The sequence below is a fragment of the Coffea eugenioides genome, chromosome 4 (genome assembly GCF_003713205.1).
Source record: "Coffea eugenioides isolate CCC68of chromosome 4, Ceug_1.0, whole genome shotgun sequence".
Lineage (NCBI taxonomy): Eukaryota > Viridiplantae > Streptophyta > Magnoliopsida > Gentianales > Rubiaceae > Coffea > Coffea eugenioides.
The window spans coordinates 7,279,988-7,352,076 of NC_040038.1; the positions used below are offsets into that span (position 1 = coordinate 7,279,988).

The following is a 72,089-nucleotide window of genomic DNA, read 5'->3' on the forward strand; positions in this document are numbered from 1 at the left end:
AGAAAAGATGTAGAAGAAAGGCAAAAGTTGAAATTCTTTTTTGTACAAAATCACAAAAGGCAAAACCTAAATTTGTTAAAGAATCTCTATTATTTTCAGTTTAATATTTAAAAGTTATATAATCTTAGTTGAAAATCATGAAATTTTTTGAGACCATCATAACTACAATACACCTTGACTGATAATTGTTTGCAACTGATAATTCTTTTTACTAATACACCTTGACTGGAATGCATAAGGGGCATTTGTGGAACAAAATTTTCATTTCTCTCTTGGAAGTAATTTTTTAATCATACTTTTTCGTAGATGGACTGATTTTTATACCAAATCATAAACCTCAAGGAAGGTTAGTGTAATTTTTCAAATTTTAGAAGAGGTCGGTGGAATTGTTAGAAATCTCAGGGAAGGTTTCTAAATTATCCCTATTAAGAATGAAGGATTGCTAAGAAATTTTTGTCTCAAAACTGTAACACCCCGAAAAAAAAAAAAAAATAAGGAGGTTGTGGGTAAAGAAGATACTAAAGTGTATTTTTTTGGGTTTGATTTAAAATCTTATTTTGTTTTAAAAGACTAGAAACCCTAAATGTTTAATCAAAAACCCTAGTTTACTTGGTTTTATTAAATGTCTCATATTTTAATAGAAACCCTAATTTTAATCACTGAAATTGCAAAACCTTCACGTTTTTCTTAAAAATACCCTATTATTTGGAAATTATTCATTATTTATTAAAGCCCTACTACTCAATCATTCCACAATAAGTGCAAATAAACCTAGAAAGTAGCGTTTCACGTTTGGTTTCAAGATTGGAGCAAAATTAGGGTTTTCGCGATTTTCCGCCGGATGAATTTTCGGTATAGAGTAAGGATTAAATTTGGAGATTAAAAGTGGCTTTTAAGTGAGAAATAATATGTGACTAGGAGCAATGATATAAGGTTAGTGAATGGGAAGTAAAAACCCTAGTACGTGAGTTTTTAAGAAAAACGGCGCGAACCGGCGGGTTCCACGCACTACCGATTGAACGCACCGCTTGACCACCATTTTTTTTCTTACCAAACAAATTTATTGAACTTGAGCAAAATATCTTCTCTCTTGGCAGCAAGCTTGACCGAATTTGAGGCTAGAAAATAACAAGAAAAAAAGAGAAAAAAAGAAAGGTGGTGGTGGCGACACTTGTCGCCACCTCAAGGCTTCTTGACCCAAGACCAAGACCATCCATTTAACTCCAAAATTCAGCAAGTTTCCTCCTCATTTTGTTGCTGCTGGCCGAGAGGAAGGAGAAGAAAAACACCAAAGGGAAAACACTCCATTTCTTCTTCAATCCAACAACTAAGTGAGAAATCAAACAAAACAAACCGATTAAACTTGTACTTGAGTGATTAGTTAGTGATTTGTGGTGAGTTTTTGAAAGAGAAAGCTTGGGCTACACTTAGTGAACTCTAGTCAAGGTAAGAAAGCTTATCTCTCCAAATTTTACTTTCAATCTTGTTAAATTAAGCTTAGCAACTTGATTTTGTGGTGGAATCATGGATGATTATCATGTTTTGGAAGTTTTTTCCTTTTTATTTGATGAACTAGGGTTTGGGGAAATTCTGCCCAATTTGATGTATGATGTATATATATTGCAATTGAGGTTTTATAAGGTGTTTTGGTAGTGATTGGAGTGAGAAATTAAGGAAAGTTCCACTAAAAACTAGAAATTCCAGAATCTGGAAAATTTCCCCAACATTCTGTCCGAATTTGTAACTGTATGTTAGAGGTCGATTTGGCCTTAGGTCAAAGAAGGAAAGTTGTAGAGAATGGTATTTTATAGGTGCCTACAAAATTTCAGCTCAATCGGAGCAACGTAGGTCATGAAAAGTCCAAAATACCCTTACTATTTTAAGTATTTCCCCAGCAGTCCATTTCATCAGTTAAGTCCAGTTTATCACATTTTTTGACTAGGGTCCGTACTGATTTAGCTTTTTGCCAAAACATAAAAATTGTAGTATTCTAAATTAGCTTTCAAATGCCTTTAAGAACACCTGATTCGGACTTTTGTACTCTGAGTTATGTCCATTACAGTGTAACGCGGTTGTAAAGCCGACAAGTTAGATTTTGGTTTTGTAATTTGAGCATTCGACTAAGTTTCACTAGAAACTGGACTAAGTGACCTTCATGAACATTGTAGTCCTGTGTCTTAGCTTCGAAACGGCATAGGTTGCGCCTCAATCCGATAAGCGTAGCCTCGGATATGTTATTTCCGCATTCACACGTCGAATCTATCTTTTGCTAGATTGTATTTCTGCACTTCTTATCATTGTGATTCTTATTCTTATGATATTGTGAGCCTATGGAACGGCTCTTGACATGAATTGCTTATATGTGTAACTTTGGGTTGTGGCTGAGGAAAAATAATGAAGCCTAAATGGCTGGAAAATTAGGTAAACACAAAGGGCATGCTGCCCAAATTTACGCTCGAGAACTAGAAAACTATACTTGCAACTTGAGTAACGGTTAGAAGTGATTATCACTTGAACTATCGAGGACCTTTGCTACTTGTTTATCGAGGGTTATATGTTAGGACTTGGCCGAACTTGTACCCTTGAGAAATGAAATAATGATGGCTCGAAGTACGTTTTCCTTGTACTTTCGACTCGCATGACAATTTCAAGTATAAATGTTACAAAGTTTTATCATTCAAAAAGTGAGCAAGTATTTCACGAGTACTCTCCAAGTGAATTTCCATTTCTTGATTCTTATTGAACAAAACGTATAAGTTTCGAATTCTAGTCATGTTTCAAAGTTCTCAAACTGAGTTTTATCGCAGATTTGGACTCCGAATCCGGAGTATAACCTGAAAGTGACCAGTAAAGGCACTATATCTTTTGGTGAGTGCTTTCAAATACTGAATTGAACTTGATACTTGTACTTGATACGTGACCAATATGATGACATGCCACATGCGTGAATTGTTAGGGCAAGAGTGTACTTTATCGCACTTGCCCTTACATGATATATACTTGTTTATTGTTGCAATTGACTTGACATACTTGTTTATGATGCGCGCACTTCCTGGAATTCTAGAAACCCTGTGGCGAGTTACTTAAGTCGAGCCGGCAAGGGCTTGGTCGATTGGGTAACGAACCCTGGGTCTCTTGTTTTGTCGAGTGGAGTGATATCTTCTCGACTAATCGGTATACTCGAGTATTACCACCCGTGTTTATTGAGGATTTTGGGCCCAGTAGGGGGTGTGAATGGTGGACGGAGAGTCGTGTAAGTGGTGCTCTACTGGATTGGTTTCTTTACTTGAAAGTTGACGGAGTGTCAGCTATTACGTGATCAAGCTCCTGATGATGAAATGGGAAGTTGGCTCCTGAGAGCCATCCGTATCCTTATGCTTTGGAATGATTATTGCTTATTGGATTATTATTGATTTTGAAAAACTTTTACACTCGCTCATTTTGAGATTTTTATTTGACGTGTTATTGCTCACGTTTATGAACTCTTCATGCTCGTTACTTTGCTATATCGAAAACTTGTACTTATAAATAATGGTCAATTTGCTATTTGGAACCTCACTGGGCTTTTAGCTCATACCACGCTATTTGTTTTCCTTACAGGGGGTACGAGCGAGGCATGAGACATGTAAAGACTAGCGTAATTTAGTTGTTTTGATTTTCGACTTTTGACTTGTACTCGCGCTATTCCTCGAATAGAATATTTTGTATTTGGATTGTATACGCCCTGAACCAGTTTGAGTATATTGAGGCTTTGTACCTTGATTTTCATCAATGTAAATTCTAAGCTTGAATTGCGACGCTATTTATGGTCCATGAATGTATGCACGTGATACGAGTGAGTGAGTCCTGGCGAGAGTTGGGCAGGCGGTCCGCCGAACCCTTTGGCTCGCCTTAGGGGGAGGTGGGGTCGTCACAAAAACGCAGTTATCCTTCACAAGTGAATTGCAAAGACATTGGCCTAGTTTTTTTTCGTAACGGCACATGGTCTAGTTTGTTTAGATTACACATTATTTCTTTATTTACACACATTGACTTGCTTGCATCATCAAATTATTTTTCAATCACCTTTTTATCTCACATACATCATGTCAAAAAAAAGCTACGGTATTTTTTCACAAAATTATTTCAAATAATCTATTATACAAACACATAAGAGAGTTTGGCTTCGAGTGATCATGATTTTTTCAAGGGTTAAATGCAGAAAACCCCCATGAACCTTTATAGTAGTTGCACAATACACCCCGAAATATGTATATAGGCACTTTGTACCCTAAGAAAATGACCGTTCACACATTTCACGGTGAAACAAAGCGTGTCGCTTGCACTTTCTATCCGTTGAATTTGCTGATAGAATTGCCCTCTTTCCAACGAATATAAATGTCTCCACCTACTATCACTTCTCATAATTTTTCCCCTTGTATTTCCTCTTCTTCACAGATGCACAATTACCTCACGAGAAATATTGCATGCAAGAAAATGTTTCAGGACCTTTGTTGCCATTCCTGAATTGCATAGTAAAGAGCACAGTTAGGAAGCCGGTCGCAATGATCGAGCTGTAGGTGTGTCATAGGTGAAGTCTTGTGGCCGCTGTTCAGCCATCCTTTTATTGCATCGCCTTCATATGTAAAACCATCAGCTGCTATGTGTGGATCCTTCATTACTTCCTACAAATTCAAACCCAGAACAAGCATATGAGCGAAAAGCAAAAAGGCTTAAAAGCTGACAGCCTTTTCTGTACACAAGACTTTGAAAACAAGAAATGATGCAATTATTCAGGCAAATATTGTGATTTCCTAACTAGGCCTCCCTAAGGCACTCTAATCACCAATCACTTGCTGCAGCACCACTACTCATGAATTGCAGGCCAAACTTCTGCCACTAGGTCTGGTTGATTGAGTCGCTTCTCCTCACAGTACCTTAATTCCAAAAAAGCCAACTGTTCCACTTGCTCAAGGGGCCAGTCACTGGCTGAATGGTGCAAAATAGTACTTGTATTCCCAACTTCCATGGCACACAGCACATCTCTACTTATACTGGAATGCGTATAACATGCTGCAGTTGCATTGTTAGACTCTATTCATACACCGAAATGGAACTGGAAATCAACTTTCGTTGGTAGACTTCCAAGTAGGAACAAATTTCACTTGTGCCCAGTGCCCCTTCGATTCGGGTTAGAAGCGAGGGAACGCATTCTGGATCTCGTGCCAAAGGGGCTTCTCGTGCTATCCCATGGTTCAGAAGATGGGCATAGCTTGGCAGATTCCCGGGGAACTTCAGGGCTTGCAGTCTCGTTCCCTGCAGCACAAGTCGAAAGAAGAATTCTAGAGTCAATATAACATGGAAGAAATGTGCATTGAAGAGAGACTAATAGAATCAGCATCGCCCACATGCCTCTCATGTTTGTGTTTGTCATTCTCTCCAGCTCCTAGCTCAATAAGTAGCGTCAGCTTTTGGTGTTGGAGCTGCGAAACCAGTGCAGCATCTCCATGGTCTAAGCCAGTTTGATTGGGACGAAGGGCTCTTTTGTCCGCTCAATTATTTTCTGAGAATAAAGTTGTCATTTGTGTGATAAAGCAAACGGTGTGTAAATATCCGTTACTTTTCAGTGGGACTTGGATACAAAGTGCCTATAAACATATTTCAGAATGTATTGTGCAACGGGTATGAAAGTTCCCGGAGTTTTCTGCATTTAACCCTTTTTTCACACACCTTTTACTTGGAGGGGCTACAACAAGTAATCTACTATCCAAACACCTTATTCTTTTCCGGTGCGGCAAGAGAGTTTGGCTCTGAGTGATCATGATCCTTTCAAGGTTGCATTCTCAAGAAGGCATGATGGATTGATCATTGAATGCAGAAAAACGGCATCTGCACCCAAGAGATGTTGTCACAATTTGATGCTTTGTGGTTTAGTTTTTGAGGTTTTTGAAGCATGATTTTGTTACTTTTACCTAGTTTTCTTGTCAAATAATATCTTGGGAAAATTTTTGTACCATTCGGCCATTTCTTATTCTAAAAAAGTCGGTAGGAAATCCACTAACTATTCCATCTTAGCTTACAACAGTAAAAGGCATATATATTCGTTATCCTTCATAACGTTGACTTGCTACACAATTTGCTCTAGATATAATTATAACAAACCTTATTGGCTATTGCAACTTGCAAATGCGTACCCAATTATTTCTAATTTGGGGGAGGGAAAAATTTTAATATTTAAAAGTTTGTTTTATTTTCTGAGATTTAAATTTCTGCAATCAAGTGTAGGATGTCTGCTTAGGAAGCTAGATTCTGGTGATGAAATTAACGGTGATTAATATCATCTCGCTATGACAAAAATGCTTTTGTAAAATTGAAAAGCTAGTTAATTTGGAACTCAAAAGATAAAGTGGAATACTATTTGAAGAATTACATGACCTATAAATGCTCAAATTACATATCCTTTTCTTTTGGTTGACTTGACTCCTACCATGGGATATTTCGTCAAAAAGGTGGGAAAGGTAAACAATGCCTCTGGGGCCGTGTTGATCAATGGCACGGGTACAGTAGTGGTTGGGCCTGGTGGGCATTTAAAGGTATACCAGCGGGGATCTGTGGGATTTACTTTAATTGATAGCAAATAAAGTGGTAAGTTTAAGCAATTCACCAATTTACCATTTTATTTGTAAAACTTTTCATTTTTCAACAAAAACTTACCATTATTTGAATTAAACTTACTAATTATAATTATTGTAACTTTCTTAAGTAAAATGGTAAATTTGTGAAATAAAGTAATAAATTTGGACACTTCACCAATTTACCATTTTATTTGTAAAACTTATCATTTTTCAACAAAAGCTTACATTTATTTGAATTAAACTTGCTAATTATAAAGTACTAAGTTTCATTGGAGAAGTAGTAATGTTCGGTATTTAAAGAGTAAATTTCATATCACACTTATAAGTTACCAAATTTTATTACCAAATTTACCATATTATCATCCGATGTTACTTTGAATATTGGTAACCTGAATGAATAGTTGTGCAATTGTCGTTAAAGATACCGATCTTGAATGTTGGGACCACTATTAACCAATTGTATGAGTATTTTAATTAAAATATTCACAAGTTATGGTAATGATCGTCACTGTAGCATTATCCTAGAAGCAAGGGCTATTGCTTATTATTAAATGAAGTATTTTCTATTACTAAGAAAGAAAGATCACTTAATGATACAATTCTCCTTGTTAAGGTGCAAAATACCCCTGTCAATAAGTCAAGGCGTAAAACAGTTATACTGGCATCAACATTTGGCGCTTTTTTAGGTGTGGTATGTCTAGGATACAAACTCCCTCCGCCCCCGCCCCATCCCCCGTCCCCCGCTCCCCCCGCCCTGTCCCCATCCCACCCCACCCAGCTTCCCCCCCGGGTGCTCCCGCAGGGCTAATAGAAATTTATTGTATAATTTTATTATGGTTAAGTTTTAGCAAATAATCAAGTACTAAAATATCAACACATCATCAAATTATTATTCATTGTAATTTTACAATTGAAACTTATAAAAACAATCGAACAAAAATTATTTGAATACAATCCAACATGATGAAATAAATATAACTAAAGTAGTCAAGTTTTCACTTTTGGCACAAATACAATCACTAATTCATTATTGTGCTTGTGCTTTTTTTAAGAAAAAAATGTTATTGTATTAAGTGTAATTAGGGATTTAGTATAAATGTATTAGTAAATTTAGTATAACCAATTAATAATTTGTATTAGTACACATATATAATTATTAGTATAATTAATAATATCAATTATATTATATATACTAATAGACATCATATAATACATATAACTAATAATATCATTATCATAAGTTTGTAACTAATTAAATTATATATTATATATATAATTATATACATATATATATTTTATATATTTATTTTTTTAAAACGGGTGGTGGAGCGGGGGTCCACTCCCCCGCCCCATTAGCCCCGCGGGGCGGGTGCCCGCGGTCACCTGTCCCCATTACCATCCCTAGGTATGTCTAGTCGGTTCTTTTAATGAGAGTATTCAAGGAATCCAATGAAATTGAGGGGGGATTTCTGAGCAAGGTACCAGGAATGCCCGCAAGATGCTAATGAATTGATAGTATAATTTCTTATTAATTAAGACTTCAACAGACATTAGCCTTGACATTAGTGTTCTGCCATAACCATTGGCTAAGTTTATATCCAGTCATGCAAAATTTCCAGGGTAAAAGTGGGAATGAATCATACATAGTGAATAACGAGTTTCTTGTTAAACATCTGACCCCCATTAAATCTTACTTATTTAACATGCCACCTTGTCATTGCATTATGCGTTCCTAAATATGTTCATTTAGATAATAAATAAATATTAGTATTTAGTTTTTGAATCTCCACTTAATGGGAAAACTATTTTTTTACTAGCTAGTTAATGATATTATTTTGTCGAAATCTCAAAGTTCTATCCGTCCAATATTTGTCTTGTAGGCTTTTTTTTTTTTTGAGGAATTTGTCTTGTAGGCTAGTGTGTCTAATTTGTTGTTGCTTGTTATCACTGACGTTGCATCATTAACTCATACAAACTTGCCCACTTGATAATGTCCAGTCATGTTATCTTGGGGATAAAAGTAACCCACTGGAGGTTATCCAAGACTCAACGGGTGAGCCAACCAGCTCTCCCAGTGGCAATTTCTTCGGGTAGAGTTGCAAATGAGTCAAGCCACTTGCTCGTGCTCATAATTCGGTATCAAAATTTGATTCGAGCTCGAATAACATTGAATTCGAGTTCGAGTTCGAGTTCGAGTTTAGAAAAAACTTAACTCGTTAGATCATGAGCCGCTTGATATTTTATATATGTATATATATTATTTTTTATTTTATTAGTAAAATTACATATATATATCACTAATATTTTATTATTTATTAAAGGAAAAATTGCCATGTTATTTATTTTTAAAAAATAAAATAATTATATTTTTTTTATTTTTGAAAGCTCGAGTAGACTGGAGTTTGAACGCTATTCGACTTGAATTTGAGGTTGAATTCGAGTTCAGCTTTACATTGAGAGTTTGTTGAGTTCAAACTTGGTAAAATTGAATCGAGACTCAATTTGATTTGGCTAAAATTCGACTTGAATCGATTTGTTGGCAACTCTACTTTAGTCAACTACAAGAAATGTGCAATTCGGATCTCAATAGAACTAAACAATAATTATGTTCTCACCAAAACTTGTAACGTCTGTCCATATTGATCATTTTGATTCTTCAGCTGTCGACACTATTCCTAAAATAGGTAGGAAGGGTAGAAGGAAAACCAGGTCCAATACCATATCACATTGACGGACCCAAATCAAATTTATTACAGAAGCTGGCTGAAGATTGACAAGATTTTGGGCTTTGATCCAGCGTTGTTAAATTCAGACTGGACTGACTAGTATGATCGGTCTGATTGTAAACCAGCTTTCAAAAAAGCTTTCTTTTTGAACTGATTTGTAGTACAAAATTATTTTGGTAAAAAATCAGTTAAAATCGTCAAAAATCGGTTAAACTAATGACCCAATTTGACTGATTGACCCGTTTCTCAAATTTTTCTTTCTTTTTTTTTTCCAAGCAAAATTTGATTTACCTAAATTTTAACACTTTTATTTATTAAGAGTAATAAGAAAACGCCATCCAGTTAGTGAAAATACCAAAACTACTCGCTTTCATGAATGATCTCTAAATCAATATGTTTTCATCCCTATCATCTTATTAGTTTAGTATCAGTGATTCCAGTTTGCATTAATTTGTTTTAATTTAGTTTTTCAAGTAGTTTTGGAGAATGGACATATTTTAGCTATGAATTTACATTTTTATACATAATTATTAGGTGTATATTTGATTGCAAAGTCTAATATTTTTGGCACATTTTTTATGATTAATAGAATATAACCAAGATCTTAATTTCAATATTTCTGAAACTTATAAAATAAAAAATAATTATGGCATCATGCTAATGTTGGCAAATTTTTTTGAGAAAGATTCGACCTATTTGAGCAGTTTATCCCTGACCCAATAGTTTAGCTGAATCGCTATCTGATCCGAGTTTAACAATATTGCTTTGATGTAAACTTGTTTAATGCCCTATAGTTTGCAGGCATCGTCACAACTAAAATAGAGATTGAGAAATGGCATTCTTTTTGTTTCGAAGATTAAATTCTAAGATTTATGTTTTTAATTTGAACACGTGTTTATTTCTTTTAGTAGACCAGTTTTTGCATTATTTACATCACTAAAAAATACAACGTGAAGTAGTTCCAACCGCACTGGCAAAAAGGTTAAGACTTTTGAAGCAGAAAACGAAGTGCACCAAGGATCAATTTCTTTGACTTGATGCAAAAGCACTCCACATGTTACAATTGGCCGAAGTACTAAGATTTGGACCAGCTTAAAAGATAAATTGGCATACTTCTTGTTCACAGTAATATTACTGCGACATTTAGGCAATGAAGATCTTACTCCTGAGTGCTGGCTGACCTAAAAGTCTGCAATCCATCCCTGATCAAGTTCAAACGGTAGCAAAAGCCCGCCTGTAGCTTTTAATTGGTTTTGAATCTACCTGTTTGTTTATACAAACTTGATAGAATTAATCAGTTCAGAGCGATCAAATCAGTCAAAATCTATCCAATCAAAATGGAAATGTAACAAATGTATTCGGAAAATCAATTTCAGGCTGCCCACACCCTCCAGTGTTTTTATAGTACATGACATACTTAACCCATTTGGACTGGCATCAGCTATTTAAGCAGAAGATTGTAGCCATTTTCCACATCCTCAAACACTGCAATCTTTTCTTGGTTGAGTGATAAGCTAAGAAGTACTAGCAATGAAGATATCTCTACTCTTCTTGATTTCATTCCTTCCATTTTGCATTTCCACAGTCTCCTCCTTCGCTTCAGCTGCTGAACCCGATCCAGTGCTCGATGTTGCTGGAAATGTGCTTCGAACTGACCTCTACTACTACATATTACCTGCCAATGTCCGCGGTAGGTTCAGAGGTGGAGGGCTTACATTATCGAGCATTGGCAATGACACTTGCCCAGTTGGCGTGTTTCAAGAATTGTCTGCGCAAAGAAATGGCATCCCCTTGACATTTTCGCCTGTGAAACCGAGAAATGGTGTTGTTCGTATCTCGACAGATTTAAACATCCAATTTGCTTATCCAGAAACCTGTGGCGAATCTCCAGTTTGGAGGGTTGATAATTATCTTGACCCATCGGCTGATAGTTTTGTATCCATCGGTGGAGTTGTTGGAAATCCTGGTCCTGCGACTTTAGGCAGCTGGTTCAAAATTCAAAAATTTGGTTATGACTACAAGCTTGTTTATTGTCCCACAGTCTGCAGCTATTGTGATGTTATTTGCAAAGATGTTGGCATATTGTACCAGAATGGGGAAAGACGTTTGTTTCTGATCGATTATCCACTCAGGGTCGTATTCAAGCAGGCATGAAAATCATGAGATTCGAGATCAGTTGATTTTCTTGGATGTATTCTATGTAATGCTGGTAATAAGGAAATCTCCCTGGAAAATGGGGGAAAACCATGTAATAAGGAAGAATTCTAAGTGCTTTTTTCTTAAGTACTAGTTTCGTAGCTTTTGTGTTAGTGTTACATATTGCATATCTCGTGCATAGTAACTCTTGGGGTTACTATCACTTTATCCCTTTAACATTCTGTGCCATTATCAATTTCTCCCATAACGTTATCTTTTAGTCACTTTACCTTCAAAACTAATGATTAAATTTAACGGACTTTGTTAATTAAAGTGAAAAGACATGTTTAACCCTTAAAGTTATTCTCACTTTACCCCCATAAACTATAGTCTCATTATCTACTTACCCCGTAGAATTGTTTTAGGCAATTTATCCCACCATTTAACCAATTTATTAAGTTAAAAAATTTTAGAAGAAAATATCCCCCTCTTTGTATAATAAAAATAATAAAAAATTTAGAGAGCTCTTCACCTTTTTAGCATCAAGAAAACAATCAAATGTATTAATCTCTTTCTTCTTGATAATTTTATGAATATTAATAAATAGAAAGATAGGGAGGGGGAAGAGGTAGGGGACAGAGAGACAGAGAGAGAGAGAGCTCAATTCTTTTTCTTTTTTAAAAAATATAGAATTAAATACTTTTATTATTTTAAAATTATTTCACTTTTCTATTTATTACCAAATTTCAATCCTAATCCCAATAATTTTAAAGTAATACGATAATATTAGACTGTTCTTTATTTTCTTTTTTTGTAAAATATAATTTTTTGTCTCCTTCTTTCCTATCTCTTTTTCTTTTTCTAGTATTAATAGGTGTGAAAAAGAAATTTGAGAAAAATTTTTTATTTTTATATTTTTGGATCTCTTAAAGTGAAAAAAAAGAAGGATAACCATTCCAACTTTTTTATTTTTAATTATATATAAAAAGGGTAAATATATTTAAAATTTTTTGACCACACTAGTTAGATTAACGATGAAGTAAAATATCTAGAAAATAATGTTAGAAATTAAAGCAATTATATCATTATAATTTAAAGGGATAAAGTAATAATAACAATGTAGTAATACTATTGAACAAAAGAATATTTTTGTCCAAAATTCTTAATATGTTGAGTTGGATTACTTATGACGGTGAACTAACTAAAAGATAATGTTAGGGAGTAAATTGATAATAGTGATATAGTTTAAGGGGGGTAAAGTGACAATAACCCTAACTCTTGTTAGCTATGTTACTTTTTAACGATAAATAAAGCGAGTGAAATATATTCTACATCTATGATTTCGCTTCAAATTTTTCCACAAAGTAAAAATATTCAAGGAAAGAGTTCTGCTTCCCATAACACGTGCAGGACAATATATGCAGTAGTAGATACAAATAGAAGTTCTCGATTTTATAGCAAAAGTACCATTTTATTTCTTCACACTATTTAATTCTTGTAGTTTTGATTTTTTTCTTTTTTTTTCACTTAAAGAGTGAATTTTCACTTGCCTTCTTGAACTCTAGTTAGTGAATATAATATCAATGTAGGAAAGATTAATTTTTTAGACAAATGTTGTAAGAAGACTTGATTTACGACGAAAGCCTAGTAATGTCGTCTGAGAAGGTAGCATTCTATTTGAGCACTTCCATTTTAGAATCAGGAATAAAAGATGAAGTTAACCTGCAGCACAAACCGTTGAGAAATTAAACATCAAACACTAATATATGTAGTGGTCAAATTTAGTTTAAAATTACTTCAAAAACAATAATGAAGCAATTCCAACCCACATCAAGGACCTCCACGCCAACACCCCCCCCCCCCCTTCCTCCTTTGACTAAATGCGTCTTGGGACGCGTTCCACAGCACTATTGGCTGAAGTACTAAGATTTGGACCAGTTTAAAAGATAGATTTGCATATTATTACTTAAATAATTACACAAGAATATTACTCCAATTGACTTTAGGCCAGCGAAGATGTTAAACCTGAGTACGTACTTGTGGCAGACCTGAAGAAGTAAAAAAAAAAATTGATCCTGAAGAAGTTAAAACAGTAGTTAAAGCCCGCCCGTAGCTTTGTATTGTTTCTGAATCTACCTGTTTCTTTGACAAATTGGACAGAATTCATTAACTTAAAGCAATAAAACGAGTTAAATTCCGTCCAATCAAAACTGGAATGGAAGAAACTGTGTTCGGAAAATCAGTTTCAGGCAGCCCACAGCTCCATTGTCGTAGATACGGTACATGCAACCTGAATTTTTTTTTAGCAGGCAGTAGCTATATAAGCAGAAGGTAGCAGCCATTTTCTACATCATCAAACACTCAAATCATTACTTGTTAAGTGATAAGCTAAGAAGTGCCACTAATGATGAAGGCATCACTACTCTTTATCCTTTCATTCCTTGTCTTTTCCATTTCCACAAACTCCTCCTTCACTTCAGCTGCCGAAGCACCCGAGCCAGTGCTCGATGTAGCTGGAAAGATGCTGCGAACTGACCGCCAATACTACATATTACCAGCAGCCAATGTCTTTGGCAAATTCAGAGGTGGAGGTCTTACACTATCCGGCATTGGCAAGAACACTTGCCCAGCGGCTGTGTTTCAAGAAATGTCTGAGCAAAAAAATGGCATCCCCTTGTCATTTTTGCCTGTGAACCCGAAAAAAGGTGTGGTTCGAGTCTCCACAGATTTAAACATCAAATTTGCTTATCCACAAACCTGTGGCCAATCTCCAGTTTGGAGCATTGGTAATTATGTTTATCCATCCGGTGACAGCTTTGTCAACATCGGTGGAGTTGTTGGAAATCCTGGTCCTAAGACTTTAAGCAGCTGGTTCAAGATTGAAAAATTTGGCTATCAGGATTACAAGCTCGTTTATTGTCCCGCGGTATGCAGCTATTGTAAAGTTATTTGCAAAGATGTTGGCATAGAGTACCAGAATGGCAAAAGACGTTTGCATCTCACGACTGATTATCCACTCAGGGTCGTATTCAAGAAGGCATAAAGATGAGATTTTAGGTATAAAACGCTGGTAATAAAGAAGCCTCCCTGGAAAAATGGGAAAAACCATGTAATAAGGAAGCATTCAATTGCTTTTGTTGATGTATAAAATGTGCAAGTAAACTATCTGAAGTTGCTTGATCTTTCTTGTTTCGTAAGTTCATAATAAGGCAATAATTATAACTCCAAAAAATGTTCAAAATTATCACTAAACTATTTGAAATTTTTTTTATTTTGGCCATTAAAGTTTATATTTGGCCGAAAGTGGCATTCAATTAATTGGAACATACATTTTGCAGCCGAAAAGTATATGTTTTTATTACTTTAGTGACTAAATATGAAAGTTATCACTATTGTAAGGTTCTTGAAACATGATTTTGCTACCTATATTTGGTTTCCTAGTCAATTCAATTTAAACTTCTTGTTTGATAATTTCTTGAGAAAAATTTTGTATTACTCGGGTGCCTTTTAGAAATTAAATATATAGTGGGATGCATTGAAGCAAAAAAAGAAAAGTTGGGTGGGAAACCCAGTAACTATCATCTTCTAACGGGTCATGGCCTCATGGGCCCATTCTTTATTCTTGGTAAGGTTGACTGTATGGAATCAAGAAGGGTTAATTTCAGAAACCTCTCATGAGATTTCTAACAATTTCACTGGCATCCTTGAGGTATGAAAAATTACACTGATCTCCTTTAGTAGAATAAAAGACTCATTTACTGACATCACTTAGCTTGAAATTACTCATATACCCCAACACATTATCTTAGATTAGAAACTAAAATCTAAGAATTAAGTAATTATGGCACAAATCAACTAATGAACAGAATTATCTGCTAACGGCATAAATAGTATTGTGGAAGATATAAAATGCTGCGAATTTGCTCTACCAATTGGCTCAATTTTGTGATTGACAGGATTTGACATAACCAAATTTCAATCATATACAAGAAAGGCTCGAGCAAAACGAAAGAAGCACAGAGGAGAGAAATAGATAAACAAGTATGTTCTTAAGGATTTTTTCCCTTGGTTTAAAAACCTAAGACATGGTTTTTTCATTAGAGTAATTTTGTGGAAGTGGTTGAGAAAAGAGCTAGAAGAAAAGCAAAATTAGAAATTCTTTTCTATGCAAAATCACAAAAGGCAAGCCCTAAATCAGTTAAGCAATCTCTACTATTTTTAGTTTAATATTTAAAAATTATAATCTTAGTTAAAAACCATAAGAGAGTTTGGCTCCGAGTGATCATAATCCTTTCAAACACCCTTTTACTCCGAGTAACTACAAGTAATCTACTATCCAAACACCTTATTCTTTTCCGGAACGGCAAGAGAGTTTCGCTCTGAGTGATCATGATGCTTTCAAGGTTCCATTCAAGAAGGCATGATGGATTGATCATTGAATGCAGAAAACGGCATATGCACCCAAGAGATGTTGTCACACTTTGATGCTTTGTGGTTTAGTTTTTGAGGTTTTTGAAGCATGATTTTGTTACTTTTACCTGGTTTTCTTGTCAAATAATATCTTGGGAAAATTTTTGTACTATTTGGCTATTTCTTATTTAGAAATTAAAATGTAGTAGGAAGTATCAATTGAAGCTAAAAAAGTCGGTAGGAAATCCACTAACTATTCCATCTTAGCTTACAAGAGTAAAAGACCTATATATTCGTTATCCTTCGTAACGTTGACTTGCTACACAATTTGCTCTTGATAAAATTATAACAAACCTTATTGGCTATTGCAACTTGCAAATGCATACCCAATTATGTCTAATTTGGGGGAGGAAAAATTTTAATATTTAAAAGTTTGTTTTATTTTCTGAGGTTTATATTTCTGCAATCAAGTGTAGGATGTCTGCTTAGGAAGCTAGATTCTGGTGATGAAATTAACTGTGATTAATATCATCTCGCTATGAAAAAAGTGCTTTTGCAAAATTGAAAAGCTAGTTAATTTGCAACTCAAAAAGATAAAGTGGAATACCATTTGAAGAATAACATGACCTATAAATGCTCAAGTTACGCATCCTTTTCTTTTGGTTGACTTGACTCCTAGCATGGGATATTTCGTGAAATTTTTTTTTTGTTTTCCCGGTACTTGTATGAATGAGGAATAAAGGAATGAAGGGCTTCTAAGAACTTTCTCTGTTTCAAAAAGCATTTATCCAACCCAATCCATACGCTGTTGTGGCAACTATAGCGATTGCCCAGTCTTTCAACTAAGAATTTTTTTTGGGGAGAATTGTAATTTTGCTCCCCAATCTATAGTGTAGGCGTGGAATTATCCCCAATTAATTTTGGTCCTCAATCTATTCAATTTTGCGCTAAAGTGGACAATTGGCGGAATCTCTTCAATTTCAATCGGAACTAAATCACGTAAGATCACGTGCCGGCACCTAAAACCCCTTTTTCAATTTTTTAATTTCTAAAATACGTTTTTTCTAGTGGCTTGGCTTTTGGCATGGACACTCTTGTCCCTTCAGCCAGATCAATCTCCTCCTCGCCAATTCTTTTCCAATCAAAACTCTGAATTAGAGATCCCAAGGCCAAACCCACCACCCGCTGTGCTAGGTCAGAACCAGGGCAAGATTTCCTTCCCATCCCAAATGGAACCAGCCTTGATGGCTGAACCTGCAAGCCTTCGAATCTTTCTGGCTTGAAGCTTGTTGGATCATCCCAAACGTTTGGGTCCCTGTGAACTGCTCATGCATTAACTAACAAAATTGTGCCTCACGAAATATTGTATCCCCCAATTTCACAGTCATCGGACAACTCATGTGGCACTAGCATTGGTGCTGCTGGGTACAACTGAAGTGTTTCTGAAATAATGTTATGAAGATAAGGAAGATTGGATAAATCATGTTCATCGACCAATCTTTCAGTCCCTACTTGAGCATCCAATTCAGTTTGAGCTTTCTCTAGCACCTTGGGATGGTTGAGCAAAAGAGACAAGGCCCATTTTATAGTCACCGATGAAGCGTCTGTTCCAACCGTAAGCATGACCTACCAATAATATATTAGGGGTTCAATTGAATGCTCATTCTAGTTCAATGGTGAAGAATGGCTAATAGGGAAAGAATATATTTACCAGTATAATCCCTTTGATGATTTGGTCAGTATAATCCCTTTAATTTTCAATTATTATCATCCGCTCTTCTCTCTTGGCTGCTTGCTTGCTTGCTTATGTAGTAGTGCTACTGCTGCTGCTGCTACTCCTATTGTTTGTGCAGGAGAGTTGAACTGGATCCGTCTCTGGCGTTGATTGTAGATTATCTCCATTACTAATGGAGGCAAGAACGAGACTTGGACTTGAAGGCCAAGCTGAGCTTCTTATTCATGTTGTGGGTTTTGGGGATTTGAAGGCGGTGGCCAACAAGAGGAGTAATTTGGATTGTGAGATTACCCCTTTCATGTCTTTGTTTAATAAGACAAAAGGCAAGAGAAAACTGAAAATATTAAAAAACGTGTTTTAGAAATTAAAAAATTAAAAAAGGGGTTTTAGGTGCCGGCAAGTGATCTCACGTGACTTAGTTCCGATTGAAATTGAAGAGATTCTATCAATTGTCCACTTTAGCGCAAAACTGAATAGATTGGGGACCAAAATTGATTTTCGAAATAGATTGGGGATAATTCCGCACATACACTATAGATTGGGGACCAAAATTACAATTCTCCCTTTTTTCTGGGATAATTTTAGAAACCTTCCTTGAGATTTCTGACAATTTACTCAGCTCCACCCAATTTTAAAAATTATACTGACCTTCTTGATTTTACTATTTAAGTAACATTATAACCCATTAGGCTAGAATTATACTTAAGTATCCTAAAATACCCTTATGCAATATCATAACATCAAAAGAAAGTGAAAAAAAATTTAGTGATCAATTTAACCAAAAAAAAAAAGTAACAAACACTTTTATCCAAATTTGCTATGCTTTCACGATAATTGTAAACCCAAAATCTCATCAACCGTTCAAGCAAACTCCAATTTAATTCCCAAATTCTATCAATTTTGGTATCACTAAAATTCCGAATTTTACCAAAATCGTATTCCAACTTAATCCCCAAATTCTATCAATTTCGGCACAATCAAAATCCCAAATTCTACCCAAATCACCTTACAAATAGACCATAACCACCACCAACAACTAAATTACCTTCAAAAGTGTCCTACCCCAAATTAACACTATATTTTGTTTATTGGCTAATCTCACACCTCAAATTATAAATCCAACACCTATTGCATATCACCTTCCTTGAATAAAAGAGCTAGCCAACCACAATTGATGTTTATACCAAACATAACCCCATACTCCAATGGCATTAGGAATAGAGAAACTAATCTTTATGACAAACCACCACCAATACTTGTAAATCAAACTAAATGAAGATATTAGATTCTAGTGTGTAATAGACATAATAGCATAATCCAGAGTCACATCCTTTTTTCTCTTCCAACCATAGCCCATCAATTTCATTTTTTTTCTCTCTCACACAACCATCTTCATCATCTCCGCTAATTTGACCATGAAATTTTCATTTGCTCCCTCAATTTATAATTTTGGAAATTTTGATTCTTTAATAGATGCAAATTATTATACGAGAAGAAATAAACAAGGAAGTTGATAGTTAAGTACCACGAAAAAAGAGAAATAGACAAGAAATAAACACCTCGGGTAGGTCTGTATGGTAGTGTAGTTGATGAGTGGAAGAGACTTTGGGGTTATAGGTAGGAAGGAGATAATCATAAGTGGTAGAAAAAAAGGGAGGGAAAGAGAAAAGAAATTGCTGTTAATTAAAGTAGGGTTGGGGATGATGACGAGTTATTGTAGGTTTTTATATTTTCTTTTACTTTTGGTTTGGTTTTTGTATCCCACATATGTAGTAAATTATCTATTAAGTAGAGGGTATTGTAGTCATTTTATTGAACCAAGGGAGGTTAGTGTAATTTTCTAAAATTGGGGAGAGCTAAGTGAAATTGTTAAAAACCTCAAGGGAGGTTTCTGAAATTATCCCTTTTTTATAATAAAATGGAAGAATTTTATTAATAACACTTATTCAACTAAGAATTTGAAAAGCCAAACATGCATTTCGCTATTATTCAAAGTAAACACGGGAGAAGTCAAGCATAAGCAAAGTATACGGTGAGAAACAAGCACGCGTCAACCAGCTGAAAAATAAAGATCACCACAGATCACGGCCAAACAGAGAATTCAAATAATATGATGAAGAAAGAGATTGTCTATCCTAAATTGGCTTAGTTTGTACTTTGAGCAAAGGCAAACCTTGCCTCCGTATTTTCTTTATGCAAGCTCATAAGCCAGAACAACCAGCTTAAGTCAAGCAATGATGGTTGTAGAGCAGAGATTATGTTTTGCCTTTTTTCTTGCTAGTCTGCTTCTGTCGTCCTCATCATCTCTGAATGGTCCGAAAAGGAAATTATATTTCAACTGCCCATCTTCCCGCTTCGTTGATTAACCATGCATCTGGGGCCGTGTTGCTCATTGGCACGGGTACAGTGGTTGCGCCTGATGGGCATTTAAAGGTATGCCAGTGGGGAACCATGGGATTTACGGAGGTAATTGATCTTTTGAACACATATGCCGATGATTGTGGATACCCTATGGTGTGTGGCAACTATGGGGTCTGTACGAAGAGGCAATGTGGTTGTATTGAAGCAACAAATGCCCACGAGAGCCAAATAAATTTCAGACAACCAGAACTTGGATGTTCTCTGCTCACTCCAATTTCTAGTGATCACGTCCACGATCATAGTCTTTGGAGCTAAAGAATGCATCATACTTTGCATTTCAAACTAGTTTTGCAGTTAGAAGTGGCTTGGACCAAATGCAGACCATCATGGAGGAGTGCAAAAGTAGGTGTCTAAGTAACTGTTCATGCAAAGCAGCTGTGTTTTCCTATACAGATCCGTGGCTTAAACATTTAAGAAGCAACGGAAGTTGCTTATTGCTAAATGAAGTTTTCCTATTATTACCAATGAGAATTTTGGCGGATCAGCTTATAACACAACTCTTCTTGTTAAGGCACAAAATGCTTCTGTCAAAGCATCAAGGCATAAAACAGTTATACTGGCCTCTACATTTGGGGCCTTTTTTTTTGGGGTGATATGCGTTTAATCGGCTCTTGCCTGGTTCTTTTAAGCAAAACTTTCAGGGTATCCGAAGAAATAGAGGGGGAATTTTTGAACAAGGTATCAGGAATGCCTGCAAGATATTCTCATGAGAACTTGAAAGCAATGTCAGAAAATTTTTAGCAAAAAACTTGGGGAAGGTGGATTTGGTTCTGTTTATGAAGAGGCACGAAGTAATGGCACGAAGATAAAAGTCAAGTGTCTTGATGGTTTGTCTTGATAGCGGTCAAGCAATCGTTTATGAAGGGGCACTATTGTTTGTCTTGATGGTTTGCCTGCCAAACAAGACCTTAATTTCAGAAGGCTGATCATAATTCGATAACTCTTGGGCAATATTTAACAAAATTTTATGAGCCACTCACTCTATTATTAATCATCCTAGTGCAAGAGTACTTCAAATCTCTATATCTATATGTATTCAGGAAGGGATTTTTAGTAGAAACCCTCTCAATGCCTTCTAAACTTGTCATACTTTTTTCTAGATTTTTGTATTTATTTTAATACATAAAAAAGTAGTGGGTTATAACCCACCTTATCACCAATCAATATTCCCACTATCCCACTATCACCTTATCACCAATCAATGTTCCCACTATCTCACTCCCACTATCCCACTATCTTAACTCATATTTTTGTATTTATTTTAATACATAAAAAAGTAGTGGGTTATAACCCACCTTATCACCAATCAATATTCCCACTATCCCACTATCACCTTATCACCAATCAATATTCCCACTATATCACTCCCACTATCCCACTATCTTAACTCATCCTACAATTACTCCTACAAATTCTTCTTTTACTGATCGATTTAATTAACTTATCGAATTAATTCCCTCACCCTTTCTCTCAGTTTCTTATTTGTTTTGGGTTCTCTATTGATTTTATAAATGTATTGATTTTGTTTCTTTTGTGAGCAGTAGTGGAAGATATTATGTGCAGAGACTCCAGCAGAAATCAACCTTCTTGCGGCCGGCTTAATTTTCCAGGTCAGTCCCCTCTGCCTTTTAAGTATGTTTTGCTTTTGCTTTGTTTTTTGTCATGAATGATATTGCATTGATTTTCTGATCATCCATTATTTCTGAAAATTTTTTACAAAATCTTATGAACGGTTGTTTGCTTATTGTTACACTGTAAAACAAATGTAAAAAGGTATTGCTTGCTTATATAATTGCGGATGGTATAGGTTCATGATTGAGGGTTCTACTATTTCTAACATAAATTGTATATTATAAAAATTTATTTGTTTGTATTACTGAAATTTTTTTAATTATTTTTTATTGCACATTTATCACATAAAATAGGTGTTACGATAGTTATTTTCATAATTTTATTCCAAAAATGATCGTGCATGAAATAAAAAAAAGATTTTTTGATAATTAAAAAAAATAATTAAAAATGGTTTATAATTGGAGAAAAACAATTCAGATACTACTAATAACTAAGGCACTATACGCCCATTATTAAAATTGGATTAATTTTTAATTTCGTCAGAAATCCTTTTGGCAAAATTGCATTCTAGCCTTTCTTTTCTTTATCAACAATGACAATTACAACTACGTGATTCATCTATCTAGCAACAGCACAATTCAACTCATGGAATAAATAGTTCATTGCTTAAAGTACTTAAACGAAAGGTTAGAGCCAAGTCCTACTTAACACCTGCAAGTAATATATTACAATTAGAAAAAAGAAAATGATTCAAGAGGAGCAAAAAACTCACCAAGCCCCTGACATATGTGCAATCGTCAAGGCACTTTTGAGCATTTAAAACTGCATTCCTTAGTTCAGGTAACCACTTCTCTGTAATTGTTTTCATTTGATTACAATGCAATTCTATTAAATTCTATTGATGCTATTTCTATATTAATTATTGTATTTTTTTTGTTAACAGTTCTCATACAATGTATCACTATTTACACATAAAATAAATACATAAACTATTGATTTTTAATTTAATATATATTTTATTTCTAGATCAAAGAAATGAAAAATCTAACTGTCCTCAAGATCGCCAGGCATCCACATCACCAATGATTTTGCGTGATCATGATAAATATACAGTTTCTTATATCGTCATACTCATCTTACATACACATTTTTTGGCTGCACTATCTTGCTAAATCAACTATAGATACAATACAATACAATTGTATTACAATTGTTCGATTACAATACAATTGTATTACATTCTATTGATGCTATTTATAGACAACTTAGCAATTTTATAGATTAGCAATTTATTTTATTTTATAGATTACCAATTACTACATGCACCAAAATATTTTTATATAGGGATTACTTCATTAACTATGGGTGCTAATAACAATTCAATTGGTGCGTATTTTTCATTTGATTACAACACAATTGTATTAAATTCTATTGATGCTATTCTATATTAACTATTGTATTTTTTTGTTAACAATTCTCATACAATGATAAAAAAAATTCTCATACAACCGAAAAAAGACGGTTCTTGAATGATATATACATTCTATTATATTTCAAACTATTGTTAAACAGATATTATATTTTAATTTTATTGGTAAAATTTTTTCGCCTTTATTTGTTCACCATTTTATTTTTTTTCCAATAATGTCAGCACCGTGCATAGCACGGGTATTCCCACTAGTGTTGTTGTATGCTTGCTGCCACTGGTATTAAAAGTAATGAAATTGTATTACTTTTCATTGTTCAAAAATGTTGATTGCCTCAATGTTTTCAGAATCGGACTGGACCGGCCGGTTCGACCGGTCCGACCGCGAACCGGCCATGCTACCGGTCTGGTCCAATATCAAACCCGGATGGTAATGGAAACCCGCTACAAACCGCGCGAACCGGACGAACCGCTAAAACCCGTATGAACCGCGAACCGGCGGTTCTCAAATTTTCAAACAATATAACCTCAAATTCAAAATAATAGCAAGAATGGAGACCGGAGACTGCCAGATTCGAACTCGGGTCTCTGAGCCAACAATAAGGTATGTTGCCACTACACCATAGCCCAAGGACGAGGTCTTGTTGTGTAGAATTATACTTAACTAAAAAATAAAATCAAATTAAATAAAAAACCCTAGCATTAAGAAAGTGCAGACGACACATTTCATTTCAATTTCACTTCCTCCGTTTCTCACTCTCGGCTTCTCCAGTTCGCATCTTGATTTTTTTTTTAAAAAAAAATTTTCTTCATATTTCAAATACTTATATTTTTTTTTCATTTTTCTTACAAAATCTCATCCTCTCATGGCTCTTTCTTTTTAATTTTCAACTCTCTCTCTCTCTCGCTATCCTCTTTTCTTTTGTCACTCCCTTTTTAATCAAACCTGTTTATTTTTAATTTATTGATGTTTTCTTCCATCTTTTAATTTTGTTTTTGTCCATTAAATTGAAAAAAGTTAAAAAAGAATTATTTTTCTTTAACCCAAATTATTTAATGTCACAACCACTCACTTTTATCTCATTTTTTGTTTCTTATTAAGTTTATATTTTTATTTTCGATTCTCTTGACTTCCTTCGAACTCCAAACTTTCTTTTTTAAATTGCAATCTCTAAATCCCAAAGCGTAAATTAAAATTTAAGTTCACAATGTCTAAATTCTCATAGACGTGAATTTTGCATAATTTCAAAATATTGTGATATTTTTGGATTAGATTTAGATATAATTGAAATTGAAATGAAATTTATTTGTTTTAACTTATAATTTAAAATTTTTATTTTTAAAAATCCAAGTTATTAAAAAATAATAAACTTTTCATCATATAAAGTATTAAATTAGTCCATTACATGTCTTATTTTGTGCATATATATATTTATATAAATTATTTTTTAAAAAATTTATTGAACCGGGGTTGAACCGGTCCGACCGATTGAACTTCGATCCTTTCACTTCACCGGTTCAATTAACGGTCCAGTTTTTAAAACATTGGATTGCCTTGGCATTTGTAATTTGCAATTTGGACAAACTTAGAGGACACTGTGCACTTTCCACGTAGAATACAAGAAATAAATCTTACTATCGGTGTTAGTTAGCCTCCTCTATCAATAATTGTTGGGGCTGACTGTGACTGGTGCCATGGGATTTTCCTTCAAACACGCATTATTACTTATTATAGTTATTCTTTTCCCTGTCCTCATATAAATCAAAGTCTACAAGAAAATTAAAGAAAAGAGGGATTTCTTTGAAGTTTGTGTTCATCCATACATTTCTGAGAAAAGAAGAAAAAAATGTGCCTTAACAGTATGCTCTATAAAGGTCTAGTCAAAGTCATTACATGGGAAACAAGGTAGTCCGCTAGTCAAAGTACTGGCAACTTTTTTTCTTGCTAGTCTGCTTCTGTCTTCCTTCTCATCTCTGAATGCCCAAAAAGGAAATTATAATTGAACTGCCTGTCTTCTTGCTTCGTGGATCAACCAGGCCTCGAAGTCCCAGGAGATCAATGGCACGGATGAGAAAACAGTGTTAGTGTTGGATCGTGCTACAGTGATGACAAGTTATCTCACGAAATACTAAAATAATACTAGTTGCCGGTAGTTGTTTAAGTTACCCACCTTTAGGACAATTTTGATCATTTAGGGTCTTTTCTGATTCCATTAAAATAATAATTATAAATTCCATATAAGTTTTTTAATTAAAATGGTAAGTTTGTTCACTAAACTAGTAGTAACTTAATCATTCATCAAATTTACCAATTTATTTGTAAAACATACCTTTTTTTTAACAAAAGCTTACCGTTATTTGAATTAAACTTAGAAATTATAATTGCTGCAACTTTCATAAGTAAAATGGTAAGTTTGTAAAATAAAGTAGTAAGTTTGGACAATTCATTAATTTACCATTTTATTTGTAAAAACTAAAACTTACCATTATTTCAATCAAACTTATTAGTTATAATTGTTGTAACTTTTTTAAGGAAAATGATGATATGTTTGTGAAATAAAGTAGTAAGTTTGAACAATTCACCAATTTACCATTTTATTTGTAATACTTATCATTATTTGAGTTAAACTTACTAATTATAATTGTTGTAACTTTCTCAAGTAAAATGGTAAGTTTGTGAAATATAGTACTAAGTTTGGACAATTCTCCAATTTACCATTTTATTTGTAAAACTTACCATTTTTAAACAAAAACTTACCATTATTTGAATTAGACTTACTAATTATAATTGTTGTAACTTTCTTAAGTACAATGGTAAATTTGTGAAATAAAGTAGTAAATTTGAACAATTCACCAATTTACCATTTTATTTCTAAAACTTATCATTTTTGAACAAAAACTTGCCATTATTTGAATTAAACTTACTAATTATAAAGTACTAAGCTTCGTTGGAGAAGTAGTAATGTTCGGTATTTAAAGAGTAAATTTCATATTACACTTATAACTTACCAATTTTATTACCAAAGTTACCATATTACCACCCGATGTTACTTTGAATATTGGTAACCTGAATGAATAGTTGTATAATTGTCATTAAAGATACTAATCTTGGATGTGGGGACCACTATTAACCAATCTATATCTATATGTATTCAGGAAGGGATTTTTAGCAGAAACCCTCTCAATACCTTCTAAACTTGTCATACTTTTTTCTAGATTTTTGTATTTATTTTAATACATAAAAAAGTAGTGGGTTATAACCCACCTTATCACCAATCAATATTCCCACTATCCCACTATCACCTTATCACCAATCAATATTCCCACTATCCCACTATCTTAACTCATCCTACAACCACTCTTACAAATTCTCCCACGTTTCCCACTCCAATTAAGAGTCCACTCCAACTATCTCTTAATGACTCTTTTTTTTTTTAATTCAAAATTGCGTCTTCACATAACACAGGAAAATACCTGAAAGTTATCCCATCCTGGTACCAGAACTCCGGTGCTCTTCTTAGTACGCATCATACTTTTTTTCTTGAACCTTCGGCAAACATCATGAAGCCAGCGGTGACGACCTTTCAGTAAGTGACCCTGCTCATTTAGCTATTGATTAGTATTATTGTGTTTTTTCACCTTTGCCCCACTTATCTGCTATCCCAAATTCAAGTTGTCCTATTATTTAATATATTAAAATTTTTCACTCAAAATTTGTAGGGAACCCATCTAAAGTTTCCTCACCATGGAATATGTCCGCCTACAAGCATTTCAACAACAACTAGATTTCAAACTCACAAGATTGCAAAGGAGGAAATATTTGCTTAGAAAACGAAACATACACCGCAACGATTCCACACACCAGTTGGAAAAGCTTCAACAAGTTTGCGCTGACGAAAGAGAAATCTCAAATCAAATCCGAAGGACAAAATCCAGGCTACACCGATTAAAACGTCGTTCGCATCAAATTAAAAATTCCGGTACCGTATTTTCTTTAAATATTATTCCCCATATTGTAATTTTTTTATTTTCGATTATTTTCAATAATATAATATGTCTATAATTTTTTTCCAACCCTTTTACTGATCGACTTAATTAACTTATCGAGTTAATTCCCTCACCCTCTCTCTCAATTTCTTATTTGTTTTGGGTTCTCTGTTGATTTTGTGAATGTATTGATTTTGTTTCTTTTGTAAGCAGTAGTGGAAGATATTATGTGCAGAGACTCCAGCAGAAATCAATCTTCTTGCGGCCGGCTTAATTTTCCAGGTCGATCCCTTCTGCCTTTTAAGTATGTTTTGCTTTTGCTTTGCTTTTTGTCATGAATGATATTGCATTGATTTTCTGATCATCCATTATTTCTGAAAAATTTTTACAAAATCCTAGGAACGGTTATTTGCTTATTGTTACACTGTAAAGCAAAGATAAAAAGGTATTGCTTGCTTATATAATTGCGGATGGTATAGGTTCATGATTGAGGGTTTTACTATTTCTAACATAAATTGTATATTATAAAAATTTATTTGTTTGTATTACTGAAATTTTTTAAATTTTTTTTATTGCACATTTATCACATAAAATAGGTGTTACGATAGTTATTTTCATAATTTTATTCCAAAAATGATCGTGCATGAAATAAAAAAAGATTTTTTGATAATTAAAAAAAATAATTAAAAATGATTTAAATATTTTCGAATACTTGCTTACATTCAGAGTATTAACATAGAAAATATGTTCTACGAGCTATGCAAAAATTGTGGACAGCTATGTGAAGGTCATTTTTCAAAGACTGTGTGTATGCATTGTAATGACGTGGTTGACACTGTTATTAGGTAATTAATTTCATGTATACTTAACTTCAATATATTTTTTTGTATTGCATATAATATTTTATTTGTCAAACAGGTACAACGTTAACATACAAATCAGAGATTCCAGTGATAATATGCATCTTAATCTACAAGACAGACATGTATGATTTGTATTTGATTGTGATGCTTCTTATCTCAGGACATTACAAAGGAATGTGGAATTTCTTAATATATGTTTATTTTTTATAGTACTATTTATAAATTATGTAAAAAAATACACTAATTTTGTACGTTCTTAATTATCAGGAAAATGATGATAGGTTATTCGGCCAACGAATTAATTCATGCAAAGATCATGCATTTTCATTTGTATTACGCACTCCACAAAATTCAACAGAGTTAACTAAATCACCAATTTTGGTTTTCGTACTAAAAGTAGATTGGTGTGAAGAGTGTTCGCACCTTCAAGCAAGATTATCAAATCGAATGCTTAGTATTTGTAAGTATTTCATTTTAACAACATTCAATTATATTCATTTGTATAAATATATCATTCCCTTTTTTAATATAAATTTTTATTTTTTTTCAGGATCCATCTTCAGAAAAAAGACGGTTCTTGAATGATATACACATTCTATTATATTTCAAACTATTGTTAAACAGATATTATATTTTAATTTTATTGGTACAATTTTTTCACCTTTATTTGTTCATCATTTTATTTTTTTTTTCAATAATATCAGCGCCGTGCATAGCACGGGTATTTTCACTAGTTGTACGAGTATTCTAATGTAAAATATTCACAGATTATGGTTATCATCGTCATTGTAGCATTATCCTAGAAGCAAGGGCTATTGCTTATAATTAAATAAAGTATTTTCTATTACTAACAAAGAAAGATCACTTGATAATACAATTCTCCTTGTTAAGGTGCAAAATACCCGTGTCAATAAGTCAAGGCGTAAAACGGTTGTACTGGCATCAACATTTGGCGCTTTATTTGGCGTGGTATGTCTAATCGGGTGTCTGGTTCTTTTAATGAGAGTATTCAAGGAATCCAATGAAATTGAGGGGGATTTTCTGAGCAAGGTACCAGGAATGCCTGCAAGATACTCTTATGAGAACTTGAACGCAGTGACAGAAGACTTTTAGCCAAAAACTTGGGGAAGGAGGATTTGGTTCTGTTTATGAAGGGGCACAAAGTAATGGCACGAAGATAGCAGTCAAGTGTCTTACTGGTTTCGCTCAATTGAAGGACTCCTTTATAGCGGAAGTGCAGATAATTGGTAGCATCCACCATGTTAACTTGGTAAAACTTATTGGTTTTTGTCTCTCAAAATCACACCGCCTTTTGGTTTATGAGTACATGGCTAATGGATCTTTGGATAAATGGATCTATGGTGGAAAGGACAAACAATCTCTTCCACGGAGTGCAAGGAGAAGAATCATAACAGACATTGCTAAGGGATTAGCTTATCTCCATGAAGACTGCAGTCATAAAATAATTCATTTTGACATCAAGCCCCAAAACATCCTCTTAGATCAAAACTTCAATGCAAAAGTTGCTGATTTTGGATTGTCAAAGCTGGTTGAAAAGGATCAGAGCAGAGTTATTACAAGGATGAGAGGAACACCAGGGTATTTGGCTCCTGAATGGTTGAGCTCCGTGTTCACAGAAAAAGTGGATGTCTACAGCTTTGGCATCGTGATGTTGGAAATCCTTTGTGGGCGAAAGAATTTGGATTGGTCTCAGATCGAGGAAGACAGGCACTAGCTGAGTGTTTTCAAGAGAATAGCGGAAGAAGCAAGACTTGAAGACATGGTTGACAAAAAAATTTTGGACATGCAGGTCCACGTTCTGGAAGCTGTGGAGATGATGCAGATTGCTGCATGGTGTCTGCAGAGCAATTTCACCAAGAGGCCTTCAATATCATTAGTAGTTAAAGTCCTTGATGGTCTGGTGGCACCTGAAACCAATCTGGATTATGACTTCACAAGGCCATCAGTAGTTGAAACAGGGGCAGCTGGTGATCAAGGAAGAGAAGCTTTTCATATTGCCAGCCCGCTGTTGCCTTCAACTTTATCTGGACCCAGGTAGGTGGAAAGATTCAATGCGTATTTTCAAGAGATCATGATTTACTTTTTCTGAATGACGACTAGACAAATAATTTGCCAGTTCCGCTAGTATCAGCAACATGGTTCATTTTGATGAGTGTATCAAGTGTATCTACAAATATATAAAATGAATGATGATGGATTTTGATAGGATTTTCTTGCTGCTGTTCATATGTCATTCCCTGGGCTACTAATTCTCATATTAATTGAGAAAGAGTAAAGGATTGTTGACGTTTGACCGAAAAAAAAAAATACCAAGCAGTCATCGGAGCACGCATCCTTCTCTAAGTTCAACTATGGAGAGGGTCTCTTGTATACCGGGTCCATTATGTCACTACACGCTTGTGAGATGGTCAAATGAGTGAATCTATTCTATAACAGGAAAAAAAAATGACATGCTCAAACACTTAATAGTACTTTAAAAAAAAAATCTCAATTTTCATGATTATACTTACTAGACCTACAAGCTCGATCAAAATGAGTAAACGAATAACGGATTTTTTTAAATCTATGATTAGTACTATCTGTTTTTCAATCAACGTGCTAAGCAAATTACTGGACTGTTATGTTACATGGCATATTGGCGATCAAACTGCAAATTTTGCACGAGCTTTCATTTAGTACTGCTAATTATATATATAATTTTTTATTTTAATAATGAAATTACATATAAATTGCTAATTTTTATTATATTAAAGAAAAAATTGCTATTTTATTTACTTTTTTAAAAAATAAAATAATTATTTTTTATTTTGTAAATCTCAAGTAGACTCGAGTTCGAACGCGATTCGACTTGAATTTGAGGTCAGATTCAATCTAGAACTTTACATTAAGAGTTCGTCGAGTTTGAACTTGGTAAAGTTGAATTGACACTAAACTCGATTAGACCAAATTTGATTCGACTTGATTCGTCTGTAGTTCTACTCCATTGAACTCCAAGAAATGTGCAATTCGGATTTCAATAGATCTAAACAACAATTATGTTCTCACCAAATCTTGTAACGTCTATCCATATTGATCATTTTTATTCTTCAACTGTCAACACTGTTCCTAAAACAGGTAGGAAGGATAGAAGGAAAACCTGGTCCAATACCATATCACATTGATGGACCGAAATCATATTTATTACGGAAGTTGGCTCAAGATTGACAAGAGTTTAGGCTTTGAAGCAGCGTTATTAGACCTGGACCGGACCGATTGATTTGACCGGTTCGATTGTGAACCGACCTTCTTTTAGAACTGGTTTGTAGCACAGAACTGCCTTGATAAAAAAATTAGTCAAAATCGTCAAAAACCGACTAAACCAGTGACCCAATTCGACTGGTTGACCTATTTTTCAAGCTTTTCTTTCTTATTTTTCCCAAACATAATTTGAGATATCTAAATTGTAATATTTTAATTTATTAATAGGAATAAGAAAACGGGATCTACTTAGTGCAAATACCAAAATTACTCGTTTTCGTGAATGATTTCTAAATCAAGATGTGTTCATCCCCATCATCTTATCAGTTTAGCATCAGTGATTCCAACTTGCATTAATTTTTTTAATTTAGTTTTTTAAGTAATTTTGGAGAATGGACGTATTTTAGTCATGAATTTACATTTATATATATAATTATTAGGTGTATATTTGATTGCGAGTCCAATATTTTTGGAACATTATGTATGATTAGTCGAATATAACCAAGAATTTAATTTCAATATTTTGAAACTTATAAAAATATAAACAATTATGACATCATGCTGATGCCAGCAAAATTTTTAGAGCGGTCCGACCGATCTGACCAGTTGATTTCTGATCCAATAGTTTAGTCGAGTCGCTATACGATTTGAGTTTAACAACATTGCTTTGATATAAGCTTGTTAATGACCTACAGTTTGCAGGCATAGTCAAAACTGAAAGAGAGACTGAGAAATGACATTCTGAAATAGAGATTGAGAAATGACAGTCTTTTTAGTTGGAAGATTAAATTCTAAAATCTATGTTTTTTATTTGAACACCTGTGTTTATTTGTTTTAGTAGACCAGTTTTTGCATTATTTACATCACTAAAAAATGCAACATGAAGTTGTTCCAACCCCACTGGCAAAAAGTTAAGCAGTAACTTTTGAAGCCGAAAGCGAAATGCACCAAGGATCAATTTCTTTGACTTCGTGCAAACGCACTCCACATGTTACAATTGGCTGAAGTACTAAGATTTGGACCAGCATAAAAGATAAATTGGCATACTTCTTATTCACAGTAATATTACTGCAACATTTAGGCAATGAAGATCTTGCTCCTGAGTGCTGGCTGACCTAAACGACTACAATCCATCCCCGATCAAGTTCAAATGGTAGCTAAAGCCCCGCCGTAGCTTTTAATTGGTTTTGAATCTACCTGTTTGTTTATACAAACTTGATAGATTAATCAGTTCAGAGCGATAAAATCAAGTCAAAATCCATCCAATCAAAATGGAAATGTAACAAAATGTATTCGGAAAATCAGTTTCAGGCAGCCCACAGCTCCAGTGTTTTTGTAGTACATGACAACCTTAATCCATTTGTACTGGCATTAGCTATTTAAGCAGAAGAGTGTAGCCATTTTCTACATCCTCAAACACTGCAATCTTTTCTTGGTTGAGCGATAAGCTAAGAAGTACTAACAATGAAGATATCACTGCTCTTCATGATTTCATTCCTTCTATTTTTCATTTCCACTATCTCCTCCTTCTCTTCAGCTGCTGAACCCGACACAGTGCTCGATATAGCTGGAAATGTGCTTCAAACTGACCTCTACTACTACGTATTGCCTGCCAATGTCCGCGGTAGGTTCAGAGGTGGAGGGCTCACATTATCGAGCATTGGCAATGACACTTGCCCGGTTGGCGTGTTTCAAGAATTGTCTGATCAAAGAAATGGCATCCCCTTGACATTTTCGCCTGTGAAACCGAGAAATGGTGTTGTTCGTATCTCGACAGATTTAAACATCCAATTTGCTTATCCAGAAACCTGTGGCGAATCTCCAGTTTGGAGGGTTGATAATTATGTTGATCCATCGGCTGATAGCTTTGTATCCATCGGTGGAGTTGTTGGAAATCCTGGTCCTGCGACTTTAGGCAGTTGGTTCAAAATTCAAAAATTTGGCTATGACTACAAGCTTGTTTATTGTCCCACAGTCTGCAGCTATTGTGATGTTATTTGCAAAGATGTTGGCATATTGTACCAGAATGGGGAAAGACGTTTGTTTCTGATCGATTATCCACTCAGGGTCGTATTCAAGCAAGCATGAAAATCGTGAGATTAGAGATCCGCTGATTTTCTTGGATGTAATGTATGTAATGCTATAAGCTTGTGACAAAAAATATAAAATTATACTGGTAATAAGGAAATCCATGTAATAAGGAAGCATTCTAAGCGCTTCATTCTTAAGTACTAGTTTCGTAGCATGTGTGTTAGTGTTACATATTGCATATGAGCATATCTCATGCATTGTAACTCTGATTAGCTATGTTACTTTTAACGATAAATAAAGCGAGTAAAATATATTTTACATCTTTCATTGCCCTTCAAATCATACGTTCCTTTCTTTCTTTCTTTTTTTTTTTGGGGTGAAATATAATTTTTCCACAAAGTATAAATATTCAAAGAAAGAGTTCTGCTTCCCATAACACGTGCAGGACGATATATGCAGTAGTAGATACAAATAGAAGTTCTTGACACTATTTAATTCTAGTAGTTTTGATATTTTTTTACTTTTTTTCAACTTAAAGAGTAAATTTTCACTTACCTTCTTGAACACTAGTTAGTGTATATAATATCAATGTAGGAAAGATTAATTTTTTACACAAATGTTACGAAAAGACTTAATTTATGACGAAAGCCTAGTAATGTCGTCTGAGAACGTAGCATTCTATTTGAGCACTTCCATTTTAGAATCGGGAATAAGAGATGAAGTTAACCTGCAGCACAAACCGTTGAGAGAGATTGAGAAATTAAACATCAAACACTAAAATATGTAGTGGTCAAATTTAGTTTAAAATTACTTCAAAAACAATAATGAAGCAATTCCAACCCACATCAAGCACCTCCACGCCACCCCCCCCCCCTCTCCTTTGACTAAATGCAGCTCCTTGGGACGCGTTCCACTGTACTATTGGCTGAAGTACTAAGATTTGGACCAGTTTAAAAGATAGATTTGCATATTATTACTTAAATAATTACACAAGAATATTACTCCAATTGACTTTAGGCCAGCGAAGATGTTAATCCTGAGTACGTACTTGTGGCTGACCTGAAGAAGTATAAAAAAATGATCCTGAAGAAGTTAAAACAGTAGTTAAAGCCCGCCCGTAGCTTTGTATTGTTTCTGAATCTACCTGTTTCTTTGACAAATTGGACAGAATTCATTAGCTTAAAGCAATAAAACGAGTTAAATTCCGTCCAATCAAAACTGGAATGGAAGAAACTGTGTTCGGAAAATCAGTTTCAGGCAGCCCACAGCTCCATTGTCGTAGATACGGTACATGCAACCTGAATTTTTTTTGAACAGGCAGTAGCTATATAAGCAGAAGGTAGGAGCCATTTTCTACATCATCAAACACTCAAATCATTACTTGTTAAGTGATAAGCTAAGAAGTGCCACTAATGATGAAGGCATCACTACTCTTTATCCTTTCATTCCTTGTCTTTTCCATTTCCACAAACTCCTCCTTCACTTCAGCTGCCGAAGCACCCGAGCCAGTGCTCGATGTAGCTGGAAAGATGCTGCGAACTGACCGCCAATACTACATATTACCAGCAGCCAATGTCTTTGGCAAATTCAGAGGTGGAGGTCTTACACTATCCGGCATTGGCAAGAACACTTGCCCAGCGGCTGTGTTTCAAGAAATGTCTGAGCAAAAAAATGGCATCCCCTTGTCATTTTTGCCTGTGAACCCGAAAAAAGGTGTGGTTCGAGTCTCCACAGATTTAAACATCAAATTTGCTTATCCAGAAACCTGTGGCCAATCTCCAGTTTGGAGCATTGGTAATTATGTTTATCCATCCGGTGACAGCTTTGTCAACATCGGTGGAGTTGTTGGAAATCCTGGTCCTAAGACTTTAAGCAGCTGGTTCAAGATTGAAAAATTTGGCTATCAGGATTACAAGCTCGTTTATTGTCCCGCGGTATGCAGCTATTGTAAAGTTATTTGCAAAGATGTTGGCATAGAGTACCAGAATGGCAAAAGACGTTTGCATCTCACGACTGATTATCCACTCAGGGTAGTATTCAAGCAGGCATAAAGATGTGATTTTAGATGCATTACATACATACATACAGAAAACGCTGGTAATAAAGAAGCCTCGCTGGAAAAATGGGAAAAAACCATGTAATAAGGAAGCATTCAATTGCTTTTGTTGATGTATAAAATATGCAAGTAAACTATCTGAAGTTGCTTGCTCTTTCTTGTTTCGTAAGTTCATAATAAGGCAATAATTGTAACTACAGAAAATGTTCAAAATTATCACTAAACTATTTAAAATTTTTTTATTTTGGCCATTAAAGTTTATATTTAGCCGAAAGTGGCATTCAATTAATTGGAACATACATTTTGCAGCCGAAAAGTAGATGTTTTTATTACTTTAGTGACTAAATATGAAAGTTATCACTATTGTAAGGTTCTTGAAACATTATTTTGCTACCTATATTTGGTTTCCTAGTCAATTCAATTTAAACTTCTTGTTTGATAATTTCTTGAGAAAAATTTTGTATTACTCGGGTGCCTTTTAGAAATTAAATATATAGGGGGAAGTATTGAAGCAAAAAAAAAGAAAAGGTTGGTAGGAAATTCCATTGCGGCTTACAAGAGTTAAAAAATGAAGATCATATTCCAACGGGCTATGGCCTCATGGGCCCATTCTTTATTCTTCATAAGGTTGACTTTCAGAACCTCCTTGAGGTTTCTAACAATTTTACTGACCTCTTTTGAGGTATGTAAAATTACACTGATCTCCCTTGGTAGAATAAGGGTTCCATTTGCTGACATCACTTAGCATTAAATTACTCATGAACCCAAACATTATCTGAGATTAGAAACTAAATCTAAGAATTAAGTAATTATGGCACAATCAACTAATTAACAGAATTATCTGCTAACAGCATAAATAGTATTGTGGAAGATATAAAATGGTGCGAATTTGCTATACCAATTGGCTCCATTTTGTGATTCAAGACTTGACATGACGTATTTCAATCGTATACAAGAAAGACTCGGGCAAAACAAAAGAAGCATATAGGAAAGAAATAGAAAAATAAGTATGTTCTTAAGGATTTTTTTCCCTTGGTTTAAAAACTAAAATGGGTAAAAGTGGTTGAGAAAAGAGGTAGAAGAAAGGCAAAATTAGAAATTCTTTTCTGTGCAAAATCACAAAAGGCAACCCTAAATCAGTTAAACAATCTCTACTATTTTCATTTAATATTTAAAACTTATAATCTTAGTTGAAAACCATGAAAATTTCGAGACCATCATAACTGCTATACACCTTGACTGATAATTGTTTGCAATTGATAATCATTTTTACTAATACATTTCGATTGGAATGCATAAAGGGCATTTGTGGAACAAAATTTTCATTTCTCTCTTGGAAGTAATTTTTTAATTATACATTTTCAGAGATGGACTGATTTTTTTACCAAACCTTAAATCTCAAGGAAGATTAGTATAATTTTTCAAATTTTAGAAGTGGTCGGTGAAATTGTTAGAAATCTCAGGGGAGGTTTTTGAAATTATCCCTATTAAGAATGAAGGATTTCTAAGAAATTTTTGTCTCAAAAGGCAGTTATCCTTCATAAGTGAATTGCAAAGCATTGGCTCTAGTTTGGTTCCGAGGGATCATCCTTTCAAACACCTTTTTACTCCGATTGGCTACGAGTAATCTACTATCCAAACACCTTATTCTTTTCCAGAACGGCAAGAGAGTTTGACTACGAATGATTATAATCCTTTCAAGGTTGCATTCAAGAAGGCATGATGGATTGATCATTGAATGCAGAAAAACGGCAAATGCACCGAAGAGATGTTGTCACAATTTGATGCTTTGTGGTTTAGTTTTTGAGGTTTTGAAGCATGATTTTGTTACTTTTACCTGGTTTTCTTGTCAAATAACATCTTGGGAAAATGTTTGTACTATTCAGCCATTTCTTATTTAGAAATTAATATGTAGTAGGAAGTATTAATTGAAGCTAAAAAAAGTAGGTTGGAAATCCTAACTATTCCAGCTTAGCTTACAAGAGTAAAAGACCTATATCCTTCATAATGTTGACATGCTACACAATTTGCTCTTGATATAATTATAAGGGTTATTATCACTTTTTCCCCTTAAATTATATCACTACTATTAGTTTACTAGGGGTGACAATCAAGTCCAAAACGGGTTGACGAGTCGGGTTGAGACCTGGATATAACAAAAAACCCACTGACCCGAATCCGACCCGTCAACTCGGAACGGGTCAGGATACTAGATTCGAACCCGAAAATTTCGAGTTGGCAGGTTGGCGGGTCGACCCAAATGACCCGGAACTTAATTTTAATTTATTAATTTACCATTGTAATTTCTAATAAAATCAATTTAGCACAAGAATAATTACATAATCAAGTAATAACAATTTAAATAAAATAATCCCAAACCAAATCTAAAATAAATTAAAATAGTATAAAAGTAAAAAATAATGTAATACATTGTTTGTCCAAATATAATAATTTCAACTTAACACAAGTTAAATAAATTCATTTAAAATTAAGTGATTAATGCCTTTGGAAAAAAAGAATAACTTAGTTTAGTTAGATAAAATTATTTTTATGTTTATTAAATTATTTTTATTTCTTAAACGGGTTATCGAGTAACCCACGGGTTGACCCGAATTCGACCCTTTTCTTTTCGGGTTCATTGGGTTCGGCCCGATTTTAACCCGAACCCGCGAAACCTCAACCCAAATCCATTAATTTCGTATTAGGTCAATGTTTTAAAAATCGGACCGTTAATTGAACTGGTGAAGTGAAAGGGTCGAGGTTGAACCGGTCGGACCGGTTCAACCTCAGTTCAATGAATTTTTTTTAAAATAATTTATATAATATATATATGTACAAAATAAGACATGTAATGGACTAATTTAATACTTTATATGATGAAAAGTTTACTATTTTTTAATAACTTGGATTTTTAAAAATAAATTTTTTAAATTATAAGTTAAAACAAATAAATTTCATCTCAATTTCAATTATATCTAAATCCAACCCAAAAATATCACAATATTTTGAAATTATACAAAATTCACGTCTATGAGAATTTAGATATTGTGAACTTAAATTTTAATTTACGTTTTGGGATTTAGAGATTGCAATTTAAAAAAGAAAGTTTGGAGTTCGAAGGAAGTCAAGAAAATCGAAAATAGAAATGTAAACTTGATAAGAAACAAAAAATGAGATAAAAGTGAGTGGTTGTGGCATTAAATAATTTGGGTTAAAAAATAATTCTTTTTTAACTTTTTTCAATTTAATGGACAAAAACAAAATTAAAAGATGGAAGAAAACATCAATAAATTAAAAATAAAGAGGTTTGATTAAAAAGGGAGTGACAAAAGAAAAGAGGATAGAGAGAGAGAGAGAGAGTTGAAAATTAAAAAGAAAGAGCCATGAGAGGATGAGATTTTGTAAGAAAAATGAAAAAAAGAAATATGAGTGTTTGCTTTATATAAATAGGTTATCAAAAAAAATTAATAAGATGTGATAGTGCAATGGTTAATACATTGGTCTTCTATTATAAAGGTCTTGAGTTTGAATCTTGATAGCTGTATTTTGCAAAAAAAAAAAAAAGAGGGAAGGTTGAAAACCGGTTCAATCCGGTTCAATGGCGGTTTTTACGGTTCGACCGGTTCTTGACCGGTTTTTTGACAAAGTCAACTATGGCATTGAACCGGACCGGTGCCATGGCCGGTTCGCGGTTCAACCGGTCGAACCGGCCAATCCAGTCCGATTTTCAAAACATTGTGTTAGGTTCGTGTCGTGTTTTCAGGTCGTGTCAAAAATTGCCATCCCTATAGTTTACTCCCTAACGTTATCTTTTAATCACTTTACCCCCATAAGTAATTCAACTCAACATGTTAAGAAATTTTAGACAAAAATACCCTTTTATTTTATAGTATTACTACATTGTTATTATCACTTTATTCGTTTAGATTATAGTGATACAATCACTTTAGTTTCTAACATTATTTTCTAGACATTTTACCTCATCGTTAATCTACCTAGTATGGTCAAAATTTTTTAAATATATTTACCCTTTTTATATATATAATTAAAAATAAAAAAGTTGGAATAGTTATTTGTCCTTTTTTCCACTTTAAGAGATCGAAAAATATAAAAATAAAAGGGTTTTCTCAAATTTCTTTTTCACACTTATTAATATTAGAAACAGAAAAAGAGATAGGAAAGAAGGAGACAAAATTAGATTTTACAAAGAAAGAAAATAAAGAAAAGTCTAACATTATCATATTACTTTAAAGTTGTCGGGATTAGAATTGGAATTTGGTAGTAAACAGAAAAGTGAATAATTTTAAAATAATAAAAGTATTTAATTCTTTCTTATTTGTAATTTTAAAAAAAAGAATTGAGCTCTCTCTCTCCCTTTCCCCCCTACCTCTCTCCATCTTTCTATTTTTCTTCAATATTAATAAGATTGTCAAGAAGAAAGAAATTAATACTTCAACTTTTTTTCTTGATACTAAAACGGAGAAGAGTCACTCTAAATTTTTTATTATTTTTATTATGCAAAGAGGAGGGTATTTTCTTCTAAAGTTTTTTAACTTTCTAAGTTGGTTTAATGGTAAGATAAATTGCTTAAAAAATAACTTTAGGGAGTAAATTGATAATGAGACTATAGTTTATGGGGGTAAAGTGATAATATTTTAAGGATTAAACATATCTTTTCACTTTAATTAATAAATTCCGTTAAGTTTGACCATTAATCTTGGGGGTAAGTGATTAAAAGTAACGTTAAGGGGGAAATTGATAGTAGTACCAAACGTTAAGAGGGTAAAGTGATAATAACCCTTTTTAACAAACCTTATTGGCTATTGCAACTTGCAAATGCATAACCAATTATTTCTAATTTGGAAGAGGAAAAAAATTTTAATGTTTAAAAGTTTGTTTTAGTTTCTGAAATTTAAATTTCTGCAATCAAGCGTAGGATGTCTGCTTAGGGAGCGAGATTCTAGTGATGAAATTAACCGTGATTAATATCATTTTGCTATGAAAAAAGGGCTTTTGCAGAACTGAAAAGCTAGTTAATTTGGATCTCAAAAGATAAAGTGGAATACCATTTGAAGAATTACATGACTTATAAATGCTCAAATTACAAATCCTTTTCTTTTGGTTGACTTGACTCCTACGATGGGATATTTCATCAAAAAAAAAAAAAAATGTTTTCCCGGTACTTGTATGAGGAATAAAGGAAGGGTTAATACCACTTTGTCTCCCCAAACTTTGGACGATTACTCACTTCAGTCCCTAAACTTCAAAATGGAACACTTAAGTTCCTAAACATATAAATACCTTCCACTTAAGGAAAATTGTTAACAAATCCTGAATGCCGTTGGTGGTCGAAGTGTCCCATTTTATAAGGGTTTAGGGATTTAAGTGTCCCATTTTATAAGTTTAGGGACTTAAGTGGGAGGTATTTATAAGTTTAGGGACTTAAGTGTCCCATTTTGAAGTTTAGGGACTTAAGTGGATAATCGTCCAAAATTTGGGGGGACAAAGTGGAATTAACCCAATAAAGGAATGATGAAGGGCTTCTAAGAAATTTCTTTGTTTCAATAGGCATTTATCCAACCCAATCCATACGCTGTTGTGGACAACAATCGCTATTGCCCAGTCCTTCAACCAATGTTTTGAAAACCGGACCGGACCGGCCGGTTCGACCGGTTGAACCGCGAACCGGCCATGACACCGGTCCGGTTCAATGACATTGTTGACTTTGCTAGAAAACCGGTCAAAGACCGGTTGAACCGTGAAAACCGCCGAACGGATTGAACCGGCGATTTTTCGGTTTTCAGCTTCCCCCTCTTTTTTTTTTTTTTTTTTTTTAAGTTTTGCAAAATGCAGCTATCAAGATTCGAACCCAAGACCTTTGTAATAAAAGACCAATGTATTAACCGTTGCACCATCACATCTTATTAGTTTTTTTTGATAACTTATTTATATAAAGCAAACACTCATATTTCTTTTTTCCATTTTTCTTACAAAATCTCATCCCCTCATGGCTCTTTCTTTTTAATTTTCAACTCTCTCTCTTTCTCTCTCTATCCTCTTTTCTTTTGTCACTCCCTTTTTAATCAAACCTCTTTATTTTTAATTTATTGATGTTTTCTTCCATCTTTTAATTTTGTTTTTGTCCATTAAATTAAAAAAAGTTAAAAAAGAATTTTTTTTAACCCAAATTATTTAATGCCACAACCACTCACTTTTATCTTATTTTTTGTTTCTTATCAAGTTTACATTTCTATTTTCAATTTTCTTGACTTCCTTCGAACTCCAAATTTTCTTTTTTAAATTGCAATCTCTAAATTTCAAAACGTAAATTAAAATTTAAGTTCATAATATCTAAATTCTCAGAGACATGAATTTTGTATAATTTCAAAATATTGTGATATTTTGGGGTTGGATTTAGATATAATTGAAATTGAGATGAAATTTATTTGTTTTAACTTATAATTTAAAAAATTTATTTTTAAAAATCCAAGTTATTAAAAAATAGTAAACTTTTCATCATATAAAATATTAAATTAGTCCATTACATGTCTTATTTTGTACATATATATATTTATATAAATTATTTTTTAAAAAATTCATTGAACCGAGGTTGAACCGGTCCGACCGATTGAACCTCGACCCTTTCACTTCACCGGTTCAATTAACGGTCCGGTTTTTAAAACATTGCTTTCAACTAAGAATTTGAAAAGCCAAACGCGCATTTCTCTATTATTCAAAGTAAACACCGGAGAAGTCAAGATACAGGGAGAAACAAGCACGCATCAACCTGTTGAAAATGAAGATCACCGCAGATCACGGCCAAACAGAGAATTCACATAATGTGATGAAGAAAGAGATTGTCTATCCTAAATTGGCTCAGCTTGTATTTTGAGCTGAGGCAAACCTTGCCTTCGTATTTTCTTTATGCAAGCTCATAAGCCAGAACAACCAACTAAGTCAAGCAATGATGGTTGTAGAGCAGAGATTATGTTTTGCCTTTTTCCTTGCTAGTCTGCTTCTGTCGTCCTCATCTTCTCTGAATGTCCGAAAAAGAAATTATAATTCAACTGCAAATCTTCCCGCTCTGAATGTCCAAAAAAGAAATTATAATGCAACTGCCCATCTTCCCGCTTTGTGGATTAACCATGCCTCTGTGGCCATGTTGATCAATATCACTATAATGAACTACGATGACCTAATTTAAGGCCATAACTTAAAATCTAAGTCTAGAAAAAGTTTTGATGGTGTGCTGTTTGGTGACTTAGACTATGAATCTGTCTGCTCAACAGCGGCAGCACCATTTTTTTGGTTCATCAATCCAGTTAGAAAAACAGGGCAAATCTTTTTGCATAAAAGTAGAAATAAAACAAGGAAAGGCAGAGCGTTGAGAAGCAGCGCAATTTAAACTATGCGGCCATTCAAGAACTTGCATCTCTTGAAATACGAAAATTACTAATAAGTAACTTTGGACTCTCCGACCAAAGTATATGAAATATGAAAATTACTTATGTTTGCAGCAATTTAAATTACTAATGAATGATAGTATAATTTCTCATTAATTAAGACTTCGACAGACATTAACATTGACATTAATGTTATGCTATAACCATTGACTAAGTTCATACCCATTCATGCAAAATTTCCAGAGTAAAAGTGGGAATGAATCATACATAGTCAATAACGAATTTCTTGTTAAACATCTGACCCCCATTAAATCTTACTTATTTAACATGCCACCTTGTCATTGCATTATGCGTTCCTAAATATGTTCATTTAGATAATAAATAAATATTAGCATTTAGTTTTTGAATCTCCACTTAATGAGAAAACTATTTTTTTTACTAGCTAGTTAATAATATTATTTTGTCCAAATCTCATAGTTCTATCCGTCCAACATTTGTCTTGTAGGCTTTTTTTTTTTTTTTTTTTTTGAGGAATTTGTCTTGTAGGCTAGTGCGTCTAATTTGTTGTTGCGTCATTAACACATACAAACTTGCCCACTTGATAATGTCCAGTCATGTTATCTTGGGGATAAAAGTAGCCCACTCGATGTTATCCAAGACTCAATGGGTGAGCCTACCAGGTCTCCCAGTGGCAATTTCTCCAGGTAGGGTTGCAGATAAGTCAAGCCGTTCGCTGGCGCTCGTAATTCGATTTGATCAAAACTTGATTCGAGCTCAGACAACACTAATATTTTATTATTTGTATATATATTATGAGCTGCTCGATATTTTATATATGTATATATATATTATTTTTATTTTATTAGCAAAATTACATATATATCCCTAATATTTTATTATGTATTAAAGGAAAAATTGCTATTTATTTACTTTTTAAAAAATATAATAATTATTTTTTAATTTTTGAAAGCTTGAGTAGACTCGAGTTCAAACGCTATTCGACCTGAATTTGAGGTTGAACTTTAGTTCAACTTTACATTGAGAGTTCGTCAAGCTCAAATTTGGTAAAATTGAATCGAGACTCGATTTGATTAGGTTAAAATTCGACTCGAATCGATTCGTTTGCAACTCTACATTAGTGAACTACAAGAAATGTGCAATTCGGATTTCAATAGACCTAAACAACAATTATGTTTTCACCAAAACTTGTAACGTCTGTCCACATTGATCATTTTGATTCTTCAGCTGTCGACACTATTCCTAAAATAGGTAGGATGGGTAGAAGGAAAACCAAGTCGAATACCATTTCACATTGACAAGATTTTGGGCTATGATCCAGCGTTATTAAATTCGGACCGGACTGACTGGTATGATCAGTCCAACTGTAAACCGGCCTTCTTTTCAAATTGATTTGTCATACAAAATCGTTTTGGTAAAAAATCAGTCAAAGTCATCAAAATCAGTTAAACTGGTGACCCAATTTGACTGATTGACCCATTTCTCAAACTTTTCTTTTTTTTTTTCCAAACATAATTTGAGTTACCTAAACTTTAACACTTTTATTTATTAATAAGAATAAGAAAACGTGATCCAGTTAGTGAAAATACCAAAATCACTCGCTTTCATGAATGATCTCTAAATCAAGATATTTTCATCCCTATCATCTTATCAGTCTAGTACTAGTGATTCCAGTTTGCATTAATTTGTTTTAATTTAGTTTTTCAAGTAGTTTTAGAGAATGGACATATTTTAGCCATGAATTTATATTTTTATATATAATTATTAGGTGTATGTTTGATTGCTAGTGTAATATTTTTGGCACATTTTGTATGATTAACCGAATATAACCAAGAGCTTAATTTCAATATTTTTTAAACTTATAAAAATAAAAAATAATTATGACATCATGCTGATGCCAGCAAATTTTTTAGAATAGTCCGACCAATCTAGCCAGTTGATTTCTAACCTAATAGTTTAGCAGAGTCGCTATACAATTCGAGTTTAACAACATTGCTTTTATATAAGCTTGTTTATGGCCTCCAGTTTGTAGGCATCGTCAAAACTGAAATACAGATTGAGAAATGACATTCTTTTTTGTTGGAAGATTAAATTCTAAAATCTATGTTTTTAATTTGAACACTTGTGTTTATTTCTTTTAGTAGACCAGTTTTGGCATTATTTACATCAGTCAAAAATGCAACATGAAGTAGTTCCAACCCCACTGGCAAAAAAGTTAAGCAGTAACTTTTGAAGCCGAAAACGAAGTGCACCAACGATCAATTTCTTTGACTTCGTGCAAACGCACTCCACATGTTACAATTGGCTGAAGTACTAAGATTTGGACCAGCTTAAAAGATAAATTGGCTTACGTCTTATTCACAGTAATATTACTGCAACATTTAGGCAATGAATATCTTGCTCCTGAGTGCTGGCTGACCTAAAGGACTATAATCCATCCCTGATCAAATTCAAATGGTAGCTAAAGCCCGCCTGTAGCTTTTAATTGGTTTTGAATCTACCTGTTTGTTTATACAAACTTGATAGAATTTATCAGTTCAGAGTGATAAAATGAAGTCAAAATCTATCTAATCAAAATGGAAATGTAACAAAATGTATTCAGAGTTTCAGGCAGCCCACAGCTCCAGTGTTTTTATAGCACAAGACAATCTTAATCCATTCGTACTAGCATTAGCTATTTAAGCAGAAGATTGTAGCCATTTTCCACATCCTCAAACACTGCAATCTTTTCTTGGTTGAGTGATAAGCTGAGAAGTACTAACAATGAAGATATCACTGCTCTTCATAATTTCATTCCTTCTATTTTTCATTTCCACAGTCTCCTCCTTCTCTTCAGCTGCTGAACCCGAGCCAGTGCTCGATATAGATGGAAATGTGCTTCGAACTAACCACTACTACTACATATTACCTGCCAAAGTCCGCGGTAGGTTCAGAGGTGGAGGGCTTACGTTATCGAGCATTGGCAATGACACTTGCCCAGTTGGCGTGTTTCAAGAATTGTCTGAGCAAAGAAATGGCATCCCCTTGACATTTTCGCCTGTGAAACCGAGATATGGTGTTGTTCGTACCTCGACAGATTTAAACATCCAATTTGCTTATCCAGAAACCTGTGGCGAATCTCCAGTTTGGAGGGTTGATAATTATCTTGATCCATCGGTTGATAGCTTTGTATCCATCGGTGGAGTTGTTGGAAATCCTGGTCCTGCGACTTTAGGCAGCTGGTTCAAAATTCAAAAATTTGGCTATGACTACAAGCTTGTTTATTGTCCCACAGTCTGCAGCAATTGTGATGTTATTTGCAAAGATGTTGGCATATTGTACCAGAATGGGGAAAGACGTTTATTTCTGAACGATTATCCACTCAGGGTCGTATTCAAGCAGGCATGAAAATCATGAGATTCGAGATCAGTTGATTTTCTTGGATGTATTCTATGTAATGCTATAAGCTTGTGACAAAAAATATAAAATAATACTGGTAATAAGGAAATCTCCCTGGAAAATGGGGGAAAACCATGTAATAAGGAAGCATTCTAAGTGCTTTTTTTTAAAGTACTAGTTTCGTAGCATGCGTGTTAGTGTTACATATTATCTCGTGCATTGTAACTCTTATTAGCTATGTTAATTTTTAACGATAAATAAAGTGGATGAAATATAATCTACATCTTTCATTTCGCTTCAAATCATATGTTCATTTCTTTCTTTTTTTTTCTTTTTTGGGGTGAAATATAATTTTTCCACGAAGTACAAATATTCAAAGAAAGAGTTCTGCTTCCCATAACACATGCAGGACAATATATGCTGTAGCAGATACAAATAGAAGTTCTCGAATTTATGGCAAAAGTACCATGTTATTTCTTTACACTATTTAATTCTGGTAGTTTTGATTTTTTTTTCTTTTTTCCACTTAAAGAGTGAATTTTCATTTAGCTTCTTGAACACTAGTTGGTGTATATAGTATCAATGTAGGAAAGATTATTCATATTGCATATCTCGTGCATTGTAACTCTTATTAGTTATGTTACTTTTTAACGATAAATAAAGCAATGAAATATATGTACATGTTTAATTTCATATGTTAATAAAATTTAAGAGTAGAAGAGTTTCTAGAATATATTTTGAGATATTTTTTAAAATTTTTAAAAAATTTAAACTAATTTTTAGATTACCTTTTAGAGTATTTTTTAAAAAAATTTTATTGTATTTGAAAAACTAATTTTTGAAAAACACTCCCATCCAAACAGTGTTAGTTTAGCAATAGAGTTGGATTAACGTTCAATCTATGATGTAAATTGATATGGGGAGCCCCAATCTTTGTATAAACTCAACAACTTATCAATAAAACTATGAAATGTACAATATATATATATTATATATAATCTTTCCACAAAGTACAAGTATTCAAAGAAAGAGCTCTGCTTCCCATAACATGTGCAGGATAATATACAGAGTAGTCGACACATATAGAAGTTCTCAAATTTTTGGCAAAAGTAGCGTGTTATTTTATTTCAGGAACTAGGCATAGGAAGTTCAAGGGCTGTTGAAGGCAAATGTATAGTATGAAGTTCAAGGGATGGTTGAAGATTTTGTCGCGGCTTTTGTTTTCCTTCTTTCAACTTGAAGTCAAGATCTTTTAATTATAATCTCTCTCACCTTACCATCTAACCCAACCATCTCCCAACTCTTGTTTTCCTTTAAAAGAGTTTTTCCTCACTTATTTCCTTGAAAATCCACTAATGTATGCACTATTTGGAACCTGAGTTTTTTGAAAGTTTGTCTAAAACTTTACTGTAGTGTACTGTAGAAGTTTTTGAAAAAATTTTTTAACTTAAAAAACTTTTTTTTCCTTTTCTTTTGTTTTCTTTTTCTCTTTCTCTTTCTTTTTCTTTCTTTCCTCTCTTCTTCTTCTTTTTCTTCCTTCCCCCTCCCCTTTCCCTCCCCCGTCACCCCTGCTCCGACATTGAAGAACCATCTGATTGTCCCAAATTTTCTTTTCTTTTCTTTTTTCTCTTTCTTTTTTTCCTTTTCCTTTTCTTTCCTCTCTTCTTCTTCTTCTTCCTCCTTCCTCCTCCCCCGCCACCTTTGCCTCCAGCTTTGAAGAACCAGCAGCCGTTGCCTCCACCTCTGCCTCAAGCCAATTTTTTTTTTCTTTTTCTCTTCCCCTCTTCTCCCTCTCCCTCTCCCCTCTCTCCCTCTCTGCTCCCCTCTCCCCCTCTCCCTCCCGAAGCCAGAGAACCAGCACCCAAGCCCTTTTCAATTTTTTTTTTTTTTTTGCTTTTTCTCTCCCCCTCTTCTCCATCTCCCTCTCCCCCACTTCTCCCTTTCCTACTCTCGACTCCTTCCCCTGCATGCTTTCATACCCAAAAAAAGAGGAAGTATCGCACCAAAATTCAATTGATTCAGAGGAAAAAAAGCAAAGTTGCAATCATGGCTTCTACTAGCAGTAGGGATGACTGATTAAAGAATTCCACTTTTTTGGAGTCTAAAGCAAAGTTGATTTCATGGCTTCGGTCAATGTGTAATTTTGCTACTGCACTTGGAAATGAAATGGGATACCAACAAAAATGCACAAACAGGAATGAGAGTGGGGCGCAGTGAGCTTTTTTCTATGCCAAAATTAGAAAATCGGGTATGTATTGCGACTGGCTGCGATCTGGTCGCGCGACCAGATCGCAGCTAGGGGAAGGGGGAGGAGAGGGGGAGAGGGGAGGGAAGGAGAGGGGGAGGGAGAGAAAAAAAAAAGAAAAATAGCATAACATAATGGTTGCAGATCGGTCAAAGGGGAAGGGGGAGAGGGAGAGGGAGAAAAGGAAAAAAAAAAGGGAGGTTGGCGCCGGAATAGGTGACCGACGCCGGAAGCAGCGGCAGAAGTGGTGGCCGGCGATGAAGGTGTGGTGGATCGGGGTGGGGGAGAAAGAAGAAGAAAAGTAAAAGTTTTTTATGTATTAGATATTTTGAAGTGTGTAGGTTAAAAAATTTGATAAGTTTTTTTAGGTTCCTGTAGCTAAAGTTGTTAAAAAACTAGTAGCTAAAAAACTTGGCCAAAAACTTAGGTTCCAAACAGGCCCATAGTTCAAGAAAGATTAATTCTTTACAGAAAATTCTTTATAGAAAAGTCACGAAAAAACTTAATCTACATCAAAAGTCGGACAACATAGCATTTTGTTTGAGCAATTTAGGAATCAGGACCAAGAGATAAAGTTAACCTGCACAAACAGAGAGAGATTGAGAAATTACTTTCTGATAAGCCGAACAAACACTTAGAACTCTTCTAAAATGTTCAGAGGTAGCTACAAAGAGTCAAGAGAGAACTCTCTCACACACACATATGTTTTGCTGGAAAATACTTGTCTCTTTGATGAAAGAACATTTAACCCCTTTTTATAGGGTTTACAAGACAGGAAACTGATTCAAACTAGGAGACCCTAGTGACTACTTGCAGCCTTGTGTCTTTCCAAAGTTGGCCGACAATAAAACTCCTAAAATAACTAGGAAAACCAAGACTAAACAACGTAAAATTGACTCACTAACAAAGATTACCAATCGGACTACAATATATGAACTTTATAACAAATGACTAAACTGATGTGCCCACGCCTTGTCGAACGCAAGTCTTCTGGCCAATGTCTTGATTAACCCGAATGGCATTAACACTTGAGGATTCTTCTTGAATAAGAACTTCAATCGTGTTAGAACCTTCAATTACCTCTAGAGTAGCACGAACCAAAGTGTTAAGTTGATTGGCCAGCATAGCTCACAAGCAAGTAATGAAACCAAGTTGAATTGGATCATCTTGAACTCAACAGGCAGCTTGCACTTTCCTTTTGATTTTGAGAGTTATATTAAAGAACATAAGCTGTTGACATCAAACTTTAAAATATGTATTGGTCAAATTTAATTTAAAATTTCTAAAAATTCAGTTATGAAACAATTCCAACCTGTGTAACAACCACCCCAACCAAAAAAAAAAGTAAAATAGTAAGTTGTGAAGCCAAAAACTATGCACCAAGGACTAACTTCTTTGACTAAATGCAGTTCCTTGGGACGTACTCCATAGTGTTGTTGGCTGAAGTGCTAAGATTTGCATGCTATTATTTATTACTTAAAACATCACTCCAGATAATTTTAGGGCAGTGAAGATGTTAATCCTGAGTACTGCTGGCTGACCTAAAACATTATAAAATGATCCCTGAAGAAGTAGACAAAATAGTTAAAACCCACCAGTAGCTTTTGATTGGGTTTGAATGTACCTGTGTATTTAGACAATTTGATAGAATTCATTAGCTCAAAGCAATAAAACGAAGTCAGATTCCGTCCAATCAAAAGGTGAATGGAAGCAAATATGTTTGGAAAATCAGTTTCAGGCAGCCACAGCTCCAGTGTCCTACAGTACTACGTGCAACCTGATCCTTCTGGACTGGCATTAGCTATTTATAAGCAGAAGATGGATGCCATTTTTTACATCGTCAAACGCTCAATCTTTACTTGGTTAAGTGATAAGCTAAGAAGTACCACTAATGTTGAAGACATCACTACTCTTCACCACCCTTTCATGTAATATTTTCCATTTCCACAAACTTCTCCTTCTCGTCAGGTGCTGAAGCATCCGAGCCAGTGCTCGATGTAGCTGCAAAGAAGCTTCAAACTGACCTCTAATACTGCATTTTACCAGCCACTGTCAATTGCAAATTCAGAGGTGGACGGTTTACTTTATCCAGCATTTGCAATGATACTTGCCCTGTTGGTGTTTTTCAAGAAACGTCTGAGCAAAGAAATGGTATCCCCTCGAGATTTTCACCTGTGAACCTGAAAATAGGTGTCATTCGTGTCTCCACAGATTTAAACATCCAATTTTCTTATCCGTATACCTGTGGTGAATCTCCAGTTTGGAGAGTTGATAACTATGTTTATCCATCGGATGATAGCTTTGTTAACATCGGCGGAGTTGTTGTAAATCCTAGTCATGAGACTTTAAACGGTTGGTTCAAGATTCAAAAATTAGGCTACCATGATTACAAGCTTGTTTTTTGTTCCCACAGTATGCAGCTATTGTGAAGTAATTTGCAAAGATGTTGGCATATTATACCAGAATGGGGAAAGACGTTGTCTTTGAGGACCGATTATCCACTCGGGGTCTTATTCAAGCACGCGTAAAGATGAGATTCGACAATGTGTTAATGCTTTTGGATGCATTGCAATACGGTAGTCCTGTGAGTTGTGACAAAAATATGAATGATATAGTAATAAGGAAGCCTCCTCGGAAAAATGGGAGAAAACCGTGTAATAAGGAAGCATTCAAGTGTTTTTGTTGATGTAGAAGCAAGGAAAATATGTCAACTTACTCTTTTGTATTTCTTAAGTTCAATAAAAGACTATGTTGAGGAGAAAGAGGGGTTCATCATAAGTATCTTATGTATGTCACCAATGTACAGGTGAAAGAGAAAGATCATGGCGATTGGCGAAGACGATGTTTTCAGAAAAAGTAAAACAAAGACTTCCAATGGTTTACCAAGTAAAAGAAGTTAGTTAATTTAATTAACTTTAGCATGGTTTCTGTGATAGGTGAGAAAGGACTTGGCCAACTTGAAATGGGGAAATCGAGTTCTCTGCCAGAAGGATCGCTTACTTAGGCATTGTCAAAAGGTAAGGGATGTCTGGGATTTGGCAGAAGAGGATGCTAGAAGAGCTATTGTGGAAGTCTAGGATTTGGTTAGGGATTGTTGGGGATAATTCAATAGAAAATATCTAAAAATTACAAAGCAAATAATACGAAAATATTTCAAATCGTGACTCAAGTAGAATTTAGTATGTAAAGATATTGGACAAATATCCTTTAGGATAATTTGAAAGGTGTTTGCCATTGATTCTTGCACAAAGTTAGATAAACCTACTATGGTGTACTTTTACAAATAATTTTAATAGTAGGAAAATGATCTTCTGCAGCAAATCATTCTTGCTAGACACTTTTGCAGAGAATTCTAATAGTAGGAAAATGATCTTCTGTAACAAATTATCCCTACTAGACCTTTATAGAGTTGAGATTAAGAATGATCAAGAATTGCAACCTTCCTCCATTAGCTTGTGGCTTTCCTTGAATTGTGTTGGTCAAAAGATTCCTCAATATTAATGCAAGTATACAAACAGCTTTTGGATGTTTGGATATCATATGGCAATTAACCTTCAAAATATGAAGACATGCCAAATAAACTTGAACTAGGAGATGTTCACCGTGCGCAACGTTGTAAGTATGTCCAGGTTGAGAGGATAGCAAGCATTTATTTAAAAATAGATTTGTTGTACAGAGAAATTATTTAGTTGACCGTGCTTGTTTTTGAATTCTTAATAGGGTTACAGAATATATATTGCAAATGTAAGCACATTTGTATTTTTTGTCCTATAACCTTTGACGTGCACTTTGGTAGCTCGTTAGGAGTGAGTACGGGGGCATTGAGGTTAGAAAAAAGGAATGTTTGGAAGCATTCGCGTGTTGGGGAAAGAATTTGATTTGGTAAGTGGATTTTCGTTAGTGGATGGCGGTGTCATAGCAGGCAATTGTATGAGAGCTGAAACACCAGACAGAGAAACATCAACTCAATGGATACAGAACCTAGTAAAGATGCTCGATGACCACCCAAAGTAACATTGGCAGGATCAGCAAAAGAACTTTGTTTAGGAGGTGGACACTGGCTGGTTCCAGTATTAGCACGATAGGCACTACATGGCTGATCAGAACCAGCAGAAACACGAACACCTGTGTGTATGCCTGGTGAAGCCGCTTCCTGGACATCAGCTCCGCGTTTTCTTTTTGAGAGGCGAGCTGTAGGTCCAGGACCAGAAGGAGCAAGGGCCATATTTTTTTTCTTTGCAGCATTTGCTTCCCTGCGGTGCCACAAGAGGTCATCCTCCTTTTCCCGTGGCATTTCTACATAACGCTGCCGACGCTTGGCATTTCTATCCATTAAGCTGGGACGGCCAAATTAAACAGTTCACCGGCTCCCCGATACAAGTCAGCAAGCAGCAAAAAAACACCACAACATCGACATGACACGAAGGCTAAGCAACACCGACAATAGCACAACACCACAAGACCGACAACACCGACAGGGTAGCAGACAAATTATGCAATCGAGGTGACCGAAACAATGCCAACAAGAAAGGAGCAGCAAAAGCTAGCAAAAAAAATAGGGTAGCTTGCAGGGGGAAAAAAAGAATAGGCTAAACAAATTGGGCAAAAAGATTGAATGAGCATGGAGGTCAAGCTGAAAAACTTACACAGGTTGAAGAGCAGAGAGTACGTACAACTCCAGGAGACACAGCACACAATCTGCATGCAAGAAAGGAAAGAAGCACACAAAATGCGGCATCAGTGCGAAACAGAGGAAAAAGAATCCAACATCTACATATAAACTTCGAGCGTAGAACAGCCAATATAAATGTAAAAGACATAAGTACGATTTCTTAGCTCAACTGGGAAAAAAAGCACAAATAATATAAAACAGCAAGGACTCATCGATGAAAGCGAGTTTCAGTGGAAAAAGGCATGACATTTTCTGTAAGAGGCAAAACCCAGCGGGAAATAACAAAGAACAATTGAAGGAACAAGTTGACAAACACAATGCACACTATACAACCACCTAAGCAGCCGACATAGAGCTAACGAAAACCATTTAAACAGCAGACGCCATGGCAAAGCAATATAGTAATAGAAACCAAGCTTGCTAATGAAAAATGCTAACCAGCAAACAAGTCAAACCGAATGCAGATTGGTAGAAGAATGGGCTGATTAAGATCAAAACCTGGATTAGCACGAAATAAGAAATAAAAGATGATAAAAGAAGGCTAAAGCGGAAAATAACGAACACCTCTTCCAGCCAACAGCAACAGGGAGTATATCGACACTGATGCTAACAGTCCAAAAAGTGTAGGAAAACCAGGGAAGGCCAAGAAACAGGCGAAAAGTGAGCCGCTGGAGAGGAATGTATAAGGGTAGAAGGTTGCATGAGGATACGAATGAAAATGGTACGTTCCATCCCTATGCAAGACGAAAAGGTGGGCAGAGGAGCTTCATGAAAAGACGCAAAGAGTGCTCGTGCGCCACAAATTCGAGGAATCATCAAGGCGGCTGAAGGCAGAATAGCCAACGAACGTATAGCTGGCTGTGTACCCGAAGGAAGCACTAATAACTCAATTAAGTTCAGGCAACTCGTTAGCTACTCTTAATAGGAAGCTAATCATCATTACCCTACTTTTAACAGCTCCATAAAAAGCATCATGCCTTTCGATAAGGCTGGCGGTAATTCATTTAAGTTCTGGCATCTCGTTATCTACTTTTAATAGGAAGCTAATCATCATTACCCAGCTTTTAACAGCTCCATAAAAAGCATCGTGGCTTTCTATAAGGTCATTAGTAAAGACACAATAATTGCCGTAAGGTTCCAAGGACAAAAAACGGTTGATGGTTTTTTTTTGTTCCAAGAAACAAGAAAAGAACAAGGGACGCATATGCCATCTCATGGGCTACTCTCACAACCCACACGTGAGAAAGACATGGAGGACGACTATGCTTTGGCACCCTCTTCCCAGTTTATATACATTCTTTAAACAACTTCTGACCATTGCAGGAGCCAGACAATGATGAGTCTTATGTCGGATTCAAAATTGGCCCCCAACATACAAATGATCAAATTTTGAACAATATCTAACCAGGATGTCTTCCTATCAAATATCTTTGTCATGCTGCGTACCCAAAATGTAATCCCGCCACACCCTAAACAAAGTTAAAGGCATAAGGAAAACAAATTTCCAAACCAACTACATTAACTTTTATATTAGCTTCCTAAATCTGCAAATATTAAATCATTCATAATAGCAATTCTACATCTTCCAAAATAAAAAATAAAATCAAACCTTATACAATATATACAATATTCAAATTCTATCATAAAGTATCTTATATAGAAGTGCAAAAGTTATTCTTTAATCAAAAGCCATCTCCATCTCTACTACCACCCCTATGAGCTATCAAGATCCACCTCAATGAACTCATCATTAACTATACAATAACAACAAAGGGGTGAGCAAAAATATTACTCCTTCCGTCTCATTTATTTAGTCATGTTTGGAGAATCCAACTTTTTAATAATAGTGGTTTGATTGTGATGTTTATGTTTCTTTTTCCAATTTTACCGCTACAAATTCAAATTTTAAATTTAATCAGTAACATGCACACGATTAAAAAGAAGGGTTATATTGGAAAGAGAATTTAAAAGATATTTTGACTTTTCTAACATGACAATTGTTTTGGAACATCCCAAAATGAAAGTATGACACTTTCAATGAGACGGAGGGAGTACTTGATAAGTAATGCATGTATTTTATTTATTGGCTTGATCATGTTATATACATAATACATTTCTAACACCATTAACTTATGCATATAACCTTATAAGAACATGGTCATTATAAACATTTCAATGGCATATAAAGAAGCTTCAACCATAAGATAACAATTGATCCTGGATATCCAGTTGTTAAGTTAACAGGTTAACAGGGTTCATAGTGCTAACAACCACGGGATTAGCCCATTTCATATTGCTAACTACAACACGGTTAACCTATTTTATATACTAACTACATGTGAGGAACTAATCATGTCAAAAGTTGCTTATATAAGAACTCAATAAATATAGCATTTCATCTCACAAATGACCATAGTAAAAGTAATAACAAATATCACAAATTATGCATGCTCATGCCACTTTAGCAATTAAACAAGTAACTTTCAAAAATCATCTTTCAAAAGATAAAGAATACATGCACCACTTACCTTGGTTCAACGAATACCCACGCTAGTTCAAGTTATCAGAATAATAGCTACCTGACTCATCTAGACATAATAATAATAAAATACTCAATTACAACCTTAAAGATACCAATCTACTCCAAATTATCATAAAAAGGAGTCTAATACTATCTTAACCACTAATTCCTAACAAAAGATAATTTCCTCATCAAAGCAGAATATAAAGGTTAACTTTAAAGGGTCACTAACTTTCAAAAAGATAGAAACAGGGTGAGATATTTATACAAAGTTAAAGCCCTCAAAATCTAGTTTCCAACACAACACATAACACACAGCACCTAAATCTGAATTTCTACATCAAGTTATGGCCAAAACACTGAAATATATCTACAAAAAATTGAATCTGTCAGTATTTTTGAGCAATCTAACCATGAATTTTCAACACATTTTCAAGGCAAAAAACAAGTTCCAAATTCGATATTCAAGTTCTATTTCCATCTTAAGTCATCTTCCAACCTCCATAGTTGTCAAAAATCAACAAATTTCAGCTTCCAAAATCATGTAAATGCATAAATACTATTAAAAATGAAGTACTAGCACAAGTCATTCATTTCCCTCAACATTTCTCCTTTTCATATTCATGATGACCCTATATCCACATGAAAATAGGGAACAAACAAACTCTATACACCATAACCATGGAAGCTAACTAAGGATTTGAATCAAATACCATCCAATCACCACAATCAAAGAAAAACTACGATCATGTAAAATACCTTGATTAGTTGGCAAAGTAGAATCTCCTAACTCCTCACTCATTGTTTGTGTTTGATTTGTCAAGAATCCTCCTTGATTATAAGAAAAAAAGAGAGAAATAAGAAAAGGTTTTGTTGGAAAAAAGAAGAAAGAAATGAAATGAAGAAGATGAAGAAATTTTGGTAAAAATGAATAGTGAAATCCCACTACAACTTTTATTCTTTCAAACTTCATTTATTAACACATTAGTCACTCAACTTTAGATCTTTCACTTTTCACCATAATTGTATTTCTTTGCATAAAATCCTCTACAAGACACTTGGGTATCACAATCTTGGTGTTCCCCTCATAAGTGGTAGACTGACAGCCAGTGATTGTAGGCCTTCGGTTGAAAAGATTACGAACCGGAGTTAAATCCTGGTCCAATAAATTGCTTTCTTATGCTGGACGTATCCAATTAGTACGCTCTGTTTTGTTCTCAATGCAGGTGTACTGGTCAAATATCTTTATTCTCCCAAAGAAAGTTATTAAACAAGTGGAAAGCATCTTGAGATCCTTCCTTTGGAAAGGTACCAAACTCAAACAATCTGGTGCTAAAGTGGCATGAAAGGATATTTGTGTCCCTAAATCTGAATGTTGGTTGGGAATAAAGCTATTAGAAGAATGGAATAAAACTGCAATATCCAAGCTGATTTGGAGCATTCTAAGTAGAAACACAACTTCTAGTTGGGTACAGTGGGTTTATTCTCATCTTCTCAAAGGTAAAAGTCTGTAAATTGTTCAAATTCCAGGTAATTGTTCCTGGACTTGGTGGAAAATTCTCAAATTAAGAGACACTGTGAGAAGTCATTTCTTTCATGTGATTTGAGATGGACGAACAACTTCTCTATGGTATGATAATTGGTTACTTGGCGGTACAATTTTTTCCTCTAGAAGTGATATTATTCGTTTATCAGGCCTATTCAATGATGCTTTGGTTAGTGAAATTATTGAGGATGAAGATTGGAGATGGCCTATTTGCAGCAGAAGGCATAATAATAATTTGCAGAATTTGGTCTCCACCATGCCTACTGGTATGAAGCCTAATCTCAATATGGGGGATAAAATTCTATGGGATAATCATCATTTCTCTATCTTATTTGCTTGGGGAACTATTCGGACAAAGCATCCTATTATTCCTTGGGGTGAAGTTATTTGGAATGATACTTTGCCAAGGCATGCTTTCATTCTATGGTTGGCAATGCAGCATAAATTGTCGACTCAAGATCGATTGTTTTCTTGGAGCTTAATGTCAAGAATGAGTTATGTCTTTAGTAGATTAACGATTGAAGATCATACTCATTTTTTGATTGTACCTTCACAAATGGCATTTGGATGTCATTTCACTCTAAATGTTCTATACAGTGGCCTCTTGTTAGTTGGGAGAAATTGATTATTTGGGTTGGAAATAATCTGAAAGGTAAATCTCTAGTCAAAATTCAATGTTGCGTTCTCCTAGCATAGTGACAGGTTGTCGAAGCCTGTGCAATAATAAAAATAAACCTAATTGCCAGTTAAAGTAACCAAAACTCGATTCTAAGTACTGGAGCAGGGACTCTAGATGTGCAATGGGTTACTTGATTCACCTTGTTCTCGAAGAGTTTGCTTGATCCGATATACCCGAATGGGATGGCTTTTTTTTCACAAATAATTATGAATTTGTAGATAGAGCAAGTAGGATCGTATCCTCAGGGACTGGGGATATTTGTCTCTTAAGAAATCCAAAGTAACACAGGGGGTGTTTTTGTATAAACGATGACAATCAAAGAAATTCAAATAAAAATAAAAATAAATAGCTAACTAAAAATTAAATGACAATTCACTAAAATTAGAGTAACAATAATTGAAGGTCTAGCCAAGAAATAACTTCAGCAATGGTTTACCTAATTGATCATCGATGCACAAGCAATTCCAGTTATTTATTAATAAATAGGTTATAACTGTCAAACAAGCGTTGACAGTCAACCCCTTCTTACTATGTCGGTAATTAAGGTACGCCCGTTAACCACTACTCTAATTTAGAAATAATCCTAGGTACGCATGTAAGATTTAATTCCCCAATTGTCTTACGTATTAGAGGAGCCCTATTCTAACCAAATAACACACTACCAGGGTTATTTTAAATTAGCCCGCGTATCCCGCTAACACAAATCTAATCATGCCAGTTGTCACTAATTCAATACAATTAAACAATTATGGATTTAATTCCCTAATTGATAATAGATTATCAAATTAACTAATTATCCGGATCCAAGACAATCAATTAATTAAATAATCATAAGTACTGCAATCAAGGAATATGCGAATACCAATAAATAAAAGAAAAAGATAAAATTAAATTGATCTCACAATTTTTAGGCGAACCAAAGCCTCTGTTGTTCGCTGACTAGAGTGAGAGAATTAGTTCATGTTTGATGCGAAAAATCCATGCAAAACTAAAGAGAAAGCCGCGGCCATTGTCTCGAAAATTTGGAGAATTCAATTCGCTCCAATCAAGAAAAGATAGCAAAGTTACAAAAGGTGATCCCTTGTTTTCACTTCAGATGACATACGAAGAAGGAAAAGAAATTACTAAGAGCTAAAAGGAAGAAAAGTCAAAGCTCTCCTAATTGCCCTAACATGCGCAGGAGAGGTCCTACAACCAAGCACCAAAGGAAAAAGCAAAAGCTAAAAAAAAATCCCAAGTAGTCCTAATCCTCTGCAATCTTTAGTTTCTATTTAATGCCTCCTCTCCTCTACTGTGCAGCAGCCCAGCCTCTAAAATCGAAGACTCCAGCTTCCTCTTTTTTTTTTCTTGCTGTCTTCGGCCAAATTACCAAAAAGGGGTTGCGTCTCTTTTTTTTTCTTGCTGTCTTCGGCCAAATTACCAAAAAGGGCTTGCGTCTCCTTGTTCCAAAAATGCCCCTAAATGCCTGCTATTTGAACTCTTTCCGGATGACTGTCAAATTTGCATTGGTTGTGGTATTTTCATTCTACTCCCTGAAATAAATGTAAATTACGAAAAGTGAGTAGAATTTAATAATTAATCCACATCGGGTCAGGTAATAGGGGAAATTAATAATAAAATAAATGATAAAATCGCAACCTATCAATTCCCCCCACACCTAAACCATGCTTGCTCTCAAGTATAAGAATAGTAAACATACACCAAAATTTGACAATGGCTATTGCTCTAGCTACCATATTGCCACGATACCAAGGAAAACCATATATCAAGCATTAGTGATCAAAATTCGAGAAACATCACCTCGATTAGCTTCTAAACCACAAACTCCTTCAATTCCAAGTTAATTAATCTAAGAAAAAAGAATGGCGCACAACATTTATCAGCAAATAGTCCAAATATTAACCAAAATCTCCGCATTAAATCCATAAGTCGGCAAGCTGACCTCTATCACACACTAACACAGCCTAAACTTTTTTCACGTTTTCTATTATTTATTTTTCCCCTTTTTTCTTTATTTCTCCTTTTTTTTTAGATAGCACAAAAGACTTAGTCTCTAGCCATTGGAGCCTTTTGATGCGAACTCCAACATTTTTCAGATGAAGGAGCTCGGTTACTCAGCTCCTATCGCTATACGATCACATACTCATAGAAATTACTACTTTTTGACGCGAGAATCGACACTTTAGGTGAAAACCCCCGGTTACTCAGTAGTAACTAAAAGCGGAGTACAGTCAATTTTATTCATAGTCAAATAATCACAATAACGCAAAATAACACCACTAAAAATAAAAATAGGAACAGTTAGCCTCATTATTGTCAAACATGAAGAATTAGAGTCAATATTGGACCTATTCACATGAAAATGCCAACAGTCATTCCCTATGTCTAGAAAAGTTAACAAAAAAATCAAAAGAGTCAAGCAGTCACCGATATTCACCAAAGAGATATTTTGGAGTCAACCACGGTAACTTGATACACTTTTATTATTAAAACTTGGTAAGAGTAGATTTAAAGTCAATAACCCAACATCAAACCTTAGTATTCACATGAGAGCTAAGCACCAAAAAAAAATGAAAGAAAATGAATGAAAGATAGACAAATAATGAACTAGAAATAAAGGAAAAACACCTAAAAACTAGCATCCCAACTAATCCTTCCCATACCTAAACGATACATTGCCCTCAATGTAGCAAATAAATATCAAAAGTAGGAAAGAGGGCAACAACACTTCCGTGAAATCAGGTCAAAGTGGTGGGTGATAACCAAATTGAGGCGTAAGACCCGCATGATGCATGAGAGGTGCCAAATTCTGTGCCATGCTATGCACGTTAGCATCGATGTTGGTCATCCGAGCCTCCAAATTTTGAACTTGAGTCCAAAGTTGATTCCAGTCAGTAGCCACTGGGGGTGGAGGAGGCGAAGCGGAGATAGACTGACCGGCCTCATCACTAACCGGGGCCAAACTGGTAAAAGAAGAGCGAGGTAGGGCGCGGGCTGGTCCCGGGAGAGTAAATCGGTAGGCACCATCGACATGCTCCGGAACTCCCATCCTCTCTAAGCGTTCAACATTTAGAAATTCCATGTCATAGACCAAATGAAGGTCGTGATCCTGTAGATTGAGAACTCCTAACTGGACTGCCAGGTGTGTGATATAGGACCCGAGGATCAGGGGTTTGTTCTTCTTTGCCAAAACGGTCTTGAACTGTACGGCCAACCAACACCCCAAGTTGACCTTGAAACCATTTTTCATGCACCAGAGGAAGAAGAGCTCCAGTCGAGAGATTATATCGGAGCTGTCCTTTCTACCCGAGTAGCTGTATACTAAGAGTCACTGAACATACTGAGCACTCGGGTCCTCGAGGAAGGAGCTCCTAGATCTAGACGGGTCATAACGCTGCCTGTCGACAGAAACGTCCCACCACACATCGTGGTAGGCGGAAAGAAATGGTTCCACATAATCATAGGCACTAATGAGACGGAAATAGATGACATTGGGAGTTTCAACAGTATACCTCGCAGGTAATTCAAACTCAAAAGTGGAGTAAAACTCCCTAGTCAACTCGACAAAGGCGGGTTGGGAGACAGCGAGATAGGGGTGCCATCCAATGGCAGTGTACATTCGCTCAACCTCCTCCTGGATACCCAGAAAAGCCATAGTCAAGGCATCCGAGCATTTGCACGGAATGATACGCCACTGATCGGCAGGTCTAGTGAACTCTAAATGCCTTCCGAGGTGAGCAGCAGAGGCCACGTGGGCACCCCTACCCCTACCTAACCGAGTTTGGACACCGGAAGTGGAAGGTTGGTTGATAGGGGTATTGACTGGAATGGAGGGTTGAGTTGGGTCTGAGACTGAGAAGCTCTAGACCTAGAAGACGATTTGGGTCTCATCATGACCGCTAACAGTCAACTCAAATCAACAGAAGCTCCAACAAGTATAGAAACCAGTAGAAGCAATTAGCAAAAATCAAGTAAAAGCAAAGCAATAGCCTTCGAGTAGTAACCCAATCGCCAGAGAAATGCCAATGTTCCACAAAGAGTTAACAGAGGACTTAGAGGGCACGAATATAACAAACAGATAAATCTCAGCAAGTGCCCCAGTCCAATGAAGTTAATAAACGACTCGATACAGTGTGGCAACTAATCGCACAAAGAAACGAACAAAAACTTAGATAGTGCCCAACCAAAGTAGCAATTGAAACCACAGCCAGAATGTCCCCAAAACTCGATTAAAAACTACTAATGCCAACAGTTAAATCAAGCGGCACAGGTTTCCCAAGTCCCCAAGCAATTGCAGAAATAACTCAACTAAAATCTCAGTAGAAACCTCAACGGAATTAGCAAATGAAAGCAAACGTCAGAATAACCCCACTAATTAACTTAGATTCACCCAAATTGAATAAGCCACGCAAGTGGTATAGAGACTTGCCAATTCAACAAACAAAAGCAGGACTGATCAACTCGAAGTCTCAACAGAAATCCCAAGGAAGTTAACAATTGAAATCGACCGGCAGAGCACTTGAAAGCAAAGAAATCAACTAATAATGTTGTACTTAAACCAATAAGCACTGTTGGTTCTCAAATGGGCAATTAAGAACACCCACAATCGCAGTGAACCCCTCCAAACAATGTACTCAATTCAGACAACGTGGACTATGGCCACGAAATGCTCAATTGATTCCAATAACCAAACCCAGCAACAAACATTCCAAATAAACAAGCGGGTGTTAAGGAGAGGAGGTACCTCTACCGTTGTGCGAAAAAGGGGGTCGTGAGGTAAGAGCGCGCGCAGCGAGATGGAAGCCGCTGCTGCTGGGCAGTTGGCGGCGTGCGAACGAGGTGGGGGTGAGCGGAGCTAGAGAAATGGCCATGAGGTGCGCGGTCTTGGAGGTGCGAGGACAGGGCAGAACGCGCGCAAGTTGCGCACTGTGTAGGTGGCGTTGGCGCTGTGATTAGCTGGGCCACCGCGGCTGCGTGGGGGGGACGAGAATGGACAGGGCGGCGGAAGCTAGGGCTGCGCAAAGTTGGCGGCGCTCAGACTGAGAGAAAGACGCGAGGAGAGAGCAGCAATGTGGGCCTGGTGATGAGAGGGTCACTGTTCGTCGGTGTGGGCAGAGCGAGGTGGCGACTATGGAGAGAGCGCGAGGGCGGTGGTGGTCATTGGCTGTGGGCGACGGCGGACAAGCGGGCGGCGTACGAGAAGGTGAGTGGTGACTGAGAGTGAGATCGAGGAAAAATTAGAGAGGTGAGCTGGCGGCTAGATCGACGAGAGAGAGAGAGAGAGAGAGATGGTGAGAGAGAGAAGCGTAGCAGGGGAGAGAGGAAGAACGCGGTGGGCGAGCGAGGTGGAAGAGATGGCGGCTGGCAAAAAGTTGTCTGGGTCGCGGCCAAGAGAAGAGAAACAGGGGAGAAGAAAGAAAGAAAAAGAAAGAAAAGAAAAGGAAAAAAAGAAAAAGAAATAAAAAGAAAAGAAAGAAAAAGAAAAACAAAATAGTTTTTGTGTTTTTTTTGTCATTTTTTTAGAATTTTTTTTTGTTCTTTTTGTTTTTTTTAAACGGAAAGATTTTTTTAATTAATTAATTAATTAAAATTTTTTTGAAATTTTTTGTTTAATTAATTAAAATTTTTTTATTTAGTTAATTCTAATTTTTTTTAGTTTTTATTTATTATTTATTTGTTTATATGTTTTTTTAATATTATTAATATGAACCGAACTTATTCTCGAAATTCAAAATTAGAGAGTAACAAGGAATCGAAAACTGTTCTCGATTTTTGAATACTTGTCTTTCCCGCGAACGTGATGTGGGCATGTCAAGAGGGCAGGGAACCTTCTGACCATGAGCTCTCCATATGACTTGACGTGGGCGCGTCATAAAGGCAAGAACCCTTCTGACCATGAGCTCTCCATATGACTTGACGCGGGCGCGTCATGTCAGAGAGACACCTACGAATAGTCAAAAACGAAAATTGAAACCCGAAATCAGTCAAATTCAAGAAAAACATATTTAAACTCTCACACGAAACCAAACAAACAATTAAAAGAGATTGGTTGCCTCTCAATGAGCGCCTTTCTTTAATGTTCTTGGTTAGACATGGCAAGGTGTCATTATTTGGGACACGGCGGTGTATCTAAACTTATCGTCTCCACTTCTCCACTTGAAAAACCTTCGTAATAATATTTGAGATGGTGTTCATTCACCACAAACCTATTGTCTATCTTACCACTCTAGATTTCAACTGCACCATAGGGAAAGACGTGAGTAACAATAAAAAGTCCAATCCAACGGGAACGTAGCTCATTTGGAAAGAGTTTAAGCCTGGATTGGTACAGGAGAACCTTCTGACCAATTTCAAAGGTTTTCCTAGAAATTTGTTGATCATGAAATGCCCCGCTTCTCTCTTTGTAAATTAATGTATCTTAGTACGCTTTGTTCCGAATCTCCTCCAATTCTTGTAAATCCAACTTCCGTTGAGCACCGGCCTCTTCTAGATTCGTGTTATACTGTTTTATTGTCCAAAAAGCCCTGTGCTCGAACTCCAATGGAAGGTGACATGACTTTCCAAATACCAATTTGTATGGTGACATCCCTATGGGAGTCTTATATGCCGTTCGATAGGCCCAAAGCGCATCTTCCAACCTTTGATTCCAGTCTTTCCTATCGGGTCGCACCATTTTCTCCAAGATGGACTTAATTTCCCGATTCGACACCTGCGCTTGACCATTGGTCTGAAGGTGTTACGACATTGAGACCCTGTGAAGTATACCGTACCTTCGAAACAACGCAGCTATGGTCTTATTGCAGAAATGCGTCCCCCTGTCACTAACAATGGCCTTTGGCATCCCAAAACGTACAAAAATGTTAGATCTGATGAAATCTGTAACCACTTTCACATCATTAATCTGGGTGGCCTTAGCCTCCACCCATTTACACACATAATCGACTGCCAATAATATATATAAAATCAAATGAGGTAGGAAAAGACTCCAAAAAATCTATACTCCAGACATTAAAAATTTTGACAAAAATCAACGGGACTTGGGTGTATGAACTCTACGGGCTATATTACCTACCCTTTGACATCGATCACAGGACTTACAAAACACATACGCATCTTTAAACAAAGAAGGCCAATAAGACCCACTTTCTAATACTTTATGAGCAGTTCTCTTGGGTCCAAAATGATCTTCATAGGCAAAAGTATGACAAAAAGTTAAATTTAATTGAAATTCAGCTTCACTTACACATCGTCTCATCACCTGGTCAGCACATTTTTTCCACAAGTACGGATCATCCCAGATGAAATATTTGGCGTCGCTCTTCAATTTATCCCTCTTCGATTTTGGCCAACCTGCAGGAAAATTACTCGTCACTAAGTAGTTAACTAGATTAGCATACCAAAGCAATTGAGAATTTAGAGAAAATAAATGCTCTTTAGGGAATGTATCATTCAATGGCTCGTTCTCCTCTCCAATTGGTATGCGACTCAAATGGTCGGCTACTAGATTCTCTGAGCCTCTTTTATTCCTTATCTCCAAGTCAAATTCCTGTAGGAGCAATATCCACCGTATGAGTCTCGATTTTGCATTTTTCTTGGTCATCAGGTACCTTAACGCTGCATGATCAGAAAATACAATAACTTTAGCACCCAACAAAAATGATCTAAATTTTTCTAAAGCAAAAATAACTGCAAGAAGTTCCTTCTCAGTAGTGGAGTAGTTTAATTGAGTTCCGTTCAAGGCTCGGGATGCATAGTAGATGACGTGAATTGCCTTTCCCACTTTTTGCCCCAATACAGCCCCTACAGCATGATCATTGGCATCATACATGATCTCAAATGCCAGACTCCAGTCCGGGGGTTGGATGATAGGGGGCGAGGTCAAAAGATCCTTCAACTTATCCAAGGTACTCTCACACTTGTTATCAAACTCGAAAGCTACATCTTTTTGTAAAAACTGGAACAACGGGGCTCCAATCTTCAAAAAATTCTTGATGAACCTTCGATAAAAATCTGCATGTCCAAGAAAAGAGCGTACCTCCCGCACACTCGTGGGGTAAGGTAAAGCAGATATAATGTCTATTTTAGCTCTGTCAACGTCGATACCTTTAGAAGACACAACACGACCTAGAACTATCCCGTGTTCAACCATAAAATGATATTTTTTTCAATTAAATACGAGATTAGTCTCTATACATTTTAACAAGATCAGTTTCAAGTTATCCAGACAGGTATCGAAACTATCACCATATACACTGAAATCGTCCATGAAAATTCCAATGATTTTCTCAACATTTTCAAGTGCATTGCACAACCCGAAGGACATCCGTCAATAAGCAAAGGTTCCGAACGGGGCACGTGAAGGTCGTCTTCTCTTGATTCTCTGGTGCAATTGCTATCTGAAAATATCCTGAAAATCCATCCAAAAAATAATAGTAAGCCCTACAAGCTAAGCGTTCAACCATTTGGTCAATGAAAGAGAGAGAAAAATTATCCTTTTTTGTGACGGCGTTCAACTTACGGTAGTCAATACACTGCCTCCATTCAGTGGGTTTGCGCACTGGTACGATTCACCCATTTGGTTAGCCTCTACCGTCACTCCTACTTTTTTTGGAACTACCTGGACCGGCCTCACCCATGGGCTATCCGATATCGAGAAAATGATCCCTACATCAAGCAACTTCAAAATTTTCTTCTTCACTACTTCCATCATGAGGAGGTTGAGTCTCCTTTGAACTTGCCGTACGGGTTTGACATTCTCTTCCACCCTAATCCGGTGTATACATATGGAGAGGCTAATCCCCTTGATGTCGGTGATGGTCCACCCTATCGCCGCTTTATATTCTCTCAGAACCAGGATTAACTTCTCCTCTTGTGGGTCTGATAGTGCAGCTGAGATAATTATCGGGAGTGTTTCGTTGTCGTCCAGATACGCATATTTTAAGTGATTCGGCAGGGGTTTCAACTCCAATACAAGTGCCTACACCACAGATGGTAATACCCTTTAGCGAGGTTCAAGAATAAAAATAGGTGAAACTTCATACCTTTTCGTTGTGGTTCGCAACGAGTGTAATGCTCCTATTGTGCATTTCAAATTTTCACTCCACTTCACCTCAAGAGTTGTCTCCAACTCCAGGTGTTTGGTTAAAGCAACCCCCAACTCATCTCTGCCAACAGTTTCAAACACTTCCTGCACCGCAGGGTCAATATCACTCACAGAAAAAACAGAGCTAAAGTTAGAGTTTGAGGGATATTTCATAGTGTCAAATATATTAAAATGAATAATTTTTTCATCAAATTTCATGGACAAGGTACCCTTATTAACATCAATTTTTATACGTGCTGTACTCAGAAAGGGTCTACCTAATAGTAGAGGTGAGGGATTGAGGGAGTGATCATCATCCATGTCAAGTACATAAAAGTCAGTTGGGAATACCAAATCATTAATTTTAACCAACACGTTCTCAACCAACCTATCAGAATATGCATTAGTTCGGTCAGCTAATTGAATTATTATCTCAGTTTTTTTTAATGGACCTAAATTTAGAGAAGCATAGATAGACTTAGGCATTACATTAATTGACGCCCCTAGGTCCAACATGACCTTTCTAATCAAAGTGTTGCCTATCTTATAGGGGATAGTAAACATATTTGGGTCCCCGTACTTTGGTGGGAGTTTCCTCTAGAGGACCGCTGACACATTCTCCCCAACAATGACTATTTCATTTCCCCTCAACCTTCTTCGATTGACGCACAAGTCCCTCAAAAATTTTGCGTACTTCGGCACCTGTTTGATTACGTTTAATAGGAGAATATTGATCTCTATCTTGCAGAACACCTCTAAGATCTCCTTCGCCTTGTCCTGCTTTTTCGGTTTCTCCAGTTTGCTAGGAAATGGAGGCGGGTTAGTTTTAACTGTAATGACTGAGTCCGAGAGTACCTTTGGATTTGTGTCATTGCTGTCCTCCTTCTAAAGCTCATTTTCGATATTTTCCTCATTCTTGTCCTTTGGAATCGTAGGTTCAGGCCCCTGAATTTCCTTTCCGCTCCTTAGGGTCATCGCGCTTACGTTCTTCGGGTTCAATTCAGGCTGAAACGGCAATTTACCTTGGATTTAGGACTCCAAATGGTTGATTGTTATGGCCATTTGATTCATCTGATTTTGCAAGGATTGTATTTGGCTCATTTGATTTCTTATATTATGCAGTTCGGTGTCCGTCTTTTGTTGATGTTGCGCGGTGGTAGTCATCAGCTGTTTCATCATCTCCTCCAAAGATGGGCTAAAGTTCGGTGGCGGAGGTGGTCGGGGTTGATACTACTGCTGGTACCCTTATTGTCTATTTGACACAAAGTTAGACTGTCTGTTCCCTCCATAGCTGAAGTTGGGATGGTCCCTCCAATCGGGGTTGTAGATACTTGAATATGGGTCATATGACTTTCTTGGCGCGGGCGCATGACCAACCATGTTTATGTGTTTTGCATTTTCTTCTTGAACTTACGGACACATCTCTGTAGCATGACCCAAGGCAATGCATATCCCACATACCTTAACTTGTGAGGCACTTCCCACAACTAATTGTCTAACAAACGAAGTTAACTCGGTCAACTGCTGTTGGATAAAGGATGTCTCTACCTTATTCACCTTGCATATCCGGACATCCTCCCTCGTGCCAAATTGCTGCAAATTTTCCACCATTCCTTTAATTAGCTCCCACACTGCTCGAGGGATCTTGTTCACCAGTGTCCCTCCACTTACAGGATCAATTATACTCCTATCTCTAAAGAGTAGCCTCTCGTAAAAATATTGTATGAGCAACTATTCACTTATTTGGTGTTGGGGACACTTGATGCACAATTTTTTGAATCGCTCCCAGTAATCATAAAGTGACTCATCTAGATGCTGGTTGATACCACAGATCTCTTTTCTTAGACTTGCAACTCGAGACACGGGAAAATACTTGTCTAAGAACTTTTTCTTTAGTTGGTCCCACGTGGTGATACTACTTGGAGGTAGGTTGTACAACCAATCTTTTGCAGAGTCCTTCAAGGAGAAGGGAAATGCCCTCATTTTTATTTGCTCTTTTGTGATTCCCGGGGATTTCATACTGTTGTACACGACGTCAAACTCTTGCAGGTGTTTGTAAGGCTCCTCACTTGGTAAACCATAGAATGATGGCAAAAGATGAATTAACCTAGATTTTAATTTAAATGGAGTGTTATCACTCAAACTTGGGAAAGTAACGCATAAACACTGCTGAGTTAAATTAGGAGCAGCCAACTCCCTTAATGTTTGTGCATTAGTCATAGTAATTTTTTCTTGATCTGAGTCACTCGAAGTGTCACCAAACGAATCTGTTGGTTCAACTTTTGGCTCAGGTCTCTGAGATGCAGCACTTGATTGCTCCTCTCTGAATTGTTTGGTCTCTTTTCTTGTTCTACGCACAATCTTCTCTATCTCAGGGTCGAAAATTAATTCACTTATACGAGAAGAACGAGACATACACTCGAAAAGCACCAGAAAATTAGAACAAAAATGAATTTAAAAAGAAACAAATAACTGACACCAGTCCCCGACAGCGGCGCAAAAAATTGACAGGTTGTCGAAACCTGTGCAATAATAAAAATAAACCTAATTGTCAGTTAAAGTAATCAAAATCCGATTCCAAGTATTGGAGCAGGAGTTCTAGGTATGCAATGGGTTATTTGATTCACCCTGTTCCCGAAAAATTTGCTTGATCCGATATACCCGAATGGGATGACTTTTTTTTATAGATAATTATGAATTTGTAGATAGGGCAAGTAGGGTCGTATCCTCAGGGATTGAGGATATTTCTCTCTTAAGAAATTCAAAGTAACACATGGGGTGTTTTTGTATAAACGATGACAATCAAAGAAATTCAAATAAAAATAAAAATAAATAGCTAACTAGAAATTAAATGACAATTCACTAAAATTAGAGTAACAATAATTGAAGGTCTAGCCAAGAAATAACTTCAGCAATGGTTCACCTAATTGATCATCGATGGACAAGCAATTCCAGTTATTTATTAATAAATAGGTTATAACTGCCAAACAAACGTTGATAGTCAACCCCTCCTTATTGTGTTGGTGATTAAGGTACGCCCGTTAACCACTGCTCTAATTTAGAAATAATCCTAAGTACGCCCGTAAAATTTAATTCCCCAATTGGCTTACGTACTAGAGGAACCCTATTCTAACCAAATAACACACTACCAGGGTTATTTTAAATTAGCCCACGTATCCCCTTGACACAAATCTAATCATGCCATTTGTCACTAATTCAAGGCAATTAAACAATTACGGATTTAATGCCCTAATTGACAATAGATTATCAAGTTAACTAATTATCCGAATCCAAGACAATCAATTAATTAAATAATCATAAGTACTGCAATCAAGGAATATACGAATACCAATAAATAAAAAAAAGATAAAATTAAATCGATCTCACAATTTTTAGGCGAACCAAAGTCTCCGTTGTTCGCTGACTAGAGTGAGGGAATTAGTTCATATTTGATGCGAAAAATCCATGCAAAACTAAATAGAAAGCCGCGGCCATTGTCTCGGAAATTTGGAGAATTCAATTCGCTCCAATGAAGAAAAAATAGCAAAGTTACAAAGGTGATCCCTTGTTTCACTTCGAATGACATACGAAGAAGGAAAAGAAATTACTAAGAGCTAAAAGGAAGAAAAGTCAAACTCTCCTAATTGCCCTGACATGCACAGGAGAGGTCCTACTACCAAGCACCAAAGGAAAAAGCAAAAGCTAAAAAAAATCCCCAGTAGTCCTAATCCTCTGCAAGTTTTAGTTTCTATCTAATGCCTCCTCTCCTCTACTGTGTGGCGGCCCAGCCTCTAAAACCGAAGACTCCAGCTTCCTCTTTTTTTTTCTTGCTGTCTTCGGCCAAATTACCAAAAAGTGCTTGCGTCCTCTTGTTCCAAAAATGCTCCTGAATGGCTGCTATTTGAACTCTTTCCCGATGACTGTCAAATTTTCATTGGCTGTGGTATTTTCGTTCTACTCCCTAAAATAAATGTAAATTACGAAAAGTGAGTAGAATTTAATAATTAATCCACATCGGGTCGATAATAAGGAAAATTAATAATAAAATAAATGATAAAATCGCAACCTATCACATAGCAGCTTCGGTATATTGCATTTGGAGAGAAAGGAACTGTAGGCTTATGCAGACAATCCAAAAGGAGATATTTGAATTAGTTAGATGTATACTTTTTTCTCTACATAGAGTTAAGTCGTCTAACACAAGCCTTTGGCTTCATAGGAATTGATTATTAAGAGACACCAATTTTAGTAGTTGAGATGTTCTAGTACGTTAATGATTTGAATAGTTTTTTGGCTGACTGGTTTATTGTGATTGCATTTCTTGGAATATGCCCCTTGTAGTTTTATATCTCCTTTGGATATCAATAAATTTCTTACATACCCCAAAAAAAAAAAATTTAAGTAGAGGAATATGGCTGCCAGCATTTGACAAGATGTGGGTCTTATTTAATTTCAACCTACAGCATTTTCATGAATTATGAAATGGGCACGATAAGTCTAGCACATCACCTGTCCATTAATAAAAAGTCAATCAGACAGTAGACACTGAATCTGCCCTACAATCACTATCTACCTCATAAAAACTCTTCGATTTAGTGAAGAATTGAGGTAATAAACAAACGGTAGATGAATATACTTTAAGAGAAGAGCCAGGTAAAGCCCATACTTCAGAGACAATAGGAATCCGCAAGGAAATTTAGGAGTTAACGCTGAATTTTTGCAAGTAAGCCGACCTTGACTATTCAAAGAAGTAATTAATTGACTTTTTGTCTATTTCGCAAATCTCGTGTAATTGTAGATCCTAAGATCTGATTGCATTTTTGTCAATAATGTAGATTTATAAAATTTTTAAACTACATTGAGTAACACTTAGAGAGCTTATTTTCTTGAATCTTGATATATATATTTCGCCGAGCTCCAGGACCGAAATTTGTTAAACAGCCAAAGTTTTTATTAAAGGTAATCAAATTCATGAGTAGAACTCTAGCACACAATTTGAACCTCATAGTTGAACTATGTCTGGTACACAAAAAATAAGTAATTTTTATTTCTTTCTATTCTTTTATCGTAATTTGCAAATTTTAGATTTTGTTTTAAGGTTTCAATTGTATAGTAAAGTTTGTACTATTAATTTATTTTAATCTTCCAAATACATTGTTTCTTTTTATATTCTTTTCATGGTTTTATAGGATATTTTGCTTGCTAGTAAAATCAAATTTTAACATAGTTAGATACATGATAAATAATTTGAATTTGAATTTGAAAATCAAATTGTGCACATATGTCATGCATTCAATCGTGGTGGTATAT

General features: G+C 35.5%; 6 protein-coding genes, 1 non-coding gene and 1 pseudogene across 7 annotated transcripts; 7 read left to right on the plus strand and 1 right to left on the minus strand.

Annotated features, from left to right (window-relative positions):
- Positions 1-10,870: 10,870 nt before the first annotated feature.
- On the plus strand, positions 10,871-11,494 carry LOC113768909 (kunitz trypsin inhibitor 2-like). The gene has a single exon (XM_027313414.1). It carries the CDS (start codon positions 10,871-10,873, stop codon positions 11,492-11,494), a length of 624 nt encoding a protein of 207 aa, XP_027169215.1.
- A 2,389-nt stretch (positions 11,495-13,883) lies between these two features.
- LOC113767559 (kunitz trypsin inhibitor 2-like) lies at positions 13,884-14,519 on the plus strand. Its single transcript, XM_027311697.1, has one exon. It carries the CDS (start codon positions 13,884-13,886, stop codon positions 14,517-14,519), a length of 636 nt encoding a protein of 211 aa, XP_027167498.1.
- Positions 14,520-16,927: 2,408 nt separating this feature from the next.
- LOC113768910 (cytochrome P450 81D1-like) lies at positions 16,928-17,509 on the minus strand. Its single transcript, XM_027313415.1, has 2 exons — positions 17,269-17,509; positions 16,928-17,208 (listed from the first exon to the last, which is right to left on the minus strand). Exons 1-2 carry the CDS (start codon positions 17,507-17,509, stop codon positions 16,928-16,930), a joined length of 522 nt encoding a protein of 173 aa, XP_027169216.1.
- A 2,422-nt stretch (positions 17,510-19,931) lies between these two features.
- Positions 19,932-29,967, plus strand: LOC113768911 (annotated as a pseudogene).
- A 2,645-nt stretch (positions 29,968-32,612) lies between these two features.
- On the plus strand, positions 32,613-33,236 carry LOC113768912 (kunitz trypsin inhibitor 2-like). The gene has a single exon (XM_027313416.1). It carries the CDS (start codon positions 32,613-32,615, stop codon positions 33,234-33,236), a length of 624 nt encoding a protein of 207 aa, XP_027169217.1.
- Positions 33,237-34,594: 1,358 nt separating this feature from the next.
- LOC113767591 (kunitz trypsin inhibitor 2-like) lies at positions 34,595-35,230 on the plus strand. Its single transcript, XM_027311740.1, has one exon. The coding sequence runs from the start codon at positions 34,595-34,597 to the stop codon at positions 35,228-35,230; it is 636 nt and encodes a 211-aa protein (XP_027167541.1).
- Positions 35,231-45,419: 10,189 nt separating this feature from the next.
- On the plus strand, positions 45,420-46,043 carry LOC113768913 (kunitz trypsin inhibitor 2-like). Its single transcript, XM_027313417.1, has one exon. The coding sequence runs from the start codon at positions 45,420-45,422 to the stop codon at positions 46,041-46,043; it is 624 nt and encodes a 207-aa protein (XP_027169218.1).
- Positions 46,044-68,520: 22,477 nt separating this feature from the next.
- LOC113769711 lies at positions 68,521-68,627 on the plus strand. Its single transcript, XR_003468258.1, has one exon. It is a non-coding gene; the product is annotated as a small nucleolar RNA R71 (small nucleolar RNA).
- The last annotated feature ends 3,462 nt before the right edge of the window (positions 68,628-72,089 follow it).

Coding starts and splice junctions, on each gene's coding strand:
- LOC113767559 (XM_027311697.1), top strand. CDS start 13,884: ATGAAGGCATCACTACTCTTTATCCTTTCATTCCTTGTCTTTTCCATT.
- LOC113767591 (XM_027311740.1), top strand. CDS start 34,595: ATGAAGGCATCACTACTCTTTATCCTTTCATTCCTTGTCTTTTCCATT.
- LOC113768913 (XM_027313417.1), top strand. CDS start 45,420: ATGAAGATATCACTGCTCTTCATAATTTCATTCCTTCTATTTTTCATT.
- LOC113768910 (XM_027313415.1), bottom strand. CDS start 17,509: ATGCTTACGGTTGGAACAGACGCTTCATCGGTGACTATAAAATGGGCC. Junction 17,209..17,268: donor ACATGAGTTGTCCGATGACT/GTGAAATTGGGG, acceptor ATGCATGAGCAG/TTCACAGGGACCCAAACGTT.
- LOC113768912 (XM_027313416.1), top strand. CDS start 32,613: ATGAAGATATCACTGCTCTTCATGATTTCATTCCTTCTATTTTTCATT.
- LOC113768909 (XM_027313414.1), top strand. CDS start 10,871: ATGAAGATATCTCTACTCTTCTTGATTTCATTCCTTCCATTTTGCATT.